Source organism: Lepisma saccharinum, chromosome 3 (genome assembly GCF_977018435.1).
Source record: "Lepisma saccharinum chromosome 3, izLepSacc3.1, whole genome shotgun sequence".
Taxonomy (NCBI): Eukaryota; Metazoa; Arthropoda; class Insecta; order Zygentoma; family Lepismatidae; genus Lepisma; species Lepisma saccharinum.
In genome coordinates, this window is record NC_139231.1 from 30874093 (window position 1) to 30946181 (window position 72089).

Genomic DNA, 72089 nt, shown 5'->3' on the forward strand with positions numbered 1-72089 from the left:
CCTTTAGTCCCCCGGGGCCCTTTCAGGGTTCCCCTTGGCCCCTTTGAGGGCCCCTGAGACCCCTTTGAGCCCCCCAATCTCCCCTGGGGGGAAAACCACCACTGCGGAAAAGATCCTGGACAATGGAGGAGCCCAGGTCGGAGGGGGACGTGCGGGTACCTCCATGCCTTCCGCCCTCCTTCCCTCCGTATCCCCCCTCCCCGTAGGAATGAGCCCCCCAGGACTCCTGGGCGCCCACGTTAAAGGCGCAATGTATCCGAATCGCCGTAGTGAACGACGAAAGGGACAAAAGAGACCCACACACACGCACATACACACACATAAAAACGCATGCACACACTCGTACACACGCACCAAAAATAAAATATAAACTACGAGCTACCACGAACTAAGAGGGAACTTGAAGGGTGAACTACTTTACACATTAATGGGGTCTCCAGCCACCTCTAAGCAACTGGAGACCCCTTTATACTCTACGTGGTGGCTCCAGCCACCATACAGCAGCCCGAGACCACCCTTATTGACTATAGGGTCTCCAGCCACCTCTAAGCAGCCGGAGACCCCTTACTCACTAAAGTAAGCACAAAAACCCATATTCTACCTCAGAAATAGCGGTAGCACAGAAACTCTGGTGTGTGGAGATAGTTTTATTGTAACAGCATGTTTAGACCCAGCCTCTTCGCCATTCCCACTTGTTTCTTGGTGTCAATGCTATTCCTAACCAAGAACAGATGCTAGAGACTGTCAAGACTGGAGGCCATGGACACCTACAGGAAGGGGATACCTAAGTATACTTTCGGCTGACATTAGCATGATCTGGAAAGTCAAAAGTTCTGGGTTTGAAACAGATTTCCTTTTATAATCATCATCATCTGCTTGCTTATCACAGCACGCTTTGACTCTAGGAGTCCTGGGTTCGAATCCTAGCCTGGGTATAGGTGTTCTTTGCGAGCGAATGAGTGAATGTAGTGTGCAATATTTCATTGAGTAGGGCGCCTGCAGAAAATATTTCCAGGGTGTCAAAATCGAAAAAGTTCATCCTGAAGTTAGATATACTTACTGTATTAACATCGTGTTTACTTGCCATCAGAAGAAAGAGATAAATGAAGCGCTAGAGAATGAGAGGAAGGAAGTGAAAGAGAGAGACGAAAAGGAAATAAGAATGTGACATAGAAAGAGAGAAAGAAAGACAAAAGAGAGAGAAGAAAAATAAATAAGAATGTGAAATACAGAGAGAGAAAGAAAGGCAAAAGAGAGAGAGAGAAGAAAAAGAAATAAGAATGTGAAATAGAGAGATAGAAGAAAAGGAAATAAGAATGTGAAATAGAGAGAGGAAAAGATAGACAAGAGAGAGAGACGAAAGGGAAATAACAATGTGAAAGAGAGAGAGAGAGAGAGAGAAAAGTCAAGAGAGAGAAAGAAGGAAAGAGATAAGAAAGAATTGAGAATGTAAAAATAAGGAGAGAAAGAAATAAGAATGTGAAATAGAGAGAGAAAGACGAGAGAGGGAGCGAAGAAAAATAAATAAGAATGTGAAATAGGGAGAAATAAAGACAAGAGAGAGAGAGAGACGAGAAAGAAATAAGATAGACAAAATGAGAGGAGAAAGAAATGAGAATGTGAAATAGAGAGAGAGAGAGAGAGAGAGAGAGAGAGAGAGAGAGAGAGAGAAAGAAAGATCAGAGAGAGACGAGAGAAAAGAAAGAAACAAAATAGAAAAGAAGTGAGAAAGAAAATAGAAATTTAGGCAGAGAGAGAGGGAGAAAGGAAAGGGCATAAGGTCGAAACAGAGACAGAATGAAAAACCGACAGAAAATGGGAGGGTAAAAACACAAAAATGAATAGTCAACAAAAGAGGAAGTATACACGCAGGAGTATGTACTAAAATCGAGAAAAAGTCAAACTCTAGGAGGATACTAGGAAATAAAGTGGGGAAAGTTACAAGTAAAAGGAACGGACGAAGGGGTAGTAGACATTTCTTCCTTATTCCAATGGGTGAGGGGAGCTCCCTATGGACACTCGTGAGTTCTTATGATGAACACAGTAACACACCATGTTCAAGAGTAGCGGAAGCTTCCTTGCCTGAAAGCAAAATCACTGGTCACGAACATTTTTTTCTTTTCACCATTAGCTTGCTCTGGATATCCTAGACCTAGAGTAAATTTCCTTTCATTTTTCTTGTCGCGTGTAACCAAAGAGTTGGAAATCCTGTAAGCGTCCATGCCACAGCCTCATGATGACAAGAAAGAATGCAAGAAATAGAAATTTAAAACCTCGTAATGATAATGGTGAGTGAGTAGTGCGGACAGGATGGATGCCATGCAAACAGCTACTTAAAACACACGGCAAACTATTCACACAACCTAACAGCAACTCATCTAAAGCTATCCTAACTATCCAGTGCCTTCGACATCATTATCATTTCGTATGAACCAATTCAATACTTCTCATTAGCTGTAAAATACTCAACTAATTGACGTATTTCTCTTGTAGCAAGTGCTAATCCCGTAACCGAAACCTTAATTATTCTAATAATTCTATATTTCTCTCTTCGCGCATTCTGATTCCGTGTTTCTATTTACGGATCTTCTCTTAACTCTAACACCAAAGGAATTTCGTCACATGAAGCACAGTTTAGCTACATTTGCTACGTTTCCCTATTTTTTCTTCTTTTTTTTTTTACCTAACCCTGCCTGTTGCACAGCTGCGCCATTTCAAAGTATGTTTTGAACATACTTTCTGTACTTTACATACATATAATTATAATTATTTTTCAACCTAAGTATGTTTCATGTCGCTCTCTATCTTAATTCAACCTAATTCAAATCTAATTCAACATGTTGCTTCTTTCTTCTTTATACGGCGCTATAACTAACTCTCTGTGAGTTTTAGCCAGCTCAACAATATTGTGCCACTGCTTTCTAACTTTGGTTTGTTGTCTCCAATTTGTAACTTTCATTCTCCTCAACATCTTATTCTACGTCAGCTTCCCATTTCTTGTTTGGTCTTCCTCTTAATCTAGATGCAAATGGTTTCCATTTTGTTATTTTAACTGTTCAAGCTTCCTCCATTCTTTCAATATGGCCTAACCAAGCTATCCGTCGAGATTTCACCTCTCTTTCTATATTCCTAGTTGCATAGCTGCGCATTTTCCCTGCAAGTTGCTGTCTTGTAAACCTGCCGATATCTATACCTATAGATTATTTACCAAGCTAGATACGGGTTGACATTCTAACGTTGCCAATTTTCTTACAGCATGTAACTGATACCCACGTTTACCGTAGATTTACCTATAGTAATCCTTAAAGTTAATAGTAATATTGTTCGACTGTGACCTAGATGTATTTCAATTGAGTTACAACAAGTTGCTAATCGTATAACACCTATTCTAAGTGTTGATAATGGTGGGAATGGATTGTGGAAGGTGTGACGTCATAATGAAGAATGGTTTCAGTACGAGCTAAAGAGACCTGTTGCATTTGAAACATGGACATCGCACCAAGAAAGTAATCTAGAGGAAGACTGTAAGCATGGCAACAAAAGGCAAAGAAGGAACACAGAGGCAGCCCGATCTCCCTTTCCAAGGGTTTATTATTAAGAGAAGGTAATGCCACCCGTGGTGGCAGAGTGGTTACGTATCATGCCTGGAAGCTAAAGGTCTAGGTTAAGACAAGGATATTTCATTAAGTGATCATCCGTCCTTTTTTCAATTAATCTAGAGATCTAGAGATAAAATAAGGAAATTCCAGCTCAAGAAGGAGATGTAACATTTAAGGAGGAGAAGAGTGACAGGAAAGACCAAGGTGAAAGAGACCGTGGAGAGGAACATTGATGAATGGGAGGAAGGGCCGAAGGAAGATCGTGAGCAAAAGGACAACGGATGCGGATCATTCGTCAGGATAATGAACACGCCTAGTCGTTTCCAGAAACTTTTACGGGCTGAGGGGGTTTGCATGATCATTTTATATCCGGCAGGAATGGTCTCACAAGGCTTTTTTCTGGCAATTGAGCGGCTCTAGGATTCACCCATACACCCTCCAACAAATGGTTAACTAGGGACAGCCATTGGGATAACTGCGAGGAGCGTGGTGCTGATCAAATCACCTCTACCATGGCAGAAATATATCCATATCCTTATGTGCTTCAGTTTTACCTCTTTATGATAAATTAATAATAACATATTACTATGCCTTGGTAAGATATTCTTATAGATATATATATGTGTCCAGGTCATATACAAGTATATCCATAAACAACACATTATACTTTAACTGATTTTATACAGGGCGACCACAATAAAAGTTGCAACTTTAATTGTGGGCACCCGATACATAAATTTTATCATTTTAAGCGAGACTGTCAAATATTTGTTACTTTCTATTCTCCATCCACGCCAAGAAAAAGTTCATGTGACATTCAATTTGTTAGTACTGGTGTTTTACTTCCTGTAATTATATTGATGGTAACTGTAGAGCTCATAGTATAAGATTTCATAACTTCAATATAGGAACTATGTTGAGTGGTATAGCTTTTCACATGCACTATACAGAGTTAGCCTAAAAGAAATAGACAGTTTAAAAGCTTGTTTGTTACATCAGAAAGCATTTAGTACTGTTGTAGACAAAGTCTTCAAGTTTACGAACTCCGCTTTTCGTTTGTCTTCGTGATGTCTGCATCACGTGAGGATCCTTGACGAAGTCCAGCAGTATGGCCGATGGCAGGTGGAGACGACTTTCAGCGTGATTGAATTTGCAGAAACAAATTCTGTTACCATCGTGCAGGGTCGATTTAGAACACGGTAATGTAAACGACCACCCACAAGGCAATCCATCTACGGTTGGGACAAGTAATTTGAGGGAACTGGTTGTCTGTGCAAGGGGAAAAGTCCTGGAAGAGGAGAACTGGGCTATGGCATTGATACAGGCCCGTACCCAGTTTTTTTTTGAGGGGGGTTGGGCCAAGCCCGAAACCTGTGTGTGTATGTGTGTGTGTGTATATATATATATACACACAGGGTGTCATTTTAATGGCGCCCACGGACCACAAATTAGTATAGAGGACATCAAAACAAACAACTTTTCTCATTAACATTTTCTCGGTGGTGCGTCGATTCAACGCTACAGCCGTTCAAAAAAGACCGTTTTGCCGTCTGGATGCTGGTAACCCAACACAACATTTGATCGTATCTGTGACGTCATTTCCTGCGGCGAAACGGCGCACGGCAGGGTTGCAAGAAACACACAAGTTTTGTGAAAATGACGAACTACCAACCACATTATTAGTTTAAAACGAAGCGGAAACGCGTCCAGTAGACCGAACATCATAGCCTACCAGCCAGAAGTTCAGCAGTCATCTCGGGGGAAGGGGGAAGTGAACCAATGATATGAGAAATGGTAAAAAACGTGTTCAAAATAAAGTGTCAATATCGGATTTTGAATCAGCCTACATGTCAAATATCAACAACAATACATTTTATTGGACTTACAGCTTACATGTGACTGTTTACGCCCAGCTACATGTCCAATATTTGCAAATCTCGTTGCAAGGTTGATATCTACAGGTTTGTGTCCAGATGCCTTGTGGTACTTTTGTGTTGATAACGGAAGTATCCGAGATTCGAATTGTTACATTACGGCTAAAACACGTACAACCACAGTAACAATGTAATGATGAATCAGTAGCGAATATACTGCCCTGTTCACAGTTGCAAACTATTACATGTGTATCCGGTAAATAGATAAACACAGTCGTCGGAAAGCTTGTATTACTACTACTTATATGCTGTATTTTCAACCATTTTTGCCACTTGCCTCATAATGCTCTGAATATACATTATATTATGTGTTGCTTACGTTTGGAATTTTGAGTTCTTTCATTTCTATTTTGTTATCTCTTCAGTATGTCACAGACAACTAATATCAGGAGGACGAAGTGGATAGACTAAATTGTAGATGCCTACTTAGTAACTAGATTTGCAAATATTTGAAATGTAAGCTGAGACAAAATTCGATATGAGCACTTCCACTTGAATTCTATTTTCTTTCTACCATTTTTCGTATCGTTTGTTTACTTCCTGTTAGGTTATAGAACGTGTTTTCTCGTTTTGTTTTACGGTACATAATGTGGCTGATTGTAGCGATGTCATTTTTCATGGAATATGTGTGTTCCTGGCAACTCCGGAACGCATTGCTTCACGACGGGATATGACGTCACAAATGCAATCAAATGTTGTGTGTGGTTGCCAGCATTCAGGCGGCAAAACGAGCTTTTTTGAACGATCATAGCGCCGAAACTACGCACCAACGAGAGAAATGTTACTGAGAAAAGGTAGGGGTGGGTAGCCGCCCTCGGGAGTTTTAAAGTGTTGTCCTCGTTGAATTTTGTGTTCCCGAGAGGTTTTAAAGTGTGTCGCTAAAATGTGCTCAATCGATATTTTTAGAGTCTTAAATGTATGTTTGATATTGTATAACCTGTCTTTGTGTAATCGTCAAGATGAATCAACAGGATTCCAATAAGAGAAGGATGAGCCTTGATGGGCCTGAATCTAAGAAGAGGAACCAGGGAGAGGTGAATGAGGAAATCGGAACCGAACTTAACCAAACGTTTAGAACCGGTGTGTTAGGAGACGAGATAGAGAGAGAGCGAGAGATTCCAATCACTCATGATTCTGCTTATCAACTTAACACCTTTAGATTTATGATAAATGAACTCCAACTATGTATCGCAAGAGAAAAGCTGACAATATCTAGCAAGACCTTGTTTACCACTATTTTGTCCAAACTAGAGGCCATTTATGAGGACAGCAGAGTGGAGATTGAAACCTTGAATGCTGTGAACAAGGAAATAAAAGAGGACAAAAAGTTCTTACAGGGAGAGATAAGAACTACTAGAGAAGCACTAACAAAACAAAGCACAAGTGGTATAAATAACCAGCCCTTGTATACAGAAATTGTCCAGAGTACTCATACTCCAAAGAACATTCCAGCTCAAACAAAAAGACGCAAAGAGCAACACTTTTCCTAAGATCTGAAGATAAATCTCCAAAAGAGATACAAGAAATCGTTACCAAGTATATCGATCCAGCTAAAGAAAAGATACGGATTGGAAATGTAAGATCGAATATTAATACTCTAATACTAGATGTGGCAACCGAGGAAGAAGCTACAAAACTGAAAACACATAATCAACTGGTGTCAAGAGGCATCATATCAGAACCTATTAAGAAAAGAAATCCTCGGGTCATCATTTATGATGTGCCAAGGTCCTACCAGGATGAAGAAGTAATCGAAAACATTTATACTCTCAACTTTGAAACATCAACTTCGCTGCAGGAATTCAAACAAAATGTCAAGTTTGCTTTTAGGACTGGTAGGAGGGATGGCGCTGCTAGCCATATTGTGCTTGAGACAACTCCGACTTTTAGAAACATGTTTAAGAACAAACAGCAGATCTATCTTCCATTCTCGATACACAATACCAAGGATTTTATTTCAATCCCGCGGTGCTATAACTGCCATGACCTTGGTCATGTTAATAAGCACTGCGAGAGGGAACCAGCATGTGAAAGATGTGGAGAAAGCCACAGAACCCAAGAATGTAAGGAACATAAGAATTTCAAGAGATGTATCCCTTGCAAGTATAGAAGGCGTAACTGTAATCAAGAGGTCTGTCCAACGTTTCATGATTTGTGGGAAAGGACAATCAGTAAAATTAACTATGGCTAGCAATCAAAATGTATCTTATAGGAACAACAGTGAAGCCATAAAAATTTTACAGTTAAATGCTAGCAGGTCTCAGATGGCTACCGAAGAACTTAGACATATTAGTGAACAGACAAATACCGATCTTATACTCATTCAAGAACCTTATCAGGTCAAAGGTGCAATAGTTGGATTCCCAACGACAGCTAAAATCTTAATTCATGGAAATGAACCGCAAGCAGCGATAATTGTACTTAATAATAATTACAGAGTGCATTGGAATAAAAACCTGTCGTCAACACATTGCCAAGTGGCTGAAATAGACACTGGGAGTTCGGTTTGGATTTTCCTCAGTATATACTGTCAATACAAAGATCCAATTATCCCGTTCCTTAACGTCATGGAACAAATAATCGATTGCTACTCAACAAAACAGATACTCATAGCAATTGACAGTAATGCCAAATCAAAATTATGGCACAGTAAGACAACTGATGATAAGGGTCGACTAATGGAGGACAGTATCGCATTAAAAGACTTAATAATATTAAACAGAGAATCAAACATACCTACGTTTAAGAATAGACAGGGTGCAGAATCTAATATTGATATCAGCATAACAAATCGAAAAGGAGCAGTAAATAATATAGACTGGAAGATTTTTGATAATGAGACTGTAAGCGATCATAATCTCATTAGAATAACAATACAAAATAAAGGTTGTAAAAAGCGGAACACACAATACCATAGAGTAAACTGGATGAAGACAGACTGGGCAAATATAAGAAGACACATAAGTTCAGAATTGCCCCGGAAGGAATTAACGAACTTGGAAGAAGGAATCAAAGAACTCTATAAAGTAATGGATTCCATCTTAAAAATGGAAGTAGCAAAAATTAAGATTGGAAACCGCAAAAACACTAACATGTGGCCTGATTACTTGTTAAAAAGAAGAGAAACAACCAGAAAACTAAGGAAATCATATCAACAGGCGAAGACATTCCGAGATAAGCAGTTTTTCCTAGAGAAATATAGGGACTCCAAGTGGAGGTATAATAACTTGCTAAAACAACATAAGCAGAAATCCTGGGCGAACTTTGTTAAAAGAGAATTGGCTCGAGATCCGTATAGTTTTCCTTATAGGATGGTGACTGGCAAGTTAAAGCAATCAGTAATACTCACAACAATTAAGAAACAAAATGGTAAGTATACTAAAGATTGGGAGGAAACGGTGAGTTACCTTATGGAACATCTTCTTCCATTGGATTATCCCCAAGATGATAATGATATACAAGCTGAAATAAGAAGCAGAAGAAGAAATCAAATATATACATCAAAGACTCTTTTGTTACCCTTTACGTTTGAGGAGGTGGCTTCTGTTATAGATAAATTAAAGCCGAAGAAAGCGTCTGGGCCGGATGCAGTCCCGAATGAATTAGTTAAGATTTCTAAGAATGAGATATCGTATCATCTTCAACAGATCTACAACCTATGTTTAATAAAGGGTGTCTTTCCAGCATGCTGGAAAGAAGCCAATCTAACCCTAATACTGAAGAATAAAAATAAAGATCGAACTGACGTCAAATCTTATAGACCAATATGCCTGCTGGACACTTTTGGGAAGATCCTAGAAAAACTACTGCTTAAAAGGATAGAGGAAAGAGAGCTCCTCAGAGGCACACCACAAAGGCAATATGGATTTAGCAGAGGACTGTCAACGGAGGATGCTATTAACCATGTTAAGAGAACAGTCCATGAATCCACGTACAAGTACGTACATGGAATAGCTGCTGATATAAAAGGAGCTTTTGACAACGTATGGTGGCCCTTTACACTAGCTACATTGAGGGAACTTGATCTCCCAACAGCTCTTTATAACGTGATCAGTGATTATCTAAATAACAGAGGGGTCAACTACGTTTGGCAGGATCAGAGTGTCCATCGTGAAGTCAATAAAGGATGTCCCCAGGGCTCCGTATTAGGCCCAAAGTTATGGAACATCACCATAGAACCGCTGCTAGAAGAACTGAATGAGAATCCCTTATCCATTGGAGCAATTGCTTACGCAGATGATCTGATGATCATGGTAGGTGCCCACAGTAGAAGAGAACTGGAACTAAAGGCTATGAATCTTTTAACACAGTTAGATGCTTGGTATTGCAAGGCAAAACTTACCATTGCAACTCATAAAACTCTCTCAGTATTACTAAAGGGGAAGCTTATGAGATCTCCTAGTGTAAAACTTAATGGTAGACCAATTCGGAATGTTAAGTCCCTTAAATACCTAGGAGTATATATTGACTCCGGTTTAAGATTTAGATCGCACGTTGACTACGTTATAGAAAAAGCAAAGACGGAGTTACATCGAACGTTGAGCATGGGGAATACAGTCTTCAAGGTTCCTTTTGATATCGCATTGATTTATTATAAAGCGATTTTTCTCTCAATTATAACATAAGCTGCCAGCACCTGGGCTAATATAGCTTTTGAAGAACGGGTGAAGTCCAAACTTAGATCAGCGCAGCGCAACGTCCTTCTTCGGATCTTGGGAGGTTTTAAAACCACTCCAACTCTCTCACTTATTGCGATTGCTGGGGTCCTTCCCCTGGACATTGAGGTACAGCAGGCGGCTACCAAGTATTGGATTACCAAAGGAACGGGACAGAACTTCCTTGCGAACCATCATATTAATATTATGAGGAAGCAAGAGGTTAAAGCCTTCTTCGCAAATAAGTGGGAGCACGAATGGAGTCAAGATGCTTCAATACGTACTAGGAATTTCATAACGACCATTGGTAAGAGGAACAAGTGGGTATACTTTAAACCATCCAAAGGTCTCACACACTTTATAACAGGGCATGGGCCCTTTAAAATGTATCTCAGGAGATTCAACCTGAGAAATAGCGACACCTGTGATAACTGTGGCGAACTGGACACACCCGAACATAAGGTGCTAAAGTGTAAGGAACACGCCTCAAGATATGTGAGTGAACTTAGACGTAACCTAGGCCAGTTCAATAAGGAGACAATTTTTGACAGCCAAATTAAGTTTAATATTCTAAATAAACTATCTGCTGAAATTCCATATATGGAAGAACTTAATTATAGTGTCAGATCCTCGTCGCAACAAAATGAAGTTTCGTCTGTTCCTACATATGTGAGAACAATCCATACTAGATCAATGACAAGGAGATCACTCAGGACAGAATCCCCTGAACAGTGTTAGACTAGATTTTATGAAGGTCCCTCTTGCATAAACAGACGGAAATTTTATATTACGTCAAGTAGATCAAAGTGAAATCGGTGGGTGCCGGACTATTTGGCCCCGAGACAATAACGGAACTAAGTGATCTTAAGTGATAAGTCTGAATTGGAAGAACTGTATGCAAAGTGCTCTTAGATTGAGGCTCGTGTGAGTGTGGAATTGCCAACTTGGCTCTAGACCCTTTTGAAGATTTAACCGGATAAAACTTCGAGGGATTCAAGTGCTGTATTAGAACGGAAGAAGTTTGAATGAATGTCATGGACAAAGACAACTTAAGAACTTAGAACTCCCTTGTTGGGAACTATTCTTCCCTTGGAAATTCCCTCAGGGAAGCCGAAGGTGAAAGGATAAGGAATTTTATCATATCATCTATTCAAGAAGTCCGACTTCCAAACATCTTCCACTGCCTTGAAGAGTAGGGAGTAGATTGAAAATGAAGAAGAAATTATGGAACCCTCAAGAGTTAAGGTTACACCAAGAAGCCAGATTGAATCCACAGCCGAATGATCCATCCAGAGCTCCAGTGCCAATGGTGCCTTAGGGCTCCCTGTGTGCCACCCAGGTTAGAAGGAAGTTACCAGAAGCCAAGAAGCCACCAGAAGCCAGGATGACTACAAGACTGGAACTTCCCATACTTCGGGAAAGTCCTTCCTTGGGTAATTCCCTTGTTTTCGGGAAGCTTTAGGTCCAAGGACCTGTAATGCATATATTATCTATTTATCTGTACACTGTTATTTTCTTGTATATATTTATATCTTGTATTTTACATAATCTATCATATTATTATATTATAATATTTTCTCTATTAAAGTGTATCTAATATATATTAGATTACACAGTCAAATAAATTTAGAAGACCTAACACTTAGTCTAAGGACTAATTTAGTAAATACTTATTACATTTTGAACATCTTAACTTACTGCTTATTTTCTTTTCATTCATATATTCTCTTTCTGAGTCATAACTAATTAGTACATACACCTTGGTTTATAACATAGGTATCAAGGTATAGAACCCACTCTCCTTTCCCTGTCCTCACCTATTTACCAAGCTGTAAATCTCTTTACCTGCATAATGAATAACCTCTTTCTGATTTCCATAATCCATAATTGGGACGAAACCGCTCTCAGAAAAAAAACCAAAAAAAACTAAGCTCGATATGCAAACAACGAAGGGAAAAAAAAACTGAGAGAGAAGGTGAGGTTGTGAGAGAGGCGAGAGGAGGTTGGAGGACCTCGTTCCTCAACGTCCCAAATCCTGTATCCGGTAAATAGATAAACACAGTCGTCGGAAAGCTTGTATTACTACTACTTATATGCTGTATTTTCAACCATTTTTGCCACTTGCCTCATAATGCTCTGAATATACATTATATTATGTGTTGCTTACGTTTGGAATTTTGAGTTCTTTCATTTCTATTTTGTTATCTCTTCAGTATGTCACAGACAACTAATATCAGGAGGACGAAGTGGATAGACTAAATTGTAGATGCCTACTTAGTAACTAGATTTGCAAATATTTGAAATGTAAGCTGAGACAAAATTCGATATGAGCACTTCCACTTGAATTCTATTTTCTTTCTACCATTTTTCGTATCGTTTGTTTACTTCCTGTTAGGTTATAGAACGTGTTTTCTCGTTTTGTTTTACGGTACATAATGTGGCTGATTGTAGCGATGTCATTTTTCATGGAATATGTGTGTTCCTGGCAACTCCGGAACGCATTGCTTCACGACGGGATATGACGTCACAAATGCAATCAAATGTTGTGTGTGGTTGCCAGCATTCAGGCGGCAAAACGGGCTCTTTTGAAGCGCCGAAACTACGCACCAACGAGAGAAATGTTACTGAGAAAAGTTGTTTTGATGTCCTCTATACATTTCCGCGGTCCGTGGTCACCAATAAAATGACACCCTGTTTGCGTGTGTGTGTGTATATACTTTTGATGGAATTTGTTATGCGTGTTTTCAGTTCCTCAATGGTAGTGGGTAATGGAGGATAGTAAACGGTATCTTTTACGTATCCCCAGAGAAAAAAATCGCAAGGAGAAAGGTCAGGGGAACGAGGTGGCCATGATAAAGGGTTCTCATCCTCATCACTCCCGCGCCCAATCCAACGTTGTGGCAATTTTCTGTTGAGCAATGATTGCACTTCACAGTGGAAGTGAGGTGGGGCTCCATCCAATTGCATGATGAAGGTGTTAGCATCTTCCACTTGAGGAAATGGCCACTCATTCAACATATCCAGGAATGTCAATCTGTAACAGTTTTCTCCATGAAGAAGAATGCTCCGTACACCTTTTCTCGTGACACAGCACAAAAAAAAACATTCACTTTAGGCGAGTCCAGAACCAACTCAACAAACTGATGAGGATTTTCCGTTCCCCACATGCGCACATTGTGTGTATTTACTTTTCCACTTAGGTGGAATGTCGCCTCGTCAGTGGAAACGAAATTCTCGATGAAATTGTCATCGTCAGCCATGAGATTTGGCATATCGCTGGCGAACTTTTCCCGTACACGACGGTCGTTACGCGTTAGATTTTGATGCAGACTTAGACGGTATGGTTTCTTGTTTAGCCGTTTTCATAGAACACTCCATAATGGTGTCTTCGGAATGTTTAGATCCTTGGATCCAGCAGAAATCGATTTCTTCGGGCTCCGTAGATAGGTTTCACGAACTCGCTCCACATCATGTTCCGACACTGATGGTCGACCACTGCTTTTGCCTTTGCAAATGCAACCTTTTTCTTTGAACTGTGCATACCACCTTCTAATCGAATTGTCTGACGGTGCATACGAAAATGTCGTTGCACAACTGTAACGGACCTCGTTGCGTGATATTCAAGGATCCAGAACGCCTTATCCGCCATTTTGGAAAACTGCCGCCTAGCGGCAGAATCGGGAAACAGAAGTCTATAAAACAAATAAGGAACACCCCACCTAGATGTAGCTGGCTGGCATACTTAGTCATTGTAGAAATTTTATGTAGTTACTCTTTTCCGCGTGAATCCGATGAAAAGAAAACTTAGCATTCAAGAAATGTGTCTAATAAAAGGACAGCCTGTTGTGCATCCCACACCATCTTCATTGAAGCAGTGTGTGTTTTTGTTCATATTTGCAAAATCGATTGCAAATTAAAGATAACTAGGTGGAGGGACAAAAAATGAGAAACTTTAAGAAGACACTAGTTTCCTATTAAATTAACATGTAAAATGATATGTGTAATTCCCAACGAAAGGAGGTGAGAAATTGAGGAGAAAAACACGTCGGTCTAATTTCTACCTAGGTATGTTCCAGGAGCCACAATGACAACCACCTTCGTAGCTACGGCTCCATTTCTTACTAGTCCAAATTGATATAATCTTAAAATCTTATCTATGACTGTAGAAGTACGTTCTTACCCCATGCTGTTACCAGCCCTAAAAAGAGAGAGAGAGAGAGAGAAAGAGAGAGAGAGAGAGAGAGAGAGAACAAAAGATGTATGCAGTGGCGCAACCACAGGGGGGCAGGGGGGCATTGCCCCCCCAACCTTCGACGGAAGTCAATTCTAGGCATTCTGTCCGTTGACGGCAAAGGACATCTATAGGGGGGGGGCACAGAGGAACAATTCCCCCCCCCTCGATTTCAAATTTTCTACAAAGAAAAATACATTTCGTAAAATTTTCTAGCTCGCTTCACTCGCAGTCCCTACTTTTCTCTTAAAGTTCACAGCAGTAGCTATAGGGAGCGGCGGTAGTCGGCCATTGGCGCCGAATGACCTAAATAAAAAAAAAAATGTGAAAGAGAGAATATCTTGACGTCCCGTGATATTATTTGCACCCTATTAAGGGCAAATAGGGGTGGGGAAAACATTGATGCCCAAGCACACCTGCAGTGAGGAACAGAGGAGCAATTGCCCCCTTCGATTTCAAATTTTACGCAAGTAAAAATACATTTCGTAAAATTTTCTTGCTCGCTTCGCTCGCAATTCCTATAGTAGCTAGGGAATGGCGGGAGTCGGCCATGGACGGCGAGCGATCTGAATGAAAAAAAGTTTTAAAAGAGAGAATGCCATGGGCGCCCCGTGAAATTATTTCCGCCCTACTAAATCAAAAATATTGTTTTCAGTTGCAAAAATTGGATCTAAAATTTTCTTGCTCGCTTCGCTCGAAATATAATTCTTTTCTGTGATGTATTTAAATAACATGTGTTGTATATTATATGTCTTGAATAAACTTGAATACGTACACAATTTAGTGTTGGCATGTTACATAGGTACGCATTTTCTTGTTCTATATCGCTCCATGTTGCATATGTGTAAAACATATCTTGTACATGAAAGTTATACATGTTATATGTACAAAGATAATTATCTTTGGAATGTATTTATCATTCATTTTCTGCCATTCAAAAATACAGTTTGTGCCTTTGTTTTCCATTATTAGCTAATGTGAAATTGAACGTGTTTAAAATTTATTTCAACTCGTTTGTTACAAACAAATGCTTTAGCACAGACTTCAACTCCCTTCGTGCGTAATTTATGAGGATAAAAACAATAACGTCTTTGATACTACTACTAGTAGTAATAATAATAATGATCATAATAATGTTATTATTGTTGTTATTATCATCATCATTATTATTATTATTGTTATTATTATTATCACTATTACTATTATTATTATTACTGTTGTTGTTGTTGTTATTATTATTATTATTATTATTATTATTATTATTATTATTGGTACGTTTATCCTGGTACTTGCCCCCCCCCCAGACAAAAAATTGTGGTTGCGCTTCTGGATGTATGCAACATTCACACACAGGCTGACATCATTCTTTGTTATTCCTTCTCTGTATGTGTTTTATGATGTTATTCTTAGTAAAGTATGTTTGAAGTTCAAACTAATTGCTTTTCTTTGTTGTTATAATACAAACTCTTACCCTTGGAAAATTTTAATGGTGGGAAATATTTTAATAGAACAAGATCGTCTGTGGGAAGGTGGGAGATCCCCCTTCCGCCATGGAAATCCGTATCCTGAATGTGACCACCAACGCTATGGAATTATCCTTATAATGAAGAACATGTCTGAATGTGAATTAACCACAAAATGAGGATATTTTCTCATCAAAAATGCAGTTCGAAAAAATACAAAACGGTTTAAATATGGTGAACTGTTCCGACCAAATTGGAACATTGAGTAGCTTCGCATAAATGGTTATAATACTAAAATTACTAAATATAGTAGACAACCCATTCATTTATACAAGAAGAAAATCTAAATTCTTACGAAACCTTAAAAATTATCCATGTTATTTTTGTAGGTTTGCATCAAAATATTTCATGGCTCGAGGGGGGGGGGCATGGCCCCCTTGCCCCCATGAGTACGGGCCTGCATTGATATCTGTCGTGTTACAAAAGGGTCACACATAGAACATTGTAACTTACCAATGTAAACAATGTACTCTTCAAACCATGTAAGTATTTCAGCGCTATTATTAAAACTCTTCTTTCTGTAAAACTTTGAAAGTGTCTATTTCATTTAGGCTAACCCTGTATTTCTACGCGCAAGATTTATGCGCACCTGCCATTGAAACAACCAATATGGTTTTACAAAGTCACGTGTATTGTTTACATTGACATCATTCTTAAAGCGGATAGAAAATAGTGTAATGAACATATTCATTATGTACACTTACTTTTCTCTTGTAAAAAAGAACGACATGAATTATGCTCGAATGTGTTCTTAAAATAATACCAGTTGGACGAGAAGACGCGGTGTCCTGCAGAGTAACGGAATCGAACCTGAGACCTTCTAGCTGCTGTAAGATGCCATCCTGGAAGGAAGACGAAACAGGACACATGTAGAATGTTTATCTGAAGTTAAGCAACTTTTTATGACAACTTTGTCAATAATTTGATTAGTAAAAGTGGTGTGAAACTTGCGGACGAACTCAAAAAATCTCACACACACATTTTACTGAGAATGCAGCCTATTAGTATACAGGGTGGCCTATAAATCAGTTGAAACTATAGCTCTACATGCTGGCAAGGTAAGGGAATACGCTGCAGACCAACCAGACAACAGCGGTGGTGCCGAGATTTACGTCGCAGCGGGAGGAGGTGCTGCACGCACCTCGTTCTACAGGCTGCTGCGTTTCTTATTGCACTGAATTGGTCGTTTCCCCGTTCCCCACTCCCCTTGCGTGCATGTAGGCCGCCCGTCGTAAGATTGGACAAAAGCTATAATAGTTATTGTAATGTTCATTTTGTCACCTGACTTATGGACCACCTTGTAGTTTTTGAATTGTTTGATGTTCTATGGACAGATACATACAGACCCTTGTCGTTTTCTTTGTACCCAAAAAAAGAGTGTACCAGAACACTATCACAGGTTGATTTCCAGAGAGAATCCTGGCCTGGGTATATGTTGGCGAGTGTCCATTAATCGATTTCATCATGTCATCACTCATCCCAATCCTCGCAAATTAGCCAAAAGTGGCACAAAAAGCGAAGTAAAATAAATCAAGACAATCAATCAATTCCCCTCCATGCAACCACTACCCCTCTCAAGCGTTCATTGGTAGACCCCTCTCGAGTCGCTACTTGCTTAGAGACTTGCTTTCGTTCGCTAGCTCCAGAGATTCCCTGGACAGAGTATAGGTTCATTAGATCACCATTCTTCCTCATCGCCGCTAAGTGATTAAGAAAAGCAACGTGAAGTAGACAAAGAAACAAATACCTTTTTAGGAAGTGGAGGTAAAGCAGATGATGCAATTACCTTCACTACAATCTTTTTTCCCCAAGTTGCAAATGTCCACAATGGCTCTGTGGCAAAAGTCTTGTTCTTCTCCTGGTTTCCTCCAGATTTCTGATAATATTCCAGCCTCTCACGGTCTATGAGAACCACTGGAATGTTCCACTGTGAACAGACGAACAGAAACGTCTCAATGTCCCTCTCAGGCGTCCGGCTTCTGTATAGAAGACGATGGAACTGGGTGGAAAAAGAAATGAAAAATCATCAATTAGCTTCTGTGATTGCGAAAAGAAACAAACACGAGAATGAATTGCTTTTGTTTGCGTGAGGAAATGTAATAAAGCCGGAATAGGGTAGTGTCCGAATCTACAAGCATGCCGTTACATTGTTCCACGAAGTCCGAATCCTAGTTACTAAACCTTGTAGAGTCAGATTATTTTCGGAACAGCTCTGGCTGACTGCGCGAGTCTAGCTAGTGAGCCTACCAACAGAGAGGAGCGTGAGGAAGAGGGTCCGCGATTGGTGCCGTGTTCGAATGACTTCAGTAGCTCGCTTGTTGATTGGCTGCTTCGGAAGTTGTGACTCGCTCCCAAGCTGCAAATGCACAACAGTCAGTGATGTTTAAATAATAATGTTACTCTATCTGCTGTTCCCTCGTGGACTTAAGAATCAGAAAGCACCACTGGACGGCCTGCCGCCTGTTGAAAAGAATCCATGACTAGACTATAAAGGATACAGGCCTTCTGCCAAATGTTTACTTTATTTTTTTTGAAAGTTTTAAGAATTTGAAAATATATTTCAATTGTATTATTGTGAGTTAAATTGCTGTACGTTTAAGTGAAAAAAACCTGACACTAGTTCTTTTGTTATCTGTGTTAGTAATAACAATATCTTGAATTTCTTGTCTCCTTATACAAATGAGAATCCAAATTCAGCCTTTAGTCGACTTCCGTGGCGGAGTGGTTACACATCGTGTTATGACGCCAGGGGTTCCGGCTTCGAATCCCCGCCTGGCCATGGGTGTGTTCTTTGTGAGTGTCCCTTCATCAATTTCATCACTATCATCATTCATCCTCATCTTCGGTATTAGCCAAAAGTGGCAGACAAGCGAAGATAATAAACTAAATCAATCACTCAATACATACACACAAAGTAAAAGTTGCATTATGGCTAGGGTGACTAAACGCTCCGTTTTGACGGGGACAGTCCCGTTTCAGAGGTGTGTCCATATTATTAAAAGCCACCATTTGTCCCGTTTTATAAAAATCTAAGAGTTAGCTTCGAAACCAAATCTATTTTTTATAGACATTGCTTGCTAAAAATAATGTCGATGGGGTTTTAAACTATCGTCATGGCAACACAGTGGCAAAACAGCTGGAGTACGTTTCAAGCACTTCGTAACAATCGAAGAATGTTCGAGCAGACGGAAGCATACTGTTTAAGTTAGGTCGTGTCCAGAGTTGTATTGCTTTGTACTGTATGCGTTCCTTTATTTGTAGAGCAATGAATAAGCATGAGCAATAAATGTCTTTCAATACGGACTTGCATCCTGAATTTAAATTCCTGCACACTGACACAAACTCAAAAATGAAATCTTGCGTTATGTCAGATATGTGGGGGAGTTATATGAACGGTTGGTGAAGAATAAAGTTGTTCTCAAGAAGATTGGTTCTTCTAATATATACTTATGACATTCGTCAACTTCGGCGTAGGACTTACATTAAAAGGTTGATCAGAAAGACCAGATACCCTATGTAAGTAATGCCGAGATTATGAGACGTCATATTTAATTTATTGTTTATGATGTATCATTTATGTGGCCCATACTTAAAAAAATAATACATAACAATAGTTTTATAATTAAGCCTAGCCGATTTTTCAGGAGGGAGAACTGACTTAATTGAGATGTCCCGTTTTCGGGGCAAAAATATTAGTCACCCTAAATATGGCTTTCGAGCGTAGGTCTACAATGAGTTGAAGTGTGCAATTGTCACGCCTTCCATCTCTATCTTTCAACTGCACCTATGTCGCGGATTCGGACTGTAACGGCATGGTAACGGTACACGAATTCCACAGATAAAATGCTGAAGCAGCTGCCAATTGGGACATGGCTGGCCTAATGCGGTCGTAAACGAGGGACTCTGGTATCCAAGTTGCAGTAAGTTGCAATATTACATTCGTATGCGCTTCGCGTAAATTCTGAGTAAAATGCGTGAAGTAACAGTGATGCCATACGCGTTTGTTACACTCTTGAAAACCTCAGAAGTAGCTGCTGGGGCAAGCCTCACGCTAGGTTATCTTTATGATATTTTTAATAGATTTAATTGTTTAGCAAACCTTCTTAAGTTTGATGCCGTTAAGGACTTTAGATTTTTGTAAGTTTGCATAAATTTTGTCATCTCCCGGAATGGCGAGGTTTAGTATTGTCATTTCTTATTGTCTATTATTTTCTAATGGTATGAATCAGCCGCGCGAAGAAATATGTTATTGCAAGACAAACAATTAAAGTTTACAATACTAATTTGAAAACTTGTGACAATGAGTCATTGTTGAAGTAAACTGGAGGACGCAGTAATGAAAAAGTTTAAATACATTGTTGCGCCAAAGCGTCTACACTAGAGATGCAGAAAACGTAAACAAAGACATTGTTGCGTCAAAGCCCCAACACTTCTTTACTTTCCTTGATCCAATTATACTTTATTATATAGATTTAGTACGTGGTATCAGTTCGAACAGTAGGGGGGTCGTGTGGGGGTCAGTTGCTGCCCAATATTAAAATGCCCCTTCAATTTGGGCACCAAATCGCCAGTATGTAGCAAGACCATAAACAAATAACAGCTAATATTCAGGACATCAGTCTTCCAGATACATTTTAGTCTAAAGGGTTTGAAGATTGTAAAGGGGTTTGATGCTTTTGAACTTTTAAGTTTTCGTAGGTTAGGTGTGTATAGGTTCGATGCTGGTAGCAATTTTCCCATGCCAATTATAATTATTCAACACCGAAGATTGTGAGAAGCACTTGTTTCACGGTTTAACTTTCTTCATGACGCATTTAGCAACCGACGTAGCTGATGCTATAGATCCAGGGGGTGCTCGTTCGGCGGCGCAGATCGTATGCGCAGTTGTCCATGGATACATGACGTCATCGTCGAGAAGCTCGGCACGGAAAAGGCTGGTTCCTTATGCAAATATTGAGATATTTGACAACGAATATCTTCTAAAATATATAGGGTGATCGAAAAGTCCCCGAACCCAAACTTCAATTATTTTTTTCGCCGGTCGTTATTATGATAATGTCAAAATTTCTGTGGAAGCTGGTTTGCGAGGGTCTTGGCTGTACACGACACAAGAGATGGCGCTGGGGAGTGGCGCTAGCAGTCGTGGCGAGGAAATGAACTACGAGCAGTGCTGGTAACAAAATAATCACGCCAGTTGCAAGGATGACTTTGTCGGTGGAGGAGGATTTTTTTTCGAAAACCGAGTGAATTCTATTGTGTACCAGGACAGTATACAGCAGTTTATCGCGCTTTTGTACGCCGATGAACGAGATGTGTGGTTGCAACAAGACGGGGCAACATGCCATACGTCCAATGCCACCATGGCAGTTCTGCGTGAATTTTTTGATGACCGCCTGATTTCATCAGGGCTTTGGCCGGCAAGATCACCTGATTTAACAACACCCGATTTTTTCTTGTGGGGTCACAGTTAAGCCTCGGCTGGATGTTTCTCTCAACAGCTGAAAACTGCTTCTCCTTCTATTGACAAAATCTCCTAACATATGCTTCCAATTTCGATGATACTCTGCAAGGCTTTTCTAGAAGGATACACGGAGTGATGTAATGATAAAAAAATCAATTTGGGATTCTAGTTTGGCGTACAAAAAATTGGAAATTCAGTATTAATTGGATCTGAAAGCAGCTTTAAATGGGGCGTTTGAAGAGTTTTAAACCATTTTAGCATTTAAGTTCAATATTGTGCATCTTATTGTCGTGAATTTATATAGATAATTCCAAGCGTTTGCACAATATCTTCAACAGAAATTACATAATTTTATTAAAAAAAAGACAAGTATTTAGTTCCCACGCCTTCTGCAAGTTCGAGGATTTTCCGCTTATGGCGCTGCTGTCGTTTCTGGGCAAGCAACCCTCTGAATGTGTATGCTCCCATCTGCTGCACCGGTCATGTGCCGCTTGGAGCGGAGGAGGGGGAGGGGATGGTTTCACACCGCAATTTGTAAACTTATCTTGCTTTGACATCTGGTTTATGTTTTGTCCGCGCAAAGACCTTGGAAACTCAGGGAAGTGCATTCAGTGGGTGGCTACTTTCAAAATACAAGACAGACAGTCTTGGAAGTCGAGGAAGTGAATCGCCTTCACTTAGTTTACACAAATTACGTCGGTTCGTACAAGTCTGATCCGAAACAAGAAAGCCAGTTACTTCGTTGACTAACTCTGTGATGCTCTCCGATTTTTTTTTTACATATATAGGTTATATGCATCATTATGGGAATTGAAGAAAATGTAGGATGGAAGAGGGTGGTTCAAAGATTCCCATTTTCGCATTTTGACATTTGTTTTTACCTAATACAATAATTATACTTATACTAAATCTTTTGCGCCGCGGTGAGACCCAAGAACTGACTTATTTTAATTTATTGAGGCTCAAAGTAAATAATAAAATAAAAATTTAAATTAATGTACATCATCATCATCATATTATTATTATTATTATGAAACGTAAAGCTCAAAATTTAATAGGACAACAATGCTCTGTGTGAGTTTGGTGTGGAGTAACAAAATTGTAATAAATTTATTTCCAAACCATGAATTTCATCTGAAATTAATGATTTCCCCGATCGCATAGTGGTAACGTCATCACCTTGTAATCAAGGGTTCCTGGTTAGGATCCCACTTTAAACTGCAGGTCCAATCCCAATTAGCCTATCCTTGCATAACATCGGACTTAATACAAAAATTAATGTAAGATTATGTAAAAATTGACAATTTTGACTGACGTGTCCGCATTAAATGAATCTAAAAATTAAAAGACAAGTTATACAAAAATAACAGAAAATCTACGAAGGGGAAAATTTATGTTACTGGTTGGAAGATGTAGAGGCTGGGGAAAATGAGACAGGAGACACTTTCCTGGAATCCCCTTCAATTTGAACAGTGACTTGACATTGGTAAGATTAACTAAGGAAGCATTCATTCATTAACTGACATTCGAGCCTATAGGACTTATGAACTTGCGATGCATCACAGTCAGAAATCTGGTGAAATCTTAATATTTAGTTACAAGTGGGATCCAAACCACTCCTTCGGGACAGACGTGCCTTCACCGGCTATTGAACCCGGGGCCCTCTGATTACAAGGTGTTACTTTTAAGCCACCTGGGAGGCCCTCCTTAGTAATGCATAATATTTGAATACAATTGAATTGTGTTCCTTTTCCAGCAGTTTAGCGAGTAAAATTTTAAAATTTCGCTTACACTCGAAACTAGGGCGACTTTTTTTTCGCCTCATTTGAGCTGGAATGATACTTGGGAGAGTCTAGAACTTGTAATACAGAAAACTAACTTTCATTTATAACTCTTTTATCTCTGTGTGTGTAAAACCATTGTATCTTTTTCACGATTAGGTCTTGTTCCATTTTCCCTCCTGCGTTCTTTGCTCTCTCTCCCTGGCTCTTCAGATATAGAGCATCCTTCATTTCTTGCCCTTCTCTATCTCTCTCTCCCTCCACTTGCTCGTTCTCTATTTCGCTTTCTACCTTTTGCTTCTGTTTCTCATTCTCTCTTTCTATAGTTTTTTCTGCATGCCTATCTTTTTGTTTCTCTTCCTTCCTTTATCTCTTTATCGTTCTGTACTGTTTCTTTTCTTTGTTCCTTTTCTCACTCCATCGTGAGAAATGTTTATCTTCATTTCTCTCAATCCACCCCTCACTCTGTTATTATAGTCTGTTTTGGTTGGTTTTCCTCTTCCTTTTCCTCTCTTTCTAGTCAGTGTTGCCTCTTCATTTCCACTGGAGGCACATAGCACAGTGGTTCGGATCCCACTTTAAACTGTAGGTCCACTCCCGATTAGCCTTTCTGTGCATAAAGTGGACTTAAAACCACAAATCAATCAATCAATCTTTATTTTCACTTTCATTCTCTGTCCTCTGGTTTTTAAGCATCACGCTCCAGCCTCCTTTAGCCTCCCCCGCCCCTTGGGGTGTCGTCCTTCAATGGTACCGGTTTATTTGAGAATGGCTGAACCCCAGAGCCAATTTATGAAGAGAGAAGGCCACAAAAATCCGACCTCACAAAACACGCCCAGGAACATAATCTTAGTTTCCAGCAGGCCAGTGAGACGCCCAGCCGACTTTACAAAGGGAAAACTTCCTTGTTATTGTCCTTCAATACTTCTTCTTCTTCTTTTTCTTTTTTGGAAATCAACTTTAATCTCTATTTTTTCATTCCAAAATGAATAGTATCGGAGAATTAGAGATTATAAAAAGGAATTCACCTTGGCTTTTCTGTCACTTTTGAGCCGAGGACTATTTAGGGGAGGGAGATCCAGAGGGCATTGCCATACGCAGAGGGGGTGCTAAAGGAGCTACAGCCCCCCCGAAATTTTTAGAAAATAAAAAATTCAAATGAAGGTAGTAATAAAGTAGAAAAAACTCAAAATGACCCCCAATAACCATTTTTGTGTTTGAATTACTTTTAAAACGAAGGATTAAAATGGTAATTTGAGCTCATACCAAATGAAAATAAAACACCAACACTGAAATGGATTTACGGCAATGTATTCTATGATTCAACCGAATATTTAATCTGCCTCTGTTCAGTAAAGGTTAGATTCATGACATGGAACCCGCATTCACATTCAATTGTAGATATTGGTACAATTTCAATTGAATTTACATAATCCTTGACCTTGAGTGAGATGAAAATGTGTTCTGGCTGACATGATTCCATAAATAACACGTTCTTAATCGTCTAAATGCCATGTGTGTGTATTTAATAGGACCATATTCATATTCAATAAATATTCGATCCTTGATCTATTTGACATTCATTTCTCATTTCATTTTTTTGCGATATTAACTACACCTAAGCTAGATAAAGAATATGTGTTGTTATATCCCTGTTCTTACCTGTTCTTACACCGTCTTTTTGCCTATTCAAGTAATAATAATAATACATTATTAATTAATTTACATATTTAATTAATGTCATTAATCTAATGTGAATACTTTAATTTCATCATTTATATTATTATTATTTCTGAGACTTGGTTCGGACTCTCCCCCCCCCCCGAAATATATTTCTTGATACGTGCCTGCTTTTGACTAATCTTGATTGAATGATTGATTTGTTGTTTGAAGTCCACTTTATGCACAGGAAGTCTAATCGGGACTGGACCTACAGTTGAAAGTGGGATCCGAACCACTGTGCCATTTGCCTCCACCGGGTATCGGAAAGACTAATCTTGAGTAATAGAGGTCCCGAGTTCGGTGGTTATGTACAGAATGGTATTTGAAAGGGAAGGGGAAGTCCTCCATCTGCTTGCTAATATTTGGTTATTGTGGGGAGACTATATATGTACAATTTATAATATATCGATGCTTCAAGAGTAGTTGCCGGAAATTTTGCAAATACCTCACTCTTTACGTGCATCTATCAATATCTCCAACTATTAGAGCACAGCCAATTATGATTGTGAACTGATAGCAAAACGTTTGTTTGTTAAACTTGTTTTAAGACCAATTTATGCACAGAAAGGCAAATCGGGACTGGACGTATAGTTTAAAGTGGGATCCGAGCCACTCAGTGGGGTAGCGCAGATCTTTGCCCCCCCCCCCCCGCAAGTAAAATATCGAGGGGTCCCCTTAGTGTCAAAAAATAATTATGATGCCAGAGTGGGACGGAGGTACAATAGTTAGATAGTTATCTGTCCTCCCCCCTTCGTTGTACAAGAAATTAACTTTTACCTCAAATATTATGCCTTCCCATTTTTTTGTTATCGACTTATATCACTGTAGTACCTTCTTGAAACTAAATCAGGATGGTCTGAATCTCCGAAAAATAACTGGAAGAAGAATCTGGAAATATTTTCTCTACTTCAACGTAGGGACACAGCCAGGAATCACTTTTGGAGGAGGGGGAAGCTTCCCGGTGCCATATATTTTGTTCCTGATGCTTTGTATTTTTGCTTGAAATATTTTTTTAATGAAGTTACATATATTACACAGATATTAAAAAATACTGTTTTGGTGGAATTGTAAAAAGATAGTAAACACTCCTCTTTTGGACTTTGAGGTGAATGTGCCTTCAGCCCCTAAGCCATCCCCTGGTTCCTCCAGGCCAAGATTCAACGTAAGAGTCGCTCATATTAGCCTTCTAATACTGAGTGAGTAATATACTCAAGCAACAAACTTATCCTTCAGTAATGGAGGTTGAACCGGATATCTAGATTGTCTATAGTAAGCTATCGCAAGGTAAATTTCCATCTGCTACGAAGAAATAACTGCGGACTCTAGTCTTGAGTGATAGATAATAAAGCTGCGAAGGAACTCTATTCACTGAAAATTTGTCACTCCATGAAATGCAGCTTGGAAGGACTGAAACCTTCCCCCCCCCCCCCAACAAAATAAAAGAAGGTTGCCACAGGTTAGTAGACCTCAACATCATTATTCATAATTTTAATGCTGCCATTCTTTTTTCGATAGACCAGTGATCATACTTTCTTAAATACTTTTTCATGAAACAAGAACTTTTTTATTAATAGACCATCAGTGCTCGAATTTTCCTATTTTCTATCCCCAACGCGAACAAGGAAATTTGCAGCGAGAAATTTTCCCTTCGAACACTGCAGATCAAAAAATCGTAACACATTGGAAAATAAGAACTAGTTCGACAGAAATGTCCACAAAATGCAAAATTGTAAGAAAAATGAACTTACAAAATTACACAAAATAATGGTCACATTTAACTCATACGTTGTATACCCTGCGTGGCAGAGGATGGGATAATGGTCTTTACAGCAAAGGGATAATTTACTATGGGTCCCACCTTTAACTGAGGTTTTCGGCCCCTTTGAAGTAAAACGTAACAAGTGTAGACAATATGGAAAATTCATTTCAGCTCTTATTTCAATATGAAAAGAATTGGGAACCCCCTTGAAAATATTAGGTGGGAAGTTACATTTTAAATATCACGTGAAAAACTAAAAGGTTACGAATTAACAATTTTGATGTTTATTGTAAAATAAGGATAGACTGGTTGAGCAACTGAATATTTCTACTGGATTCATAGCTGTAGACAATTGACACGCTACACTACGTTTACGACAAACTGCGTAGATACAAAGGTATGAGATGAGGGATATTTTCCTATTGATGGACATCTGCGAGCAAGTAAGTTAATTCTGCATTTTGGAGGGGGACCCATATGACAAGTTACTGGGGCCCCTCTGGCTGAGATAATACGTCACTGCTTGTTATCGCAGACGTCGTATATGATGTTACTGGGAACCAGATTTCTGTTTCGTATATCGATTTTTTTATAAGCGACACTATATGTGGAATTTCTGCGATTATATAAAAACTTCAAGAGCTCTTTGTGGGGCCCCTACACCTCGCCCCCCCCCCGCGTTGCGGAGATTGCGGGGGTGGCTGCTACGCCACTGGAGCCACTACGTCTCCACCGAGTATTGAATCCGGGGTCCCTTGATTACAAGGCGACGACGTCACCACTACGCCATCGGAGAGGCCATGATAACACAAAGTGTGTAGCTTCTTGTAACAACAGAATCCTGATTCCAAAGCTGAGAATTTATATTTTAGGTATTTTACTACATAATCTATGTTAGTTGGCCATTTTACTGTAACAAAATGAATGTACCGACGGAAACAAGAAGAAACATGCAGCTTCACAGTGCATAGGCTGGTAATCTCAAAGGACGATGTGTAAGGTTTTTTTCAACTAAGGAAAGGAAAACAGTTATTCTTCAAGGTTTCGGCACATCTGTCAATGGTCAATGGCCAGTGGGAGCGACCATTCATTCTCCCCCTCTCCCTGCCAGATCGTAAAAGCAGCGAGGTCGGGTTGCTGAAACTAGGTAACGATGGTAAGAATATGGGAGATTTGTGACTGGGAAAAAGGAGAATTTCTTGAAAGCGACGTCAGCGCCTCCCTCGTGTTCCCTTGGTACTGTTGTTAGAACGGAACTAACGGCACCCTCGAAATTTGGATTTCTTTCAACATCCAGCCGAGGCTTAAGGTTAACTGTTAGTTTGGTTTACCTGATTATTTTGTTACCAGCATTGCTCGTAGTTCATTTCCTCGCCACGACTGCTAGTGCCACTCCCCAGCGCCATCTCTTGTGTCGTGTACAGCCAAGACCCTCGCAAACCAGCTTCCACAGAAATTTTGACATTATCATAATAACGACCGGCGAAAAAAAAATTTGAAGTTTGGGTTCGGGGACTTTTCGATCACCCTGTAGTAGCAGGGGAAAGGTTACAACTTTTACTGTTAAGATTCATCCTTTCTAATCAATTTATCACAAAGTTGATTCAAATGTGTAAAATTGTTTTCAAGAAATCGTAATCGTATTACGAAGGAACCCCTGTTTTGTTCTCTCCAGGCTTCCAATGTAAGGGAGTTTTAACTTAAGCGCGTTGGATTTCTTTTTGCTCTATGTTTTAAAATAAGATTATTTTGTTCTTGTCAACTGTATTCATGCCTAAATGCTATGGAAAGCTGTGAAAACTAATATCAGAAGACTAACGGAAGAAATCTAAAATATCACAACCTTTCCAGTCGGTAATTACGTAAGTAAACGAAAAGACAAGATTGTTATAAAAAATGCGGGATTGCCCATTTTTGTGAAAAAGGCATTGTGCGAGATCTAAAAGCAGAACATTTTAATATTGTATGTAAATGTAAGGGTGTAATAAACGTGACTACTTCCCGTAAAATATCACTGCACTCTCCACGTTTCTCTTCTGTCTTTTCTTTGGCGCCGTCAATAGCTTCAACACGTTGTTTTTTTTATATATATTTGTCACATATTTGTTTTAATTAGTATTCTGCTCGTTCCGCCACCTGAACGCAGCAGCTAGGGCTCAAAGGGCAGTGCAGTTACACCGAAAGAAGGCTCGGAAATGGCAGGCTTCAGAAGTTAACTCATTCAAATTAAATTAAACAGCAGGTATGTGCTCTCTCTAAATTCAAATCATAGTTCACAAATAATTTGATTAAAAGTTTTAAAAGTATCTGTTTTATTTAATAACGTATTAATTGGTGCATTCTTCTCCAGCATACCTATAGGCAGTGACCACACTACGGGGGGGGGGGGGGGGCAGGACAACTTCTCTCTCTTATCTGCCCCCAGTATAACGACAAAAATAAATGAATGAATGAATGCTCTTTTAGCAAAAATATGCATTTTTGTGTCGTATGTAACGGAATAATAAACATGATTGCCCCGGGAAAATATGATTTACCCCTCCATCTTTTCTATTGCGGCTTCACTAGCTACAACATATTTTGATCTCTATTGTTCCCACTTATTTATTTTAATTTTAGTATTGTGAATCATATTCCACTGTGTTACCTCACGTAGCCACCCACCCCCACCCCCAATACATACGATTTCAGTTGTAAGTTTTAGACTAAGCTTGTCAAATGTCCACTTATATCTTTGTATTCTTGAGCCATTTAAAAAGAATCATTTCGCCCCTTCTTCTGGACGATGTTTTCCCACTGGAAGCCCCTTTGCAGATCGAGATCCGGGGCTATAGCCTTCCCAAGCCACCGTCCCCTCCAAATACTGTCCTGGCCTCATGAAAGAAAAATATATGTATTTATACGAAATATTAATTTGACTTGGCAGTTTCTTTTTTCGAACAGGAATAAGCTTATAAATTTACACTAGCAATTTTGAGTAAAGGTTTTGCGTAACCCTAAAAGTACATTTAGAGACTGCAAGGTCAACTCTCGATATTTCAGATATATTAATAATTTTCATCACAACGTCTAGTAATAATTATTTGTTACTTCAATAACCTCCTCGCAAATGTTTCTCGCATATTAAAGCATAGATGCCATATGATTGTCATTTTCTGTTTATTTCCTTGTAATGCTGACCTCCGAGGCGAAGTAGTTAGCACAACGCTTTACGATGCCAAGGGCCCCAACGTTCGAATCCCCGCCCGGGCATGGGTCTACTTTCCTTTCATCAATTTCATCATATCATCACGCATCCTCATCTTTGCGATTAGCCATATCTGACAGATAAGCGAAGTAAAATAAACTAAGTCTATTAATCAATTATTTTTTTAAACTCTTTAATTCTTCTTTAGCATGCCACGTTTTAGTTAAAATTGTATTACGATTTGTAAAATGACGAAATTCTAAAGGAGAACACTCAACTTTCTTTGTAGCGCATCGGTCAGAAAGTTTCAGGAATATGGATTTTCAAAATACATTTTTTCACATGTCCTTTGTCCCTTTTTAAAAGTAGCGCGTTTTCAATTATGTTACTAATCATTAAAAGAATGCCTCAATACCATCTTGGAGGATGACAATTAATATTTTCCCCCTCCTAAAAGTAATAATATACTTTCGCTCTCTGAATCTCCCATATAAATGCTAGGGGCCGTCTGCTTCAGCCGAGCTCACTCCCTCTCTGGTGACGTCACGCGTTCGTGCAAGATCGGCAATCTTCGGATGGCTTTACCTAATCTCTATCTACCTTGCTATAGATCCACGAAGACATTTGAAACCCTGGCGTTGGGGCAGTGGCGCTAGTGTCGCTAGGCTAAGTTACGGGGAAGCCTGTAGTTCGCATATTTTCCGAGGTCTCAGAAAGTTTGCTGGATCTATACTATTGGCTGTTGAATCAGCCACGCCCACAGTGACATTTCCACATGGGTTTGGTAAATACTACTTATCACGACGGAAGGGCGCTCCAGAACTAATTATCTTGGCGGAACGGAGCTCTGGCACTACTTTCTCCAGAAGAATGTGCTTCCTGCACTACACAGTGTTTCGGGAACCTCTGGAGCAAGCGAACGAAAACAACTCCTCTGCGTAAGTAGTACTCGAGAGTGCATGGAGGGGGAATGCAGCTGCATCTACCAGCAGTTTGCAGCAGCGTGCACTCGCTTGCTCCCCTTCTCTACCGTTATGCATGGCCTTGCTGGGCAAAGTGTACTTATTTTGGCAACCTTCTGTACACCAGATGATAAATCTTTCCTGATAGTTTATCATATTAAGATACTGATATGTAAATATTTTCACAGCTTCATATGGTACATGATAAGGCATTTTGTTTGTACGACAAAGTAACTGAAATAAAATACTTTTATAAAATCTAATGTAAACTGTTATAAAATTGATTACATAAATTTAGCGATAAATTTATATATTTCATCGAAGTAATGAAAGAGCAGTTTCAATTTAAATTATTATCTTGAATTTCTCCTTTCTCCAAATAAAGAGCGAGGGGGGGGAGAAAGTGAGACAAGTAGTTGAGACGCTAACTTATCTAAAGGTCGAATCACACGGAACTGGATATCCAGTTAGTTGGCGTTGAACTGGCTACCTGCCTGGATGTGATGGCTGCCTGGCTGGCTGCTTGACTGGTTTGGAGGAATAGGACATGTTCTAATTGCTACTGGCTTTCCTCGACTGGATTCTGTGGAACAGCCAATCAGAGTAAATTTTGTCCATGTGAAGATAATCTGTGAGTTTGCAAAGGTCTGTGGTTTCCGAGTGATGGCTGTTTTTGTTAGTTTCATCGTTTCTCGATAAAAAAAAAGTAAAGAGATGACGCGCAGTGCATTCGTGTTCAGCTCATTAATATTTAGGTATTTATGCAAAGCGATGAGATGTGTACGTGACAAATATGATTAGCTGAACATGAAAATCCTTATTATTATAATTAAATGTTTGAGTTTTTTTTTTGTGAATGAATCCTGCGAATCTCATGTATGAATAAGCATACCCAAGTTCATCAAAAAACTTGTCGATACGCATTGATTACCTTATTTGTTTCCAGACAATTTCTAGTCCATACTTTTCTGATTAAATTTTTAATAAAAACACAAAGCAGATTCTTCTACAACATTCTTCAAATTGCTCGTCCACCTTTACAGATTGTCTGGTCTGCTCAATGTCTTATAAGAACAAAATTAAATCGGCAAGTACTGTAACAAGTGTCGTGTGAGGCGAAAATTAGCAAATTAGCGCCATCTAGGGCATTCCTACTGAAAATCCAGTTCCCTGTGTTTCGGGCTTAATGCTTGGAGAACAATCGACCAACTTGGTCTGCAACTTGGAACGTGTCTCACTCACATTCTCGTTAATTCTTTAACGTCCATCGTAAGAAATATATATCAGAAGCTGCAACTCGGTATATAGGATGATTTAAAAGTCTCTTGACATAAAATACACTGTTGTTCTCCAGCAAGATGGTGCACTACCCCATATCGCCAGAGTCTTTCGGGACTACCTCGCTGACACCTTCCCCGATAGGTGGATCGGCCGTGGCTCATCAAAACTTTGGGCAGCTCACTCTGAGACCTGACTCCCAAAGACTTTTTTGTCTGGGATTTCATTAAGTCTAGGGTGTACCAAGTAAAGATGAACACCGTAGAGAAACTGACACAGCGAATAGCGGGAGATCACGCCAGCCAGTTTCGGTCTTCGCAACAGGGTCACCACATTTAAATGTACTGAATTTGTCTTCCATTCTAGAGTACGTTTCAGCAGTACTGTTAATTATGTCAATAAAATGCTTTTTGATTAAAATATCAAGAGACTTTTGAAATTTTAACCTTGTATAGGCCCATATCGCTCGAAACAATGTGAAATATTTTTTAAGGAATCAAAGTACCTGATATATTACTGCAAAGAAAATCAGAAACTTGGCCAGGGTCTTTAAGGCTTGCGATGACCTCATGTCTTGACGATCATACAAACCTGGAAGGTCGTCAGTTGAAAGACAACAGGCGTCCTATAGAAAATAAGAGAATTAAACAGTATAACTAACAATCTGGCCTAAAAGTTATAACAGAAACTGTGCATACCGGGCCTCTTACCACCCAGGCCTTCACATATATGAATCCCTGTACGGACAGTACTCGAAGTGAAGGGGGTGCGGGGGTATCCACCCGCTAGCAAATTTTTCGTATAGCATTTCAAAACATTGGACACGATAATCAAATAATCAGTAATGTAAGCAAAGCATTGTACTTAATAATGAACAAACAAGAATAATTGTTTTAAAACTCTTATTATCACCACGTAGTATCCACTAATGTGTACTCTATCTTGTTAGTCTTTAACATTTATAAAAGAAAAATCTTTAATCATAATCAAGAGCATTATATCTGTTAACTACCCCATATGCTAACATTACGCACTTATTGTATTCATAGATCCATTCACTGAAATGGCGGCATGTGGGACCCACTTGAATAGTCTGACCCTAGCCCCTCCCTCCAAGGGTTTCGCTATGTTCCTGAAGAGAAATATATTTACATAGCCTATTTATTTCATTTGTCTGTATAAATATTAAAGTGCCCAGCAAAGCATACAACCCAACACAAAATTTTCAATGGAAAAGTACAATATTGTATTCAAATATCTTAGAATACAAATATAAAATTGCAACATTAATAAGCAGGTTGGACATAATTTTGTTCATCAAACTTGTCAATTAATTAATGCAATATTGGATTTCTAAAGCTGATATCAAAGCTAATGCACAATTTGAAGTTGCTATGTGCTAGAATTCTGTAGGCTATTCTATACAATACTTTGGTGTCAGCATATAAGCAAGGCGCTTATAGTCCTTAAACCACTCAAGATGAACATATATAGTATAGTTACATGTATAAAATGTTGTTTATGTCATTGAATCAAAATTTATTTGAAGTTGACTCTACTGGTTGTCACAAATACTATTGGCTATAATACGGAGACAATAAATATTAAAACAAGATACACTGCTGACTTAGCTAAGTAATGAAAGTGGAGTGCATATTTTTAATAAAGAGATATTTGAAGTTAAACCTAAAATGCACATACCTGAAAATATTTTATACATTCTCACTGGATTTGGCCTTGCTAATATCTAAAGACACATTACATATAACAAAAACACACTCCAAATTTGAACTGATACATGCACACATATTGTCACTATGTAGTAAATATTATGAATATTACGGTATTTGCATAACATTAAATCTAATATCGACCTGTATTTGATTTGATCTTATATATATGACAGGGATTATGACCAAGGATTACCTATATATTATCCTTGCTATGACGTTATTGTTTTAAATTTCGCTTAACTACAACTAAAGATTTCCCTCATTTTTGGAATCATGTGGTAAATTAGACAGCAACTACCAAAAACACTTTTCTATTTATTGTCATAGATTCAAAGTTTTCAGTTTAATCACAAATATAATACAACTCTCTAACTACTAAAATACTAAATTTGATATCACAGTTGATAATTGAATCATACATATTTTTTACCACAATTGCAATCGAACCCTTTTCCAGATTAGTGCACACAGGTAGTTCTTTTTTGTATTAATTACATTCATTGGCTTATTATGAAACTTTCGTTGACTATCTATGATTAGTACACAATAGCACGGCAACTTTAAGAACAATAGAATTACACACGGAAATTATCAAACATCTTCTTTAATTCTAACTGGTTATTCCAAAGAGTGGCGTGCCCAAGATTTTCGAAAAGTGTGTGCGTGTGTGTGGGGGAGGGGGGTACGTAAACTTTTCTTTTAGTAGTAGGCCCTTATTTTGCCATCTTTTCCTGCCTGTGAAGTTCTTTTTTATAGGAACAGTGGGCCAAAAGGTGAGTTTTGACACCCAGCAATCCCACGCCACTGGTTCCAAGGCCTTTCGAAACTATTTATAGTTCTTGCATTATTTTCACATCTTTCAAAAGTGTTGTTATCTACTGGATAAGTATTTGATATCATTTGATATTCTATATAAATAATATTTTTAAATTCTAGTAACATTAATTTTTACTGATATAATTTAAAACCTTCCATTGTGGTAAGTTTTATATTTATAAAAAAATTCAAATCGTGTAAAATCCTGAGGGTTCTACATTTTATGTTGGCTGAGTCTAGCATATTTCCTAAATAAATTTCCTTGAAATGGTCTATTACACAACTTCGAACCATTTTCAAGATTTGGGGACTAGTCCAAATTAAAAAAAAGTTTAACAAACAGAATATCATTTGCCACGTTGTCAAGAGTTTTTGAATATCAACAACATTAAGACCTCTTGGCCTCACATAGTGATTGAATTGTTATTTTAAGTCCACTTCATGCTCACAAAGGCTAATCGGGTCTGGACCTACAGTTTAAAGTGGGATCCGAACCACTATGTGCCTCCACCGGGTATCGAACCCGGGGTCCCTTGATTACAAGGCGACGACGCTGATGTCGTCTCGTTCCCCGATGTTTAGACTAATTGTATGATTAGGTACATCACTGAACGTAACAACATCGGTTAAATAGTGTAAACTTACACGTAACTGATCACAATAATCATAATATATTCATGTATCTTTTAGTCCATGTTCGTCCATATAACAATATCGTGTAGTCACACACTACATTCTAATTATGATCTGCACTTATCATCTTTCTCCCGGACCAAAAAAAAAGGAAATGAAAATTTTTGCCACACTACAGACAAATTTAATTACATCGATATAGTATATATGGAGGTTTTCAGTGTTGAGTAGACCTTCGAAGTACTCTTGGTGTAGAAGTGGTACGGATGCCACTAAACCATCTTTAACACCCTGCAAATGGAACTCTGGCTGACACCATATTGCACAGACATTTGACGTGAGCTATGCTGCGAAGACTTGGCAAACGAAGTTAGCACTGCCGTAGCTGTTCCTTCGTCAGTGGCAGTTCTGGGCCTACCAGATCGTGGCCTGTCCTGGACTGTGCCGCTCTCAGCAATTGGGACACTGTAACGTGCGACACTGGGTTTCGTTCATTCAAATCACTAGCTACAGCACGGGCACTTCTGCCCCCTCCCAGCTTGATGATCTGGATTCGTTCGGCCTTGGTCAAGGGCATGGTTCAGCACCTGCAAATAATACATAATTGTCACTTTTATGTGCCCATAACTTCCTTATCATTAAAGTTTTCATAAATCTGACTTCACCACTGAATTCCTGGTGAAATTCTAGCCCAAACCCATACCCCACATGACCCCCTTTCCATTTAAAGAAATGAAGTTGGATCCAAGATGGCGGTCACCAAGGTGGCTGACGTTGTCTAGAGATGCACCAAAAAGTTTCCCCCAAGGCCTAACATATTACTACCATGACCAATTTCTGCAATCTACACGCCCTTTCATTTTATAAGGGGTGGTCAGGGACTTTTGACACCCTGTATAGTGCAATATGTATACTTTACATATGTTTCTTCATTGAAATTCGTCCTCCAGGACAACTTCAGTTGGCCAACTTAATGTATAGAGTGTGTGTTACTGAGTTTATGTTTGCGTAGCACAACTGTAAGTGTTGCAAACTTACCTTAAGTTCTCCAAAAATAAACTTTTCCCCCAATTTTCTTACTTTCTTCTTCTTCTTCTTCAACAAATTGGCGTGATGGGTCCCAAATGTACCTCGTTGGAATCTGTGTTCCATAATCTTTCCAACGAGGTATTATTTGTGATTCTGGGATAATTAGTAGAGAGGCACAAAGGCCGCCAACATGAAGCTCTGCGATTTCCTTCAAATTTTGGCTGGGATCTAAAGGTTAATACTACAGGGTAAGTCAAAATGATGGACCCGATTACAGAAATTTATTCTGTGAAATCTAATAAACATATGTTATTGTGAGACATGCGCTTCGAAAGGTTAACTTTCAAAGTTTAGTTTCCACGCAGTGTTTCCACTTTCTACCGCTAGGAGTCGGCAGCGAGCAGGAAAATGGCGTTGACTGGAGAACAGAGATCTTTCTGTGTGCTTGATTATCATGTGAACAAGTTTGTGATTAGAGTGTAACCGCATTTCCGTACCAAATATCGGAGAGAACCACCTACGGGGAAGGCCATTCGTAAGTGGTATGAACATTTCAGAGATTCGGGTTGCATCTGTAAACGAAAATCGACTGGCCGTCCGTCGACTGGGGAAGAGACAGTGGAACGAGTGAGCACATGTTTCGTGCGAAGTCCACCTACCGGGCAGCGAGAGAACTTCAACTTCCACAGAAAACTGTCTGGCGGGTTCTGCGGAAACGTTTACAAATGAAACCCTACCGGTTGCAACTAGTTCAAGCCTTAAAACACACTGATTATGCTTTGCGAGCGTCCTTCTGTGCTGATTTCCTCGCATTAATGGAAACGGATGGGTTCTCTGTGAGGTTAATTTACAGTAATGAAGCAACTTTTCACCTTTCAGGGAAAGTGAATAGACAAAAAGTAAGGATTTTGGGGAACTGTTAACCCCCATGAATTTGTGGAACACGAACGCGATTCTGCCAAACTGAATGCCTTTTGTGCCATTTCCCATGAAAAGATTTATGGGCCCTTTTTCTTCCATGAACGTACTGTGACAGGACTTGTTTTCCTTGATATGTTGAAACTATGGCTCCTTCCACAGCTTGCAGAGGATAGCGCAGATTTCATTCTCCAATTGGATAATGCTCCTGCGCATTACCATGGCAGCTTTCGGGACCATCTCAATGGGACATTGGAACAACGTTGGATAGGCCGTGCATCTCCGGAGGATCGATCTCTCCTTCATTGGCCACCTCGTTCTCCCGACTTGATCTCATGTGATTTCTTCATGTGTGGTTTTGTCAAGGATCATGTTTACGTACCACCACTTCCAACAACATTGGATGACCTGCGTGCCGGCATCACAGCAGCCATTGCTGATATTGACCGCAACATGCTACACAAGGTTTGGCAGGAGATAGACTATCGGCTTGATGTGTGCCGTGTTACGCGAGGTGCTCACATAGAACACTTGTGATTTGTTTGAAAAAAACTTTGAAAGTTTACCTTTCTTAGCACGTGTCTCACAATAACATTTGTTTATTATATTTCACAGAATAAAGGTCTGAAATCGGGTCTATCATTTTGACTTACCCGTATAACTGGCATTATTTCTAAATCTGAGGGTGCAGGACAAAATCCAAGTTCAGATTCGTTTTTAGCAGTTCAAAAACTAAAAGGAACACCTTCTCTCATGCAAAAAAAAATATTTCAAGGTTTAATTTTGTTGACCAGTGTAATCTACGATCCAGACCTAGAATATCTGTGAGTTCTATACCGGGAAAAGAGTCTACGAACAGCCATGAGTCATTACATCTTGTTAAATGTTGCTAGGATTCAGGAGAGGAAAGGTTGATCTCTTGTAACAAATGTGAATTTTGGTTTCACAAACACGTTCAATGTGTAGGATTTGTATCGAGGTAACAAGAAGTACTTGTGCAAGACGTGTGATCCGTCTTATGATCCATTTGCAATGGACGCTTTTGTACAAAGTCAAAATGTGCAAGAGGAAGCTCAGAATGATAGTGTCAATATTACTGTTAACCCTAATCCTACCATTTCTCAAGATCCATTAGTTTCACAGTTATCGGTTTTGTTCGGCGAACTGCGTAGAATCGGTGATTTCCAAAAGCAATCCCAGCAACAACTGAATTATTTCCAGAAACAATCCCAGCAACAACTGAATGATTTCCAGAAGCAGTCTTAGCAGGAATCTACAGATTTTCATCAACACTTTAATGATTTTCAACAACAGATCACTTCTGAAAAATCTCAATCACGGAAGGAAATGGAATCACTTAACCGCAACATCGAGGAAATAAGGCAATCATTTAAAGAAGAAATAAGTTTAGTTGATGAATCATGTCGATCAAATACCAGACGTCTGCACCAGAGAATAGAAAATGAAGTTCAGAAACTTTCAGAACAACTTCAGGAAGTAAACCTTGGCTGCACTAACAAATTTTCCGACTTGGAAGAACAAATTAGTGTGTGTAAGGGCAATATTTCAGAACTGACTGGAAAGGCGCAAGGGCAAATTTCAAGATTGTCAAAACTTACGAATCTAATGTGTGAAATAATTGAGCGTCTTGAAGTATGTGAAGTAAGAATTCAAATCTTTCAACAACGCCTCCAGTTACTATATTGCAAAGTTATAAGGTTTACAAAAATTCTCAAGTTGCTGATCCAATATCACATGGTATTCAAAATGTTGGATTGATTGCACAAAATCAAGAAGAGTCATCATCTTTCGATGAATCCGGTGCTGAACAGCAAATAGATCATATGTGTGATCATTGTAATTCACGATTGAAAATTAAACGTCCTAAGATCATCAGAAGAAATGTAGAAATAAATAAAGATAATGTAAAAGTCTCATCATAACCTAACCATGAATGTTGTAATCCAGTTTATAAGCTTTGACAATTTAACTCTAATCATTGTCCAGAAATGCAAGATTGTAACGAGTCTCAGTTATATTCAACATTTGTGCCTGTGTTAATAGGCCGAGGTATAATTAAGTGCAAGAACACGCACGAAACTAGAAACTATATAAGACGGAATGAACTTAACATACTTCCAAAGTTCTCTGGCGATCCAGAAAAATGCAGTCCACGTAAATTTATTAAAATATTAACTTCGTATTTGGACTTATTGCAAGTGCCAGATACACAACGATTAGAGTGCATTTCTAATTCCTTCCAGGGACCGGTAGAGGGCTGGTACTAGCTTTAAGAATGTCCAGTAGTAACCGAGGAAATGTCGTCGGTAAAGGTTAAACGACCAGGGTTGTGCAATTACACGTAAAAAAGATTTTCTACATGACACGTAACTTATGCGTAAAACGCGTAAAATACGTATAAAACGTATAGTACATAAAAAAAATCGAATCAAACATAAACATTTAAAGAAAAATGTTGCTTGCGATGGTTATTGTTATGTTCGGCAGTTGGCAGTGTCCGAAAAAGAAAAAGGGCTTTAAAAAACTTCCCTTCCGAATTTACATGTGCTGTTACCTGGAATTTTTCAAACTGCCATATTCACATTCACATCATAATTAGCTTATGCAAGTGTGTAAAGTATGAAAAAGAATTTGAAGCTGTTACTAAAACTTTAAAATCCAAACCAAATAAATTGTTGTAAATCGTTATGTTATGTTACAAATACAAGTACTAGTGCAAGACGTGTATATCAACAGGTTTCTCAATATTGTTAAACATGCGAAAGAACAGTTGTATTTCTAAACATCTTTTAGCGAAGGTGAGGGCGTGAGGTGACTGCATAAACAATCTTCAGAAAATAATCATTTTGTGCTGAAATACGTAACACGCGTATCCAGCCTCCGAGGTAGGGGCGGCGCCTGGATGGTGGGGAAGGGTTCTTGCCCACCCCTTCATTTTCTTCCTCACTCCTGTCAGCACCTCTTTTTCAAAACTTATTTCCATCCGATTCCGAAAACACCATTAACTCTTTCATTGCCATATTTCTCTCTATGACTTATTAAAACCATATCGCCATATTAACTTAGTAACTTCCCACATCTTAGTAACTTTTACATTAAATGAAATAACGTTTTACATAAGTGATGATAACTTCTGATGTTGCAAAGTTGTTGCAGCAAATGTATTGGTAATTTCCTAATTTTGAACCCCTTTTAAGATATCGGACTCTCAGGATTTAATTAAGGTAGACATTAGCCACTCACTAGCCATACACGAACGTAGTCGGTTTTTTTGAATGATTATTATGACACTCATTGTGCGTTCTGCAGAGCAACGTATAACTGGTATGGAGATCAGAAGTTTATAAAATACCTGCAAATTTGTAAAGGTCAAAAACTGGACAATAGCAACTAGTCAAGCAGATAGTTTTTCTGCTTGAGTAACCTTGTAACCCCCCTTTCCAAACCGATTCTAAAGGCATAAGAGGTGGTGTTTAATTTCAACTCCATCGCCGCGATCACCCACAGGTAGGTAGAAGAAATGTACATCTAAAAATCAATAACATGTCATTCAAACGACCCCCTCCCCACAATTTACGTGTAGAGATATACAGAATTGGTAGCTAAACTATAAAATTTTGTCCCACACCAAAAAAATTCCATGACGCAGGCGCGTCATGAATCCCCTTTGTGGGCACCCCTGAGACAAATTCAACACCATCTAGCTTGAACTTGACCAAGTAATGTAGGTCAGTTCACAGTAGTAAGTGCACAGTTCTGTACGCATACAGCATCTGTCCACCTAAGGACGAACTAAGTGCGAGTATAATGATTCGTCATAATGACACATAAAAATAGTGCTGATATAAAGAAGGGACGTACCAAACTACTTGTCTTTCCTAGTATTCCAATGTAGGGATTTTTATTTGTGAAGGTCATTGCCCGACATCAAAGAACCCCCTACCCCCCAACCATACAGCTTCTGTTATAGCTTTAGGTACATTTTTATATAGTTTTACTACATTCCGAGCCAGTCAACCAACAGAGTGAAATGGTCAACATTTTGCTGTGTTGGCATTTATTTAACTGCACTGATGTTTGTAAAGGAATATATGGTAAATTCACTAAATGACAGTGTTGAAAATTTCTGAATATATGTAGTAGAAAAAATCAAATTGCATAGAAATTACACACACACACAAAATGTTCATAACTGTTACAAACAAATACATCAAAATACACGTCATCTATTACAAGAGACGTCTGTCAAAAGGTACAATGTTCTTAAACTCATCAATAACTTCATTTACATCAATAGACTAAGCTTTTCCCTGTTCCACAAATAGCAAGAGCAGGGCTTCCAATCTATCCTGCTTCTGAGTTGCTCTTAATTTAGTTTTAACTTGGGTAAGCTTGGAGAAAGCTCTCTCGCACGTGCAGCTTGTGACAGGTATAGAAGAAAGGCACTGCAGTACAGAGTAGAATGCAGTAAATATCTTCTTTTTCCAATGACATCAAAAAATCGAAAAACTACAGACAATCGTTTCATCAGCGATAATGCACACGTATGTACCAAGTAATGACATTTTCAACTTCTTACTAACTGCCGCTTATTTTCTCTCTTATTGAAATATCTGTCTTTAATTCTCTTTGATAAAGCAGCCCATTAGGGTGTGAGTAGGCACACCCCGTAGCTACGCCTATGATTGTAGATGATTTGTGATGACAAATTTTGTAGCGAATACAGGTTGGGACGAATTATGATGGGTCTTCTGTGTCTTAGCCTTGATCTGGCACCACAATATACATTAATTGCAATGCATATAAAAGCTCTGCCAAAAAGAGATAAACCGTATGGCGCTGTAGTCCAATCCTAAGAGAACGAAGGGGTGCAATCAGCTGCTTCCCATGTAATCCTGTCCCTGCGTTGCCAAAATGCTCTCAACCTGAATGTTTGTATTGTCATGAAGGGGAAAACCGCACACAAGCCAAGGGTAATATTTTCGGCTGCGAGAGAAGGAAATAAATGACTATCTTTAGTTCTCGGGTTGGCCGCGGTCTATCTTTTTTTAGTACGACTGTAGATGAACTTCAGTGATTTGCCAGTGATTGCGGGGTATGGTGAGAATTCTTCTTTAACTTTACACCCTGTCTCTAGAATCTGTGGATCAAGGCCGGGCATAACGGTAGAGAAGGGTCGAAAGCGAGTGGTAGCTGCATTCACTTCCCTCTCACACGTTCATTGGTCACTACCTAAGCAGAGGACTTGCTATCGTTCGCTTGCTCCAGAGACTTCCGAGATAGAGTGCATATATTAGTAAATACAAATGAAAAAATTAAGACGGGATAATAACAGGGACGGTTGTGTATGTATGTGTTATTTTATTGTGTTTTTATTACTACTGAAAGCATATTGTATCCATATGTTCATACTATCCATACCTTTTATAATGTGTTATCAGTGGCGGCACTTTTTCCCCTGCGCTATGCTAAACCTTATCTACAAAGGGAAATATACTGTATTTGCCCCCATGGTTTTGGAACCCAATCGCCGCCGCTAAGTGTTATGTTCGTTCTGTGCTAGTCCCTTCACAACATGCATTTTTAACTTTTCTAGAAGGACTCTTTACACCCCTTCGTTTTATTTATTATTTTTTTTTTTTTAATATTTGTATAATTTTAAAGTGAAAATCTTAGATAAATGGATTTTTCCACGTAGACGTAGAAGGGTGAAAAATGGTCATAAGTGCCGATGCATCCAAAAATTTCAAATCAAGGGGGTCCTGGGTTCGATACCCAGTTCAGATCCCATTTTAAACTGTAGGTGCAGTCCTTAGTGGCCCATCTGTGCACATAGTGGACTTAAAAACTGAAACAGCCGACCCTCGTGGCGGAGTGGGTAGCACATCGCCCTACGACGCCAGGGGTCCCGGGTTCGAATCCCTGCCAGGGTATGGATGTTTGTGAGCGTCCCTTCATCAATTTCATCATATTATCACTCATCCCCATCTTCGCTAAATTAACCAAAAGTGAGACAAAAAGCGAAATATCAATCAATCAAAACTCAAACACGCAAGTGCGCACATAAACATGCATAGATATTGTCATGAGAAGGCGAACGAAGCCATGAGAAGCAAATGTGAGAACTAGTATCGGTAAAAGAACAGTCTGAGGGCGGAATTTATAAAATACTAGTTGATTGCCCAGCGTTGCCCCGGTATTTATATTTAGCTATACCAATCTTCTACTAGACAGGAAAATAATGAATTCTAACTATAGTGTAAAATGAACTTGGAGTTGAACGGCATTGGGAGTGTCACTATTCATCTTAGCGACCCCGTAAACTATGGATTCCACACTAATATCGGTCGTTTTACATGTCACCCCCTTTTCACCCCCACTCTTAGGGGTGCCAGGGGTGTCTTTGAGTTGAATGGCATTGGGAGTGTCACTATTCATCTTAGCGACCCAGAAAACTATGGACTCCACACTAATATCGGTCGTTTTACATGTCACCCCCTTTTCACCACCACTCTTAGGGGTGCCAGGGGTGTCTTTGAGTTGAATGGCATTGGGAGTGTCACTATTCATCTTAGCGACCCAGAAAACTATGGATTCCACACTAATATCGGTCGTTTTACATGTCACCCCCTTTTCACCCCCACTCTTAGGGGTGCCAGAGGTGTCTTTGAGTTGAATGGCATTGGGAGTGTCACTATTCATCTTAGCGACCCAGAAAACTATGGATTCCACACTAATATCGGTCGTTTTACATGTCACCCCCTTTTCACCCCCACTCTTAGGGGTGCCAGGGGTGTCTTTGAGTTGAATGGCATTGGGAGTGTCACTATTCATCTTAGCGACCCCGTAAACTATGGATTCCACACTAATATCGGTCGTTTTACATGTCACCCCCTTTTCACCCCCACTCTTAGGGGTGCCAGAGGTGTCTTTGAGTTGAATGGCATTGGGAGTGTCACTATTCATCTTAGCGACCCAGAAAACTATGGATTCCACACTAATATCGGTCGTTTTACATGTCACCCCCTTTTCACCCCCACTCTTAGGGGTGCCAGGGGTGTCTTTGAGTTGAATGGCATTGGGAGTGTCACTATTCATCTTAGCGACCCCGTAAACTATGGATTCCACACTAATATCGGTCGTTTTACATGTCACCCCCTTTTCACCCCCACTCTTAGGGGTGCCAGAGGTGTCTTTGAGTTGAATGGCATTGGGAGTGTCACTATTCATCTTAGCGACCCAGAAAACTATGGACTCCACACTAATATCGGTCGTTTTACATGTCACCCCCTTTTCACCCCCACTCTTAGGGGTGCCAGGGGTGTCTTGTAGTTAAATGGCATTGAAAGTGTTACTATTCATCTTAGCGACCCCGAAAACTATGGATTCCATAATAATATTGCTTGTTTTATATGTCACCCCTTTCCCAGCCCGACCCCTAGGGGTGCCAGGGGTGTCTTGTATTTGAGCGGCATTGGGAGTGTCACTGTTCATCTTAGCGACAGCGAAAACTATTTATTCCACACTAATATCGGTCGCTTTGGATTATTTTTTACAAGACACCCCCTCCCACCCTCACCCCTAGGGGTGCCAGGTGTGTCTTTTCCCCACAGCATTTCTTTCCAGATTGTAAGGGATACGTGTACCAAGTTTGGTTGAAATTGCTCCAGGCGTTCGAGAGTTATGCCGGAATAAACATACATACATATATACACAAATACATCCATTTTTATATATGTATATATATATATATATATATAAATATATATATATATATATATGACAGATGTATATATATATATATGCCAAACATTTAATACACTGCTATATAATTAAGATTTTCATTATTGACTAATTATCTCGTTTCTATGGATACATTCTTAACACAATGAACCTCATCTCTGTTCTTGTCGAGAAGCAACCAACACTCGGAAATCACGGACAAAAACTTCTTTTCTTTGCCAAACTCACAGATTATCTTCACATTACCAAATGTTGGTCCTGATTCGCTCTTACCACAGCATCTAGCACAGAAGCAAGTTTCAATTAGAACACGTCTAGTCGCCAAAAGCAGTGTAGCAGCAAGCCTGACAGCTGCCATTTCCAGCCACGTAGCCAGTCCAGTAGGATTCCATGCTCCGTGTAGTTCGTCCTTTAGCCACAGGCCGCGTCCGTGCAGTCATCCTCATCGCCGCTGAGTCCAGAAGCCAGATGACTGCCTCTCGTCCTTGATTGGGTAAGTGTGCTCTGCTCCATCGCTATCGTTTCCTCCGTTGAGACAATGAGATATACTCACGATACTAAACCTGATTTTGTCTTACTTTCTTGATATATCCTATACGTGTCAGCCCCAGTACCTCAATGTTTTGTCGCATATCAATATATACAGGGTGATTCATGTTAAATTAACACACTTCTTCCTTGTTTTATTTAAACAAGAGTGCATGGTTTCAGATGACGCAGGACATCTGGGAGATTCATTCATTCTCAAACGTAAAAAGCAAATTACTAAAGAAGGTGCGGCAATGCATCGAGCGATTTCAAATACTCCACACTGAAGAAAAAGTTATATGATTCAAAATAAAACATACATATTTAAGACAAATGTACAATACTTGGCGGCAATTTGCCTCACTCGTTGTGAAGATGCAGTGCATACTACGAATTTTCATTGTGTTCGTTGAGCAAATGAATGACATCGTAGATCTACGTCAAGAGTATTTCCAATAGGATGGTGTCACGTGCAATACATCGAACTAGTTATTTTCGCTGATTAGAAGTTTCTTTGAGAACCGGATAATTTCCTGAAACTTATGGCCACCGAGATCACCTGATTTGAACGTTCTCCCATATTTCTTTCTGTGGCAGTATCATTACAAACGAAATCAACAGTATTGACAACAGGACGGCAGGAACATGGAACGATTTGTCCATCTATGTCGTCAGGAAGGGAGAGGACCCTCTCATCACGTAATGTAAAGGTTGATAAACCTCCATATCTAAGCTACATTTCAGATGTAATAACGTGTTGATATTTTACATGCATTGATAATGAAACGCGTCAGTCTTATTTGAATTACCCTGTATAATGATTACTTTTTCAGGTTGCACATGGAAAGTGATCGACCTAACGGCCAGGACGAGCTAGAATCTATAAAGCGCAAAGAGAATAACTTCACGTTTACCATGGTGTGGGCTACATGAAATTTCCATCATACATCGAATGCGTGAGTATACATATGGAGAGGTACGTAGAGAAATAACTATTGTATTCTGTAAATAACGCTCTTCTCTTTCATCAAGGAGAAACAACACAAAGTGAGGACCTCCTCGATGGCCTGGTGGTTAAGGTTGTCGCCTTGTACTCAAGGGTTCCCGGGTTGGATCCCGGTGGAGGTTCCACATCTCAACTTCCTAACTGGAGGGAAATCAAGTACCGTTGTATTTTTCCAAAAGCTATAATACCAAATTTTTACTCAAAACTAGCACGGAATACTTTGGCGTGCTTTGGATGCATCTGGACAAAATCAATAACAAAACGAAACCTCTTGGGGTGTTTTACGAACTATCCGTGAACCAGGGTGCGAAATCATTGGTGGGGGATAGAAAGATTCACACGGTGTTATTGCGTTTGCAAAAGATCACTGTTATACATAATTTTAAAGCTTATGACATCATTTTTACTTCTGTTTCAACATTTTCCATATTTTTTTCCTGTAATAAGTTCCTCTAGAAGTAATTCGTTCATCGTAATTATAATATGTTTTCATTTTATACTGAATTTATGAAAAAATTGCTACACCCATACAAATATGCTGATAAACTTTTATATTTGGTTGTAATGTAAGGAATATTTTTAAAAAAAGAACATAGTAGAAAAACAGATCTGACGCATTCATTCCATATGGCTGACCTTCTTTTTCAATATGCAATTGCAGAAATTGCGTTGTGCCATTTTGTGCAAGTCTAGTTCTGCACGCTCCTCTAGCAGACGTTTCCTAATAATAGTGCACTTGATTTCTCTCTAGTTAGCTGCAGACAGGGCCCTACTACAGCTGGTCAAAAAGAGTGAAGTACGTACGTACGTACGGGAGCCGCCCGCTCCATTCTAGTACCATACTTCGAGTCTTTCTTTGAAGCAGTTTGCAGAAGATATCTCCACGAGAAGTTGGCTCCAGGTTCTTCGAATACTACTTCAAATACATCCCTGTACAAATATTTACAGAGCAATACATAACTTATTTATGTTTAATTAAGTCGTTGCTCTTAAATGATTTGTGAATTGGTATATTTTGATGTAAAATTAAGCAAAATTTGTTACGATTTTACTGCCATCTATTGATAAGAAGATGCTGTAGAATCGGAGTGATTCGCTTATTCTAGAATAAGCATTATTAAACTTCTAAATGGATGCATCACCGAATCAACATTAATATTTTCGCCGCATCACTAACTAATGTTACGGTGTTTTAATGGTAATATTTCAAATTTCATTAGTATGTAGTAGCACTTTTCCGAAAATTACTAAATTTCTCTCTCCCTCTTCATTTCATTTACTAAACTTTCACTTGCTATACGGCGTTCACCATTCATTAACTAATCCACTAACACTAAACAACCTTCATCTCTTTATTTTTTGTTCTGATTTTATATTGCCCAATACTTCAACTAATTATTATACAATTACTAAATCTGTAATTAGATTACCTTCTTTTATTGACAATAAATAAGAAATACAGTAATTATGGATCAATAATGAACACAAGATATTTTATAATAATTTTCTGTATATTTCTAGCAACCTTGCATGCAACTGTACCAGTACTGGTACACGTATCATAGTTTGAGAAATCCTGTTGTAGAAGGATATTAATGTACCGGGTGTTCCAATTACAACGCAACTGGAGTTGGGGATACTACAACTTTAGAACCATGCTATGCATCAATAAAAAAGAAACAATGCGAGCCTTCATGAAACTTTGCAACGCACGGGCATGTGAAGTAAATAAAATTGTGTTTTACAGGATATTGATGATAATTACAATCTGATTTTCTAATTCTAATTTTCTCCGTTTTCCACGAGATACGACGCACCTTTCAACACAACGCGGCAACTGGGAGGAAAGTAACAGCGAAGTCAGACCAGTTCATAAGACGTACATTTCAATACAACCCGGCAACTGCGAGGCAACTAACAGCTGAGACTCGTCGAAGTCGGCCCAGTTCCTGGACAGAAACCACGACGCCGAAATTTCCTGTACACACTGAAGCTGGATCCGAGATTATATATATTTTATGAATTGGAAAAACTTATTTTTCTTTCGACGTGTTGCCTGTAGTGCCTGATTATTAAAGGTATATCTCGAGCTGACTAATGTAATCTAGCTAGCGGGCCTAACAACAGGTCAGAGCGTGAGCAAGAAAGTTAGCGATAGGTGCAGGGTTGGATGACGTCAGTGGCTCGCTTCTTGATTGGATCTGTATGGAATTATGACTCGCTCCCAGGTACAAATGCGTAATAGCAAGGGATGTTACGAAAATCACTCTATTCACCACATAAAGTGGTTTCAGTCAATAGTCCGAAAGTGAACCACAAATGAATAGACACGAATGATTGAATGAAAGAATGAATTTGAAATTTTGGGTGCGTCAGCACTTAGGCTACATTGCACCCGTCACTTTATGCCCTTTACCATAACTAAAATATAACTAACATAATTGTAAATGTCGGAGGACTAAAATATTCTAACTTCGGTTAAAAGCTGAGGCTGTAAAAAGACACTCGGCACAAATGAGGACAAAACACAGGACAACAAACACAGCCATACGAGGATTTAACTAGCCATATGTTCAGACGCCAGAGCCTCGTTAGTCTGCAAAATGAAGTTCAGGATGTACTGAGTGGAAGTGAGGTTGACAAGGTTGAAAATTGGGTGTACTATGTGGATGGGTCACCCCTTATGTGAATAGACACGAATACTACTGCTGCTGCTATGAAATGTTTTTATATTTATTCTCACCTATAAAAAGATGCGTACCGTTGCGTACCGCCAGACAAAAAAGCACTGATTACTATTATTATTGCATCCAAAACAAATATATATACACATATGTTTAGAAGGAAATATTTCCTTTAACATTGTTGCTAGCATAAATGCTTTCAAATATCTTAGAGCAGATACTACTTTTCGGGAACATTTCGGTTAGCTATTGCGATTAGAATGTATAATATATATATATATATATATATATATATATATATATATATATATATACACACACACACACACACACACACACACACACACACACACACACACACACACACACACACACACACACACACACACACACATCATGAATGGCACGTCGAGTTACATCATCTATGGTGAGTGCACGGTGTTTAAATTCAAACAACTAAATTATTCTTTCATACGTGTACAGTAAACGTTATAAAGTATGGATTTAAGCAGCACCATTGTTTTGTACCTAATGCCGTTTAATACAAAACGTTATCCCTCTCGGTTGAATAGTTATCGGCTTTTGTGAAGTGATACACTCGGCAGCCATTACACTGCACTCGTGACGTAGAGGTCGCTTCTGATTGGTTATGCTATTTCTCTCCTTGAGAAATGCCATGAAATATGTCATGGCATCTGAAATACCATAACATTTTCACTTTACACGGGAGCACTTAGGTTTCCATAACTTATTTGTTATGTAAGTCTACTTGATGTTCAGATAGGTGAATCGGGACTGGACCTACAGTGTCAGCCAAACCATTTAGAAATGTACACTCACCAGCAATAAAAATGGGACATCTACATCCTGAAATACTCGCATGCCTGCAAAGCGTTATGTGTGTTTCATAATTCTACTGCGGTGGTAGAAGTTGCCATTGACAATTTACTATACAGTATATCCACTTATCGCCATGGAGTAGCAACACATATAACACCTTTACAGAACATTCATCACTTTGCTTTTCAGGCCGCTTTAGTGTTTTGACTTCAAAATGTTGATTTCGGAAGGGGCTGTAGGCAGGGTTGTCATGTTTAAAACAACTTGGTTTTAATGTTTAAAACACATGAAAATGTTTGTTTTCAAGTGTTTACAACACCTTTGTAATTGAACAGTATGGATGTAACAGTTTTGTTCGGGCCTTTACGTACATTGTTATTCAGTGGCGTAGCAAGGGGTGGGTGAAGTGGGTGACCGCCCGGCGCCTCGCGTTTCATGGGGTTCATGCAAAAAATGCATTAAGTAGAAGTGAGGGGGAAAAAGATGGAAAAGGTGTCCCCCGTTATTCACATTTTCTCAATTTTCACGTATGTCAATTTTCTGTTTTCTATATTCTCATTGGAACAAACACAAACATCCAAGTCCGAAATGAACTAGAATCCGGGACCCCTGACATATAGTGTGTTGTGCTAACCACTCTTTTTTTTATTATTTCCAATGTAAAGCAAACAATTACAGTAAATCTTTACAACTCTTACAGGTATGTTTTTCAATTATTACATTTAAAAAGTTGGCATAATGTGATTTTCTATAATCTAAAGACATTTTTTCATATTCTTGTATTAGGGTTAGTCCGAAGTCCAAATAATTGTAATTTTTTCCCGCAGGAAATAAAAACAGTGTGCTATTAGCCACTGAACTGATTTTTGCTTTGTACTTGGGAAGAAATGAAACTCTGGTAAGATAATGTCTTTTGCTGATACTTGGTTAGGTGAAGTGCGACAAATTCTGCTGAGCATTGTTCTTAATGTAGACCAAGCTGTGGCTGCTTTCTTGCATTCTGTTAACTTATGGATAATCGAATCTGGAACATGACAATTATAACAATTTGGTGAATTACTGAACCCATACTTATGACATCTATCTGCCGTTACAATTACTTGTTGAATTACTTTGTACCATATAGATAATGCCTTGTTCGTTAGATGTTTCGCCGTTACATTGTTCCATATTTGTTTCCAATTATATTTGGGATTTTCTCTTTCGATTCGAACTGTTATTATATTTGCGTTAAGTTGCTCTCTGTAAATCTGTCTGACAGAAGGGCTGTTATAAGTATGTTGCACAGTTCTATAAAATGTATGAATAGCGATCTCGGTATAAAACTTTAATTCTCTGGGAATGCTTTGTATGTCCATTGGTGCTGTTAATGGTACATCTTTTAATACTGTAATTATTATTTGTTGCGTAGTGGAGTCAATTGGAGAAAATATCGCTGAAAGACCGCTTTGAATAAATAAAGCTCTTGATTGTATCGCCACACTCTTTAAGTTCATACCTCCCCTCCTTTCCGGAAGATAGAGCTCGCTCATGGCCACGCGGAACACCGAGTCGTGCCAGAGGAATTTCCCAACCTGTTGTTTTACCCTAGCTATTTGCTTCGCTGACAAGGTCAATGTCTTGGATAGGTACCAAAACTTCGATAAGGCGTAAATATTTACGTAACTCACTCGCGATTTCAAGCAAAGAAACCTGAGTTGATTTGCACGTAAAGTATATATCACTTTTTCGGTCACTATCCGACTATTATGTTCGATGGTATCTCGGATATTTGTATAAAATTGTATTCCTAGTATTTTCACTTTCTGTGCTACACGTACACTAGTGTTATTACTAAACAAATTGTTGACTCCCAAAGGTAACAAAAACGTTTTGTTGAAATTTAGCTTTGCACTCGAGACATTTTCGAAATATTTCAAGTACTTTTGTGCATTCTCCAAATCCCTTTCGCTATTTAACAATAACGTAATGTCATCCATAAAACTACCAACTTGAATCGTTTTTGACATGACAGAAATTCCCTCATTTATTTCTTGTAATCTTTTAAGTAAGGGAACTAGTGTTAATACATATAATGCACTACTGAGTGGACTTCCTTGTAAAACACCTCGTTTCATTTGAAATGTTTTCGTAAATCACCCATTAACTTTTAGTTTTAACTTAGTGTTTCCGTACAAGATTTGTATCCATCTTATAAAGGTATCTCCGAAACCAAAAGCCCTTAAAACACTGTACATATATTTATGACTAACTCTATCGTAAGCCTGTGAGAAATCCACTGTTAAAATTGCTTTGTTGACTTGCTGGTTTTGTGTTGTAATAATTACATCACGTATAGTTTGTAATAAATGGTGAATTGTTCTTTGAAGGTTACATGCATATTGTGTGTCCCCTACTAGTTTATGCATGTAAGGCATTAATCGGATGTTTATGCATCTGCTGATAATCTTGATATCGCTACTTAGAATTGTAATCGGGCGGTAGTCAGTAACCTCTTTAGGTTTCGTTTTTTTTTTGGAACGAAAACCACTATTCCTGTTCTACTTGAGGACCCTAATTCCCCACTCTGTAATACATCATTGACCCATTGCGTGAATACATCCCCTATTAGATTCCAAAAATTTTGATAAAAGTCTGAGGGCAGGCCATCCTCTGCCGTTGATTTATTTCTGGCCGCTTTGAAAACTGCATTTCTTTCTTCTGTGTTCGTAAAGGGTTTACTAATTTCCTTTGCTCTTCTTCGGTTAATCTTTCTGTTACTTGATTCGTAAAGTCCCAATCGGAGTCTTCGGGATTATGAGCTTGGCCCATTAAATTTAGATAATATTGTAAGAATGTATTCTGAATTACTCTGGGATTAGTTGTAATCTCTCCTGTGTCATCTGTTATCTCTGTTATTAGGTGACTTTTAACTTGTCTATGCTCTTGTAAAATATGATATAAATTTGCCTCTTCATCATTATCCAAAGGTAACTTTTTGCTTTTAAGTTTTTCAATGTTTCTCTTTTTTCGGTGTAGAGAGAGTAATTTTGATTTCATCTCGTTAATGTAAGGCATATTTACATTACCTTGTAATGCTAGACGTTGTAAGTCATGTAACACGGCATAATAGAAATTATACATGTTGTTAAAATCTCTACTTTTTTCTATACTATACATCTTACTAATATAACGAAATTTTGGTTTTACAATGAATTCCCGCCAGTCTGTTAGGGACTTACTGGGTGATCTACGCCTAACTAGCTCTAGTCAAGTGTCTTTTATTAGCAGTTCATAATTTTTGTCCGCTAATACTGAACAATTTAGCATCCAGTATCCTCTTCCCATACTTGATTTGTTTTGTTCCAATTTTATTTTTAATATTAAGGCACTATGATCACTGAAACAAACCGGAAACACACTTACACTTTGTACATTTTCTTTATAACCCTTCGCTATATAAAATCGGTCGATTCGTGAAGAACTTTGAGTTGTAAAATGTGTAAAGCCTGGTTGATTTCTGTGGTTGCAACTCCATGCATCTTGTAACTTTAAGTCCTTTGTTAGTTCGTATAGTGCCCGGGAAAAATTATAGCCTGGTTGTTGATCTTGCCTGTCTAGGACGGAATTGAAATCTCCAGCCACTAACGCATTTAATGTATGCGATGTTAATTCTGGACTTAAGATTGTTGAAAAGAAATGTTCTCGTTCTTGCTTATTATGACTTCCTGAAGGCGCGTATACATTGCATAAAAACAAGGGACCTAATTCCGCACTTATTAATCTTCCTGATGGGTGGAAGGTAACATTATGTAAATCAATTCTTTGATGCACCGCTATTGCTGTGCCTTGATATGTGGCAGTAAAATTATTATGAACCTTGTACCTTGCCAAAGATGAAAAATTATCAATGCCTACTTCTTGTAGGAAGGCTATATCAATATCCGACTGTGATAAAAAAACGTTTAACGCCGTTAGTTTATTCTGGCTTTGTAATTTGTTAAGGTTTATCGTTGCTAATGTAAATATGTACATTAGGAATGTAAGGATCTTATTTAGGCAATGCATTAATAATTTTTCGTACTTTGTGCTTTGCAATTGTTCCACTTTTGACGCTGGGCAGACGCACTCATGTCTCTTCGTCACTACCTGGGACAAGAACTGTACGCATTTCTGTATCACTTGGTTTATGTGTCCCTGCCCCTATTAGTTCTAAACTTTTTTCCTCTTTTCCTAAAAAAGGGTTCGGTGGAATAGGGTTTTCTCTCTTGGGCTTGAGCTTTACTTCTACTGCTGTACTTACCACGTCATCCTTTTTTTGTTTCTTCGGACGTAAGGTCATGTGGTCTGTAGCATTTTTCCTCGCATCCCTGGCGGATCGTGAGCGGGGTTTTTAGGGGTAGGTTATGGAAATTCTGCTTCTGCGAACATCGAACTTGTAGGGATTTGGGGGTCGGGAATTCGAATGGAGTAATTGGAATTATCGATTCGTTCCCACTTACACTTTCACTTGCACTTTCGTGCACACTTTCCTTGTTACCATCACTTGCATTATCTTCTTGCTGATTTAACAGTGGGGGTTTGGGAATCGTAGTACTTGCCTTGGACTCGCTGTCTTCAGTGACTACCATCTGCTCGTGTTGTTCCTTGTGGACCTCTGGTGTAGCCTGTCGGTATGCCGGTACTGGTAGAATGGCTCGGGTGTTCTGTTCTTGAGCATTTGAATCCGTATGAGGGTGAGAAGAACTGGGGAGTGTATTAACCACCGCTGCAGCGTATCCTGCAGTACGTGTCGTCCTTGCCGCCCTATACTGGCACTCGTGATGTAAGTGGTCCTGCGCGTTGCAGCGAAAACAGAGTTTGGGTTGTCCTTCATACGTGGTCCAATATCGCTCTTCATTTAACATGATGTAAGATGGCACCGGTTTTTGTAGGATGATGCGTACTAACTTCCTGCCCGTTCTGACTTGATAGGGGAGGGAGGTGGAATAAACTTCATCTCGTACTGTTTGTACTATTCCGTATTTTGACATTTCAGTAGTTATGGCACTGCCTGGTAATTCCATGGGCACTAGATGAATACGAACGATTGTGACAGGTTTGTCCGCTCGGTGTACTGGTATATCATATTCACCCGTTTCGTCTGAGAAAACGAAACTTCCCGTACTACGTTCTATTATTTCCTTGCAAAATTGTTCGGTGCTTACTTTAACATACACTTGGTGTTTTACGAAGTCTACTTCAATACTCAACACGTCCGCTACGCGCAATTTCACTACATCTCTCATCCATTCATGGATGGCGAGCGTGGTCGGTCTTTGTTGCACTCGGGCGAAGGAAAATTGCAAAGTGTTTAACCTTTTGACCGGCATGTCTGAGAAATCACATACGTTCACTGAATGTCACTAATATAGAGCTTCTCGCTCTGCTGTTAGTATAATATTCACCTGTCTGTAGAAACTAAATTCCGCGTGTTGATTCTACTCTACTTGACGAATGTTCGGGGAGCGCTCGCTAGACACGTCTGCTCTCTACCTCGCCTCGTCTCGGAGTGACTCCGCCACGGAGGTTGACCTGAGCTACTGCAACAAACATTTGTATTTATTATCATTCTTGTTATTAAGGAATGTTCATTGGAAGGGAGATTCTAGAAACTGCATAGAAAGAGAGAGACAGAGACATCACTGACGTAGAATATATTCTAAGAAGCGGGGTCTGTTTCGCATAAAGGGCGCGTCAGAGAGAAATAAATTTGTTGTACAATTTCAAGCAGTGACGTAGCAAGGGGTGGGCGAAGTGGGCGATCGCCCGGGGCCTCCCCCCTGAAGGGGCCTCGCATCCCATGGGACTTATACGAAAAATGTAATACATAGAAATAAGAAAATAAGATGGAAAAGGCAATAATGAAATTGGGTGCAATAAAATATCTGGCTTTAAATTCTAGTTAAACGTTAAAATTTGAATCAATACGTCAAAACGGGCGTAACATGGAGGCAGGAGGACTCAAAACTTAAGGGGGGACGCGAAATAAGTAAAAATTATTGTCGTATTTCTCATGTGAAACATTTACTAAAAACTCACGATAGCTTGCGTGGATATTTACCCATTTATTATTTATTTTAATAAAAAGCACTTATCTCGCCCAGGGCCTAGCGATATATTGCTACGCCACTGATTTCAAGTGTTTATGAACCAGAAAATGATAAAAAATATAATGTAGTAATCAATAATTGTGCGTTATCAATGAAAGTGAAATTGACATTTTAAACTTACCCCTTCAGTTCTCTCTCAGAGGATTACATAAACAAGCGAGAATGATGGCTAGGGTCTTCCTGATTCGTTAGTTTGCCACTTGAGTGTTGTAATTCACTGTTGTATCAATAATAATGGCGAGATCTGTCGTATCTGTTATTTCAAGAAAATGGGTTCTCATTTAAATCTTAGACGAATAGCACTTACCAAAATATATTACTTTTTCAAAATGTCCAGAAATGCTGAATAATCATAAATAAGCGAATTCTAACCGGAAATATTTTTACTTCCATTTTTAAATTATCAGGAACTGAGATAAATGAAATCACGTGGGAACAATTACATTGTTTTCCATTCATATGCGCACTCGCTAGCTCTCGTCTTCTTCAGTATCGTTCATACTACCAGTATCGTTGAAATCTTTGGTAAAAACACTGAAATATTGCAGTTTCAGTTTTATCCAATATTATAGCAAAGGGAAAAAAACTATCGGATGCTTACAGATGGGGGAATTTATAAGGTCACAGAGGAAGAAACTACAGAAACAAGAGACACTTCACAGCACGCAACTGACAATGGAGAACTGTCAACAATAGGAAGGAATTATCCTCCTAGAAGCATATCTTCCCGCTTCTGGGAAATCCACCCCTCTTCCGAGGTGTGTATATCGCTTTGGAATTCAGGTGTACGAAACGAAAGATGGAACATACGATAAACCTTGAGATTCCTGGCACCTGGCTGGAGCCTACCGACTGACCACCGCCAGGAGACAAATTTAGTACAACCACTTTCTCTTTTCCTCTTCATCTATTGTTTGCAAGAATTAATGTTTCAAAGATGGGCTTTTATATCACAGCAGAAACTAAATTCCGGCTTACTTTGAGTCCTAAATTGCCAATAATTTATGACACTTATATAGCAATTTAAGTGTCGCAAAGTAACTGTGAAAGTAACTGTAGAAGTAACTGTTAAAACGTTACTTCTATCGTAAAAAGTAACCCAGTTACAGTTACTCACTTTTAAAAGTAATTAGTTACAGTTACATTTTCTCAAAAAAAGTAACTGTTACTTGTAACTGAGTTAGTTGTTACTTCCAAACACTGATGTTAACAACAAAGTACCTCCAACTGCCACGAAGCAAGTGCAAGGTATTTAAATGCTTGGATTGTTTGCAACTCAAGAAGGCAATTGATAAAAGTAGTTCTTACTTCCTTCCTGTAGCTTCATATTTCAGCTCCCCGAGAACAAAGAAAGACATTTTTAGGGTGAGTGAAATTATCAAATATCATTTTCTTCAGTAATTTATTATTATATAAATATGATAATTTTCTGACGTATCCCTGAAGATTTTCTATCGATTCACATTGAGATTTCAAATTTAAATACCGATTGGGGCCTCACATACTAATCTCGCCCAGGACCTCGCGATATGTTGCTACGCCACTGTTGTTGTTAATATAAATGTATTCGGTTAGATTCGCAACAAAATGCTATATTTTGGAAAACAGAGAGCTACAACGGTGATAGAATGGGGCCTGGCAACTGTGAAATAGTCAAACCTTCCTGAACAGCCAGCCTACTTGCGAGATTTACAAATAACATAAATAGGTTTTTTAAGGCGTAGTCAAGTATTTACTTTGTAACAAGAAGCAAGTCTTTCTTTGAATGATTAACAGTTTCCTTATCAACCATTATCATTAGGAAATAAGTCCTCTTGGGATTATGTTTTAAAAGTTTATTTGTATAAAATATATGTTTGCTCGTGATTAGAACACTGTTTCATACATTTGTTTAAAGCAAGAAAAGCTGTTGGCTTTGTTTCTGCTTTTTAAAAAAACTGAAATTTGGTCAACCCTGGCTGTAACCCCCTCAGCTCCACCTCCTCCACCTGAGTACGCCGGTGAGTAGACCTGCATGAAAGTGAGTACACTAGCAGTGCAAGGATCCTGGTTCTTTATCGTACAAACACATATAGCAGCAAGCAACACTTGGCAATGTTTCCTTGGGGGAGCCGATGTTGTCACTGGAACGTCCACACTGCATCTGGCATTGCCACCAGTTCGAACGCATGCCTCCTCGAAGACGATAGGCAGATAGATACAACTTTCAAGGTCACCCGCTTGTTCACTACAAGTACCACGCAAGTCAACAAAGGATGTATTAACAGTCGTTTGCTATGGTGCAAATAAATAAACTTAACACTCCATGTTGAGATTTTTCCAGTACTATTGTCCCTGCTTCCTCAGCACCTCCAAGTATGATTTGTAAGTCTCATGAGGATTCTGGTCGTCTGGCCATTGTCCTTCCTGCACGCTGTTTTGCGAGCTTGTCAGATAGTTCCAGTCCTTCTTCGGGGTGAACCAGTCCTTGCCGTATTCGGCCTCGATGACTTCTTGGACGTTGCACGGGACTCGAACTTTCAGCTCCAGAAACTCAGTCCAGCACAGGGTGATCTTAGGGTAGATGTAACTGGGAAAAATTAGATTATGGATTAAATTTATACACGGACATTACGATTTAGAGTTTATGCAAACATGTAGGATGTGTGTGTGGGGGTGTGTGTGTGTGTGTGTGTGTGTGTGTGTCCAAAATGTAATAAAAAAACACGTTCAAATCGTGTTATTTGAGTAAATATTAGGCTAAACTTGTGAAATAAACAGATAAAAATTGAAAACTCACACTTTGTGTGTCGAAAATATAACTAAAAGTCTTTCCTAAACAGATAGAATTGTGTTATTTGAGTAAAAAATAGGCATAAAGTTGTAAATAATAAGTTAAAAGTTGAAAAAATCTCTTTGTAAATGCAAAATATCCTGAATAGATGAAATTGTGTTATTTGAGTAATAATAAGCCTAAACTTGTGAAATAAACAGATGGAAGTTGAGAACACACACTTTGTGTGTCGAAAATGTAACTAAAAGTCTTTCCTGAACAGATTGAATTGTGTTATTTTGGTAATAATAAGCCTAAACTTGTGAAATAAACAGATAGAAGTTGAGAACACACACTTTGTGTGTCGAAAATGTAACTAAAAATCTCTCCTGAACAGATTGAATTGTATTATTTTGGTAATAATAAGCCTAAACTTGTGAAATAAACAGATAGAAGTTGAGAACACACACTTTGTGTGTCGAAAATGTAACTAAAAATCTCTCCTGAACAGATTGAATTGTATTATTTTGGTAATAATAAGCCTAAACTTGTGAAATAAACAGATGGAAGTTGAAAACACACACTTTGTGTGTCGGAAATGTAACTAAAAGTCTTTCCTGAACAGATTGAATTGTGTTATTTTGAAAAAAATAAGCATAAACTTGTAAGATAATAAATTAAAAGTTAAAAAAACTCTTTGTTAATTTAAAATATAATAAAAAATGTTTCCTGAATAGATAAAATTGCGTTATTTTGGTAAAATAATAAATTAAAAGTTGACAAGACACACTTTGTGTGTCCAAAACTTGAAAAATAAACAATTAAAAATTGAAGAACGCAGTTTGTGTGTTGAAAATATAATAAAAACTCTTGCTAGAATCGTTTAAAGTGTATTATTTGAGTAAAAATAAGGTTAAGCTGGAAAAATGTTTGACATAAAGTCAAAGTTTGGTAAAAAATAAACTTAATATTATGTTAAATAGCACACAGTAACACAAATTTACTACCTAAATCAATAATCAAAGTGCCCTAGTTTCGTTACCCCGTGATAAAAGCAAATGCTGAAAACTGTAGGCCTCGTCCCTGATAGCTCTTCCTTCTTCATAGTACAGATAAAAAACCCTTACGCTTCGTTCTCCTTGTTCAAGGTAAAATTCTCGCTCCAATCTAATTGGGTATCCAAAAATCCTTTTTCCTTGTGTACTGGGCAACCTTGGCGTACTTTGACAAAAACCTGTTCTGACATGCAAGCGCTCTAGCCTAAAACCTACGCTAAAGCGTCCAGTGCCCTGGAGGCAAACCTGCGCGGAATATTAATTGGAGGCGGAAACCGGTTCTACAAGCAACGCATAGCTTCAAAAATTAAACCTAGATAGCGCAGTCCCTGACATCCTTTGTTGTCTGGTTCAATCCCTTCCCATGCCCTACGGCGTTGCATACATTTCACCTGTTCTTGCGTTCTAACTAACGTTGGGAAAACCGGTTCTGATTGGTCAATCGGGTTCTTTCTTTGTTCTGGTGTTCTGACGTCATTTGACCTAGATCGCACATCCCCAAATTCCTTTCTCGTCTACCTGCGCAGAGTTCACCGTCTCCTGTCTAAGGTGTCGAATAATCTTCTTTCATAACTTAATAACATTATTCATAGTACACTTTAATTATTACCATTACATATCACGGGTTCGAGTACCGGAAACGACCTAAATCGTAATTGGACCTTTACTTACACTCATTACCACCCTTCATAGCGTTTCATAAACCATAAAAACTTATTTTCAATATTATAAACATTAATTATTATCGGTTCATACATTACATACTTTGCAGTAATGAATATGAAACCATATGCATAGCGTTTAGTACCTCTAATTACCTTCTATATACATATTTTTCATAAAATAAATAATTATATATTCATAAAAGTTATAAATATGCAAATATATAAATGTAATATGCAAATTTATTCTAAATTATGCAAATGAGTTCTTAATTATATGCAAATAAAGGACCACCCATGGAGAAAACTGCCACTAACGTATTTACCATCTACTTATAACATATAAAAGAACGTAAATATATACATGAATTATAAAAACAATTAAGTATAAATAATTTAATCCAAGTTCTTGACTTGAAAGTATACGAATAAGATTAATACCAATATACAACTGAAATCTGCCTAACATGGCGGTCGTTACATCCCCCACATCGAGATGTTAAAAAAGGAGATCATGCCTCCTCGACAATTAACATTAAAGATCACCCCTCCATAAGTAAAATTAAAAATTAAGGGACCCGTGAACATAAGAATAAATGACGAAACTTCCTTTTGACGCCTAAAACTAACAGTAAGTGTAAAGCTCAAAGGAACCTAAGAAAAGGGCCATCCGCCTTTCCCTTCCCACGAGAGAATATGGTTGCTCCGTCACTTGTGCTTGCAATGTTGTCTGATGTACAGAAACTGAACAAGATTTTTTTCATATCCAAATTATCGATTTCTCATTGCATCAAAGTTTGCGGCACTAAAACCCGCGAGTGCAGAGAAGGGGTGCTATATTGAGACGGCACTTCCTCTCGTCCATATCTGTCCTTCCACACACAAAACATGAATTAGTCAATCAAATGCAAGGAGAGAAGTACAACTCACCAGTCTATTGCTTCTATATTAGGCGACTAACCTCTGTACAGTGATCTTCCGACGTGACTTTTCCTGTATTTTCGGCTATTAAAAATTCTGCTATTGTACTCGTAGTCTGGACAATAAGTGCGCTGGATTGTTGAAAGAACGTTTGCTTGGCTTTCCAATTTCAAACGTGTGAGTAAGGATTATGAGCATTCCGGTATAATGTGGTTGATTTTTTAACAATTTACGCAATTTGAGGCGAAAAAGGATCATTTGAAGTCCTTTCACTTATCTCTCAAGTATTTTCTGCCGCTCTGTATATTTTTTATCGGCAAAATTACTGAAATGAGAATCGTGCCATTTATCAATATAAGCGACAAGGAAGTAAACGATGCAAAAGGGGCAAGTGGTACCACCTGACCAAAGGAAAGGGGAGAAAGAAGGAACTGGAATTTCCAAGAATATGCTGTGTTGCGGCGTCTTTCTCACACGGCCAATGACCATTTTGACTGCCGGGTTTCCTAACGGGAGATTATTTCCACAAAGACCTAAGTAGCGGTCAGGATTTGCAAATGAATCTTGCTCCTGATTAACTACGAACAGACTACTCGTTGGCAACTGTGCTGGCAAAGTGAATGCGGCTTCCTGACCTACGTACGTCGTTTCTTGCCTCAGCTTGCAATGTTGACTTATGTCAAGAAACTGAACACGATATTCACTTTTCGTTGCTAAACTTCCCTCTGAAACCCTTGAGGATGAGCCGTGAGCGTCTTCCGCCGAGAGCCTTGCTTTATCTTTTTTATATTTTGTTTGCACACTTAGAAAGAAATGCCAACTTCCCTTAGCTGCGGTGGTCTTGTCGGTCTAGTTGGTCTAGTTGGTCTGACCGCCACGTGGGAGACCCGGGTTCGATTCCCAGGGTGGGTATCTAAGGTCGTAATTTTCCCGGCTGCGGGGCTCAACGAGCATCAAATCAATGAGGCAATCCTAGAGGGTAAAGGCGGCCGGAGCGTGGTGCTGATCACATCTCCTCCAAAAATTTCACATCCCCTAAATGTTCCCTAATGCTATATGCACGGGGAACGAGGTCAAACATTATAACCTTTTAAGACACATACGATAACGCATTAAAATATCCTCAATACATCTGGAGAAGCGTTGGGCAGGGGAACCTTGGCCTGAAAGATAAGGTAGATTAAAGTAATTTCCAGGGAGGTTATTGCCATAATTGCTGCAAGAGCGGATTGAGGCAGAGTGTTGGGGCGACCACTTTGAGCTGAGGTTCTTGTGTATGTATATGTTTGGGTGGATCTTATTCAAATATCTCCGATTTGCACAGCTAGATTGAATAATAACAAATATTGTGACATTTTACAACACGCGTGGTAGGGCTGTAGCTAAGGGACATAGGCGCTGAAATTTGTGAGGGGGGGGAGGACGAAAGATCGAAACACTGAAAAGAACTTTAGACAAGTGATAGAAATAATCGAAAATGGGAGAAATATATATATATATATATATATTATTTGGCCACTGAGGGAACAGCACTTATGTTATCGAGACGGTACTTGCCAGTCTCTCGTCTTGTCTCGAAGGAAAGGTTCAAATCGTTCTCGGTCTTGTCTTCAGTTGTAAATGCCTATCTTGCACTGGGTCTTGCCTTCATGTGTAACCCTTTTTCTGTTCTTTCCTCGGTCTCAACATTCGAGGTATGTCTGCTATGTAGTTGCAGATGGAAAAGAAGAGATGTAAAATTCAGCTGTTCTCTACCCTCCTTCCTTTCCCATAGGGGTGCACTTGGTTTATTGTTTCACATCGACATCATCTGTATGCGTAAAACCTTGTAGATTCAAAGGAAAAGTGGAAACGGAAGCAGCGAATTCCAACGGGGGTAATTCCACGTTACTTGATTTGCGGAGACACGGCTGCGATTCTAATCTGCAGGTGAATCTTTGTGTCACGTACTTCTTGCTGGTAGCGACAACTTGAGTCTACGTTCATCTAACTAGCGTAAAACCATTTTTCTATTTTTTTCAAAACGAAAGATAAGTTTTAAAAATATATAGTCTCATTTTTAGCACGCGACAGGGGGGCAAAAAGACTATCTTGCCACCCCGGTTCCGACGTCCCTGAGCAGCTTGGTGTTACATGCTAAAAGCACCAAACCTACTCGCATATGCATCTCATATCAGAAATAAACAGAAATAAACATCTGAAAGTATGATTTATTTCTGCTCTCAAATGCAGGTGTGAGTAGGTTAGGTACGTCAGGGTTTGGTGCTTTTACCATACTCCAAGTTGCTGTCGCTAGCTGCTCATAGATAATGCAAATGTATGTATGTTTTTTTTTCGCCAGGTGGTGGCAGTACTAGTCCATCTTCTTGGCAACAGGCAATGAATGACTGTCTGCTGAGAAATCCATACAGTATAACACGGGACATGAAAATCGTTCTGAAAGAAAAAAAGAAGTAACAAGTAGGCCTATCTTTTATGTTTCCGTAGTATGTACATTCAGTCAGACATCAAATTCATATGTACAAGTGTAGCATCTAAAATGACAATATTTTATTCATCAATTAGAAGTTGTGTCAAGTTCAAGGCATGAACAATTTTTGAGCACAGAAACATTCAAAAGTGTATTCTAATAATTATTGACACTTGTAATCCGTGAACCTTGAACTTCATTTTCGCTAGTGATTCCAATTGATCAGATTCTACTTTGCTGGGTTCGATACCCAGTGGAGGTACATAGTGGCCCGATTGTTTGGGGATTTCTATTTACAACTGTTATCAATTATACTCTACTGTTTTCTTGAAAATCTACTGAAACGGAATGGTTTCTTACCAAACACCTACAGTAGACCTAATGTAGAGCGAAGAGGAAAAATAATAGTAGGCAAATAGTTCATGGCTCTTTTCATTTTTTTTAAAATTCCACATCATATGTTGCTTTAAAGAATGGAATTCTGTTGTAGTGAAGCACATATTGTCCTCCACTTTTTTAGAATAGACCAAATGAAAACTGTGATGGACAACTCGCCTACCATTTCTTTTAATATATTGGCTGTAAATATAAATTGTCATTCCTCCTGATAAACGATTTGTTTTCATATATACTTGAAAATCTAAACACAGTAGATGTTTCAAAACACCTGTTGATCTACGGAAAATGGTACAGAAGAGAATCTAAAAGTGTAAATAATTTATTTAGTATTATACAGAGCATTCCCTGACATTCGCTACGAGACTCAGCGGCAAGTGTATGCATAAGATGATGGCTGCAAATATAACATTTCATTCCTCCTTATTAACAATTTTTATTTACATCTGTTTGAAAATGTGAACACATTAGATGTTTCAAACCACCCATCGACCTGCTGAAAACAGTAGACAGTCTTTTCAGCAGGGCTATTTCTGCATAAAGTGGAACTCGGAACAACGTTATTCTTATCTTCAGGGGTCGAACGCAATTTCTAGTCGGGAGGGGGTGGTAAGAAAATGTAATGCCAAACAACTAAAAATGGGACATGTGTAAAAAGAAGAAAATTGAGTTTTCAGTGGGGGGATAAATTAATGCGTTCTTACTCCCTGCATTATAGATAATAATGGCAAAGCATGAAAAATCAGCTGCCTTTACACATATTTTGTATCATTCAATTGCAACGTAACAAAAATAGTATTCCTTTCCTTAGTTCTGCCGCATATGTTTCAACAGTGACATACAGTAGAAGGTAAAACATAGCATCTGTTATTCAATTTCATGTATTTACATACAATTGCTTTAATTCAACGAGTATTTTTATTTTATACAAATTACTTTACGGTTACGCGTACATTACGATTACTTTGCAGTTTTAACAAACAACTCAACTGTACAGTTTCATTTTCAATACATTCTGCATTTCTGTGTAAATAAACAACTCTCGCAATCTCGAAGTACAGGATATATCGATAATATCAAGGAAATAGCATAACAATCGATAAAAATATCGATTCCTTCCATAGATATTGCTTAGTTTCGCCATGTTTACCACTTAGTCGATTCTTAGTAGACGGTTTCGTGAATCGCACTTTACTACATCTTTTACTTCAAAAAACTACTACATGGTTGTGGACTCGATTATGTAGTTATTTTCGTGCATCGCCCTGCAGGTCCACATTCAGGAGGTTGCAAATGCATTTCCTGTTTACATCTGAAACCAGCATCATGTGACATCCCTCTCCCCTCCCCTCCTCTCCCCTCCCCTCCACGTTTGCTTTGCACACTAGTGCTGATAATTTAACAACGCTTTAACTTCTGAGAACGTATACAGATTTGTTTGTCAGTATAATTTGAAATGGCCCCAGTCGACTAAAAGCTCCGAGCAGTTTCCTCCAAATGTTTCTCCAAGCGAAAAATTTGCTTCCGAAGAAATCGTTATTTCCAATTTCCTCTACCCTTCATAACAGCCCTTCTCCCCTCGCCCTTTCACGGTGCCCTTTCGTATGGAAAGGGGAATGGATTTCAAGATTTCGTTCTCCACAACAGAATTCCAATGCCTTGTTCACCAATCTCAATCTTTGCTTGAGTACCGGTGAATGGTGCCGGTTTTCTTAGATATTGACTTTAATTGGAATATATCGAATGGGAGGTACAGTACTTGCACATGTGTGGTTCATAACAAGATTTGAAAATTATTCTAGAATAATATAATTGACTGTTGTCCAAGTTACTTCAGCCCGAAAGGGAATTTGCTCTAGTTTATTTTTCTTCTTATAAGAAATTTAATATTTTAATTTAATATTTCCTTCCAGTACAGATGAATTGGTTCAAGTTTGTTCTAAGGAACAAAATTATTCCAGTTCTAATTTATTTTAAGGGGAAAAATAGTTTTAGTTCAAATTTTATCTAAGAACAAGAAAATCGTTCCAGTTCAAGTTCGTTCTAAGGACAAGAAAATCGCTCCAGTTCAAGTTTGTTCTAAGGACAGGAAAATCGCTCCAGTTCAAGTTTGTTTTAAGGAGAAGAAAATCGCTCCAGTTCAAGTTTGTTCTAAGAACGAGAAAATAGTTCCAGTTCAAGTTCGTTCTAAGGACAAGAAAATCGCTCCAGTTCAAGTTTGTTCTAAGGACAGGAAAATCGCTCCAGTTGAAGTTTGTTTTAAGGACAAGAAAATCGCTGCAGTTCAAGTTTGTTCAAAGAACAAGAAAATAGTTCCAGTTCAAGTTTGTTCTAAGGACAAGAAAATCGCTCCAGTTCAAGTTTGTTCCATAGGCGTGCGCACGGGGGATATGGGGGGGGGGGCGATTGCTATCTCTAGCCATGGAAGTCCGCAGATTTTTTTCACGGAGTTACAAGCAAGGTATTTTTCCATGGGCATATTATCCCAATAATAGTGTTGCCTCCTAAAACGCACCATTTGAATTTGAAATGCTAGTCTTGCTTTCTTTTACCTCAATGTTCCCCCCCCCCTTGCAGCCCTAGCATTGATTTCCGTCCAAGGTTGGGTAGAGACCCCCCAAATCAGAGGGTCTGAGCACACCTATGGTTTGTTCTAAGGATAAGAAAATAGCTCCAGTTCAATTTTGTTCTAAGGACAAGAAAATCATTCTTCAAGTTCAGTTTTTCTAAGGGCGAGAACATCCTTTCAGTTCAAGTTTGTTCTAAGGACAAGAAAATCGTTCAAGTCCAAGTTTTATCTGAGAACAAGGAAATCTTACAAGTTTCATTTTAATCTAAGGACCATAAAGCCGTTCCAGTTCAGATTTCTTCTACGGACAAGAAAATCCTTCCACTTGATCTTCAGTCTATTACAGGTAGAAATCGGTCTTCCTTTCAGTTTCTCTTTTTGTCAAATTTATAGCAGTAATAGTAGTGGTGGTGTTAGTCGTGGTTCTCCAACATTATCAGTAGCGTATCGTACCCAAGGTATTGGATAAAAATGACAAGTCTTATGTCATTCTTAGCAACAAACGTGAACAAACTCGGAACCTTATCTGCAGGAAGCTCATGCTCCAACCAACAACCGACGGAAATTCGAAAACTCCCCGAACCGTACACCTACCAGACACAATATAGGAGAGATCGATGCAATTCTTGCTAGCTTCACCTGGAAAGATCAAAGTAAACTTCGAGAACAGAGTTCCTGGAGGTTTGTTAGTTCCCACATGACCACTTATGTTATCTTGTCTCGCATCGGAACAAAATTGAAAAGGAGCTTCGTGAGAGGAAGATGCGGTGCAAACAAGGAACATTGACCTGAAATTGAAGAAATATTTTGGATTCATATCACCTGGTGAAAACGTGTAGGTGTCTGTCCGATATCTTTTGTTTCGGAATGTTCATGTGATGTAGGTTTTGCCCTTAGAAATTTGGACAAAACGAAAATACTAGAAGGGTATTTTATTTACAATTGAATCTTTCCAAGGGTAAGTGAAGGTATATGCGGTAAATTAATTGCCTTAATGAACTGGCCGTCGACCAAAACTTTTGTAGGGGGGAGGGTGTCAAACTGTTGATATAAAAATGAATAGTTGAAGTAGTAATAATATTATTATCATTACTATTATTACAAAACTATTATTGCTATTGCTAAATTAATATAAGGTTCCATCGTAGCAAATGGCACTAGAAAGAGCAAATTATTCAAAATGGAAATGTCAGATTCTGAGTTTGGCGCCCCGGGGACCTTCATAAAGCTGAATCGGCTTCTGGATATTAATTCCACAGTTCATAAATATGCATGAAAGAAATTATTGCCCACATTCATACAAGTGCTTGATCTCAACTTTCAGCATTATCTCAAGTTACAGTGTATTGGCCTCGACCTTTTAGACTTCAGTTTATTTTATTTTTTCCGTAATGATACCAGTGTTCAAGAGTATTTCATTTCAAGCAACGTAGTTAGAGCAAGAATTCGCGTCAACATAAAACTAAGCTTCACGCTTCTTTCCCTTACGGTTTATGGCTTCAAATATTTTGACCCGCCAGAGAATGTAATATAAACAGAACCAGCAAGATATTCTGAAAACTTCTCTTGCCTTCTTCCTTAATCTCATTTTGTAGACATTTCATCTGGTGCGAGTTTCGGATGCTTCAATTTCCTCCTAACTTTAATAACTCACGTTCCCCACTGAATTCATTTGTAAAGGCCATACTCTCCGGTTGGTGTTAGGACTGCATTAACACTGGCTCTTCATCTTCTTCCACTATCTGGCCCCACTGCTAAATGTTCCAAGCACGTCATTCTCGGTTCACTCCACTTTCCACTTAGCGAATCGTGTCAGAAAACTTTGAAGAAGAACAAGCTACGACGTAAAAGTCCCACAATCATCTAGAGAGGATGTTGCTCCATTACCACCAAGAATAAATCAACATTGGATTAAGTACTATATAAATAGAAGAACGTTAAATAAAACTTACCGATGAATATATAATTCTACGTATTACATTTTGCAGTATGGAAATCGTTATTGATCTTTAAAAATAATCACCTTTGACAGAACGTCAGTCTTACGCCATGAACATAGTGCAAAGGTGTAATTAAAGCCGACTAAAATAAAAATTTCAAATTAAATTTTACTGTTAACCTTAACAAAAGAGGTTTGTGTTTCAAATCAATTTCATAATCTCATGACAAGGCTTTAGAAGTTCTGACCATTATACTATATTAGATATTGCTCTTAATATTCCATGAAATGGACATTAATTTTTAATGCAATTACTTATTATTCGATGTGTTTTATATTAATTGTATCTCTTCGGAGACTCGCATTTTGAATTACACTGACATTTCTATCATACCGTGTGTGTATTGTGTGTACAGTGGCATCAATGAGTATTACCGTGCAAATTGTCCATGACTATTTTCATTCATTTTTCTCTTACATCCTATGTGTTTTTAAGCCATGGATTTTTATGTATGCTGGTTCAGAAGTTGTCAACAGCTTGTTTTCAGTTTTCTTTTAATTCTTGAAGCCCTTATTGGGTCAAATAAAGTGCACGAACATGATGATGGACAATGTGTATGGTAAAACTCATGGATCCCACTGTACGGGACACCCTCTCTTTGATTGCACAAATTATACAGTAGTTGAACGTAAGAGTATCCATTTATTTGGCGACAAGAATATTTTCTCGTATTTATTAAATTCAATATCACTAGATTCAACATACGTACGTACTTTTATTTGTATTTGTACATTTGTGTTTGTGCACAGAATACGAAAAATTTAAATTCTCTAAAAATGTTTACTTTTCCTTTGTGAAGAAAGTTGTAAAGGGTTTGACCATTCGTCCGGGAGACCGATGTCCCCAGTTCGAGGTGCCAAACAACTCTACCGTTGGTTCAGGGTTCCGCGGCCGCCCGATTGGACGGTCGTCGGTCCTTGGTTCGCGTCTCCGGTTAAGGAAACACGATTCCTACCACCAGCTAACGGTTTAATTCCAGGTTCGTGTCACCGGGTCGGTTATTTACACCTCCGGCGGTAAGCCACGTCGTGCATAAAGTGGTGCTGTTATTCATTTATAGCAATAAAAATAATAATAATAATTGTTGTAATAATATAAAACTATAACCCTTCTGGTCAATGGAGACAAGCTATACAGCTTCAAACTCAGGACTAAAACAAAAAATATCGACCATACGAGGATATACATCTATACCTATATATAAATGAATCAAGAACACCTCTAGGATAACGAATATATACGTGTATTCGGTAAAAGTAAACACAACAATGATAATATAACACATTACATATCCCCTCACTCTCATTCAATCATGCTCTCACACACACACGCTGCAGGGGTGAACACAAGATACAATTACATGATAAAATATCTAATCGCCTCTTTGGTTTATCTCCCGTGTACCTTCGAACATTTGAGATTTCTATTAGCCCCTTAGGCTTGCTTTCAATGTAAATACGTGCGGCCAACGCTCTGTCACGTATGAGACGCGATTAGCTAGGCGTCATAGTTTCCAAAAGTAAATAATAATTGACATTACACTTGTTGAGGCACTACTATGCAAAAAGGATAAGCATACACTAAATGAATGACAAGAGGAAATTAACTTGATTACAAGTACACTATTAATAATAATAATAACGACTGTAATATAAACTAGGATATATATTAAAAATGATTAAGTCGGCTATACTATTTAGTACCTAATTTTCTACTACATATATATATCAAAGACCACGGTCAAAGTTAAAACAAACCTATAATTAATCATATAAATACTCGGCGCGAGAATGGGAAAAACAATAACAAATCGTAGGTCTTTTACATTTATAGAATTTCGAAGGGTGAGGGAAATAGGTTCTTAATTTTGAAGATTTATAGTACTTTTGATTGGATTGGCCAAAATCATTAGTAATTGCAGGCAACATTGTTCGATTTCATCTCGCTTTGTCTTATGACGAACCAGTGGCGACGTAGGTGGACAAATGTTCACTCTCACACATAAAGAGATAACTGGAGGATACTATACCGACTCAATGGCGGCGTGGTCCTCGCTGATGTCAACGGTCCTCATTGCGGCGTCCCGACGACACTCGTGGCTATGCCAGTCTGTCCTCCTGGCGGACGAAAACTGTCTCTTCGACTTCGACGTAACATTAATTTTTCTTCCCTTTTCCATCGCGGCGACGAAGATGGGCGGAAAAAGAACCTTACTTCCATCTGTCTGCTCGGGGCGTTGCATCCGATCGTGGCTTCAATGGCCGTTCGGCGATACGCAGGGCGTCGGGTCGTCTAGGGGCTGACGTCGTTTCATCTCTCTCTTTTTCTCTATCTCTTCTCCTTTTCTCGGCGTAACATCCGTCTCACCGTTGTGGTACTGTCGTCTCTCACCTGGGTTGGCAATGCGAGTTGTCGCTGCGGCGTGGCTTTCATCTCAGACGCCGTTATGCAAGCGTCGTGGTGCGGTTCTCTTGACTTAAGGCGTCGCATAGTTGAGCAAGCGTCGTGGCTCCTTCTCTTGGCTTCATGGCAGCAGTAATCGGAAACCCGAAGGTCCCGTCCCTCTCGTAGTTTTCAACCGCCCATGTTTATTTAATGTCCCTCCTTACAAAAAAAGGGAAAAACACAACTGGAGCTCGTGAAACACGTAATTAACACGGCCTCAATTCCTGGCACTGTCACTGTGATCACACACTCACGACAATTAACACGACGCGGTCGAAAGGTTAAAACAAAGCAAAGTTCCGTATCTCGCGCAAAGTGACGCGGAGATGGTGTTCGGTCTGGTTATGGCGCCAAACTGTGTGGGTCTTCTGGAGTCCAGGGGTATTTAAGGAAAACTTGAAACTTCAAAGATCAACCGCCTCGAAGTTCGTTAGCTTAGAAAAAATGCTGGACGGTGGTCCTTCTTCCAGAATCGTTGTCCACTTGGGGGGTTTGGGGGCGAAGAAAAAAACAGAGCAGTCCTCACACGTGTTGCGAAAGAACTCCCCCTCGGTCGGCAACTAGGACGTTCTTCCTATTGCTGGACAAGTAAAAGTCACCCTAAGTGTCATAAATTCCACAACTCGGTATTGTTTTCCTACCCTC

General features: G+C 38.9%; 1 protein-coding gene across 1 annotated transcript; it reads right to left on the reverse strand.

Annotated features, from left to right (window-relative positions):
* Positions 1 to 13585: 13585 nt before the first annotated feature.
* Positions 13586 to 34084, reverse strand: LOC145985506 (uncharacterized). The gene is made up of 5 exons (XM_083119577.1): positions 34019 to 34084; positions 32598 to 32717; positions 17729 to 17941; positions 16647 to 16784; positions 13586 to 13750 (listed from the first exon to the last, which is right to left on the reverse strand). Exons 2-5 carry the CDS (start codon positions 32661 to 32663, stop codon positions 13586 to 13588), a joined length of 582 nt encoding a protein of 193 aa, XP_082975703.1. The 5' UTR covers positions 32664 to 32717; positions 34019 to 34084.
* Positions 34085 to 72089: the final 38005 nt, after the last annotated feature.

Coding starts and splice junctions, on each gene's coding strand:
- LOC145985506 (XM_083119577.1), bottom strand. CDS start 32,663: ATGAGGTCATCGCAAGCCTTAAAGACCCTGGCCAAGTTTCTGATTTTC. Junction 17,942..32,597: donor TCTTTGCAGTAATATATCAG/GTACTTTGATTC, acceptor TTTTCCACCCAG/TTCCATCGTCTTCTATACAG. Junction 16,785..17,728: donor GAAAAAAGATTGTAGTGAAG/GTAATTGCATCA, acceptor TCTTCCTTCCAG/GATGGCATCTTACAGCAGCT.